The sequence below is a fragment of the Mya arenaria genome, chromosome 10 (assembly GCF_026914265.1).
Source record: "Mya arenaria isolate MELC-2E11 chromosome 10, ASM2691426v1".
NCBI lineage: Eukaryota > Metazoa > Mollusca > Bivalvia > Myida > Myidae > Mya > Mya arenaria.
The window spans coordinates 23,904,863-23,976,951 of record NC_069131.1 but is presented as its reverse complement, the minus strand read 5'-3'; the positions used below and the strand labels follow the sequence as shown (position 1 = coordinate 23,976,951).

The 72,089-nt window shown below is 33.9% G+C and overlaps 6 protein-coding genes across 6 annotated transcripts in view; 3 read left to right on the top strand and 3 right to left on the bottom strand.

Moving 5' to 3' along the window:
* The window catches only part of LOC128204174 (phosducin-like protein 3), a 7,654-nt gene extending 5,566 nt beyond the window's left edge, over positions 1-2,088 (top strand). The window contains exon 6 of the mRNA XM_052905550.1: positions 770-2,088. Within this exon, the coding sequence (XP_052761510.1) occupies positions 770-909 (140 nt within the window). The 3' untranslated portion in view covers positions 910-2,088. The remainder of the gene's footprint in view (positions 1-769) is intronic.
* A 19,737-nt stretch (positions 2,089-21,825) lies between these two features.
* Positions 21,826-32,282, top strand: LOC128206663 (receptor-type tyrosine-protein phosphatase kappa-like). The gene is made up of 18 exons (XM_052909268.1): positions 21,826-22,590; positions 22,808-22,961; positions 23,252-23,301; positions 23,556-23,812; positions 23,919-24,006; positions 24,168-24,232; positions 24,523-24,559; positions 24,969-25,072; positions 25,291-25,416; positions 25,747-25,895; positions 26,640-26,775; positions 28,066-28,197; positions 28,491-28,590; positions 28,887-28,960; positions 29,723-29,968; positions 30,127-30,275; positions 30,601-30,736; positions 30,922-32,282. The coding sequence occupies exons 1-18, from the start codon at positions 21,861-21,863 to the stop codon at positions 30,994-30,996; spliced, it is 2,808 nt and encodes a 935-aa protein (XP_052765228.1). The 5' UTR covers positions 21,826-21,860; the 3' UTR covers positions 30,997-32,282.
* Positions 32,283-36,150: 3,868 nt separating this feature from the next.
* LOC128206357 (keratin-associated protein 6-2-like) lies at positions 36,151-37,856 on the top strand. The gene is made up of 3 exons (XM_052908749.1): positions 36,151-36,280; positions 36,730-37,579; positions 37,736-37,856. The coding sequence occupies exon 2, from the start codon at positions 36,736-36,738 to the stop codon at positions 37,531-37,533; it is 798 nt and encodes a 265-aa protein (XP_052764709.1). The 5' UTR covers positions 36,151-36,280; positions 36,730-36,735; the 3' UTR covers positions 37,534-37,579; positions 37,736-37,856.
* Positions 37,857-41,836: 3,980 nt separating this feature from the next.
* Positions 41,837-46,665, bottom strand: LOC128206289 (uncharacterized). The gene is made up of 4 exons (XM_052908655.1): positions 46,603-46,665; positions 45,783-45,932; positions 44,910-45,015; positions 41,837-44,559 (listed from the first exon to the last, which is right to left on the bottom strand). Exons 1-4 carry the CDS (start codon positions 46,635-46,637, stop codon positions 44,521-44,523), a joined length of 330 nt encoding a protein of 109 aa, XP_052764615.1. The 5' UTR covers positions 46,638-46,665; the 3' UTR covers positions 41,837-44,520.
* A 3,714-nt stretch (positions 46,666-50,379) lies between these two features.
* On the bottom strand, positions 50,380-53,490 carry LOC128206803 (uncharacterized). The gene is made up of 5 exons (XM_052909487.1): positions 53,314-53,490; positions 52,763-52,902; positions 52,137-52,251; positions 51,669-51,828; positions 50,380-51,392 (listed from the first exon to the last, which is right to left on the bottom strand). Exons 1-5 carry the CDS (start codon positions 53,314-53,316, stop codon positions 51,313-51,315), a joined length of 498 nt encoding a protein of 165 aa, XP_052765447.1. The 5' UTR covers positions 53,317-53,490; the 3' UTR covers positions 50,380-51,312.
* An 11,463-nt stretch (positions 53,491-64,953) lies between these two features.
* Positions 64,954-68,918, bottom strand: LOC128206650 (keratin-associated protein 21-1-like). Its single transcript, XM_052909244.1, has 3 exons — positions 68,794-68,918; positions 66,651-67,280; positions 64,954-66,506 (listed from the first exon to the last, which is right to left on the bottom strand). The coding sequence occupies exon 2, from the start codon at positions 67,272-67,274 to the stop codon at positions 66,696-66,698; it is 579 nt and encodes a 192-aa protein (XP_052765204.1). The 5' UTR covers positions 67,275-67,280; positions 68,794-68,918; the 3' UTR covers positions 64,954-66,506; positions 66,651-66,695.
* Positions 68,919-72,089: the final 3,171 nt, after the last annotated feature.

Sequence of the window (72,089 nt, the reverse complement as noted above, 5' to 3'; positions counted from 1 at the left end):
CCGAGCACGTAAAAGAACCAAGGGGTCTCTTCAAAAAGAGCTAGGATATCGCACCCAGACTTCCTTGTATCCCACCTCTGTCTCTTCTGCGTGCTGTCCCTTCAGCAAAAACAAAAGACCCCTTTGAAAATAAGTGCTTGCACTTTCACGGGTTTTTCTTGACAGAATGTCTAAAGAAATACAAATATACATACAAACAGTCTCAAATTTAAGTTCAGACTCAAGTGGCAAAACTGCATATATTTTTCATTGTAACCTTTTAGTTATTAATAAGTAGTGATGATAAATATTTGCTGCATTTTATAACTGTTTGATATTGTACAATAATATACTTTCAATTTTGTATAATGAAATGTATAATGCTTTTTCATTCTTTGTAAGTTAATAAAAGCACTATTTTCTTAGTCTGAGTCAAGATTTGGACCTGAGTATGTTCATAAAAATAATCACTGTTTCTCTTATTTTAGCTAATGTTCACAACAAAATGTGAACACACACATAGAACAATCAATGAATAACATCATTTGGCAAAGATTTTATGTAATTGTCCAAATAAGTATCAATTATTTATTTGGATGAATTATAAGCATGAAATAAAAATATGTTTATTCGTTTCATTGTAGATTTCAATATAGTTTACAACACCTAAAAAAATTTTTTACTCGTGGCTTTTCCATTTTGTAAAAATTATTCTCGAAATCTTACACTGAAACAAGCCATTATCCGGTATATAAATTCATGTTGTTATTATCTATTTCTGTTGTTGCAGAGTTAGAGTGGATGTTGTCCCAAACTGGCGCCATTGCCACAGATTTGGAAGAGGCTCCTCGACCCGCGGTCAAGGACGTTATGAACATTGCCATTCGGGAAAGTGCAATTAACGGAGATGATAGTGACGATGACTATTGAGAAATCAGTCCGATGATAACATGGAATTTATTGCTTCAAGAATGCTGATGAAAACATTGAACAAATGTTAGTTTGCAGTGGATTAACTTACTGTACAAGAAAATGCCCAATTTAAGATTTGAAAAAAAATCTTGTGAAAATGGGCAAACAATGGCAGCATGTTACTCATGTATTAAATGTTGCATTCACTCTGTCATTAATACAAATTTCTTAGGGCTATTCCATTTGAACATATAACCCCCGGGGGGGGAGGCACTTTTGAATTAAGCCACCCCCCTACAGAAGCAAATTTACCCTTTTGGGGTCCAAATAAGTGATAAAGACACCCACCTTTATACTATTAAAATAATTGCCTTCCCACTGGGGGTTATAAGTTTTACTGGGATAGCCCTTAACTACAATACCTCCGACCAAAAAAAATGGTTGGGCCATAACATTGAAGGAATAACTGTTTAGGAGTGGCCAAACTTTTTTTATTATATTCTTTTATAATATTACAAGACCAGATATGAGTAGAGAAGGCTCAAGCTATCAGGCAGAGGTTTTCAAACCCTTTTAGTTCAATGCTGTTACTGTTATCATAATGCATTATAAGAAGTGGATTTCATACAGATTGTAATAGGATGTCAGTTTGAATATACATGTACTATACAAATTATTTGGAATTATTCATCTAAAAATACCGGTATGCAGTAAGCTTCTATAGGGCATTTTATACACCAACTGAGGCTAATGGATATGTAAAACTGTACAAAAACTGCATAATAAGGAAGTTATCTATGAATTATTTAATTAAGTATCCTTGTCCAAGTAAGAGACATAGATTAGACTCTTGAATGTCTAAATTTTACTTACTTGTACACAATCATGTGCTTCATGAATTTATAAATACTAGGTATTCTTCAGAAGTTCTCATGTCGGAAATGCATGTACTATTTATAAAGAATATTATCTGCATGTGATTTACTTTCTCTTATTTCTGAGAAACACCAGGTTAATTTTTTAATCACTCTTACTTTACATACATAAAATGAGTCGTATCATGATGTTCTGGTTTTTCATGTGTTTCAATTTAGGTATTTAATGTTGAATTCAGTACAACATGACATTTAACCAAATTGCTCTTTTTATCACATTTTTTTATATTATTGAATTTGTAATAAACTCCTCAAAATATTAGCTCTTGAAGTTCCTTAAGTTGTGAAAGCTTTCCTGAAAAAATATGTGAGCACTTTAGTTAAAGTTATTATTATGAAAGTTATCATGAAAGTATGTCACAGTGGACTGTGTCTTTGATCTATATTGCACTGTCTTATTGAAATGTGCTGAAAACAGTTCAAGAAACGCTGGTTGTCACCCCTGAAACCAGTCCATGAAACGCTGGTTGTCAACCCTAAAAATAGTTCATGAAACGCTGGTTATCAACCCTGAAAACAGTTTATGAAACGCTGGTTGTCACCCCTGACAACAGTTCATCAAACGCTGGTTGTCACCCCTGAAAATAGTTCATGAAACGCTGGTTGTCACCCCTGAAAACAGTTCATGAAACGCTGGTTGTCACCCCTGAAAACAGTTCATAAAACGCTGGTTGTCACCCCTGAAAACAGTTTATGAAACGCTGGTTGTCGCCCATGAAAACAGTTCATAAAACGCTGGTTGTCGCCCCTGAAAACAGTTCATTACACGCTGGTTGTCGCCCCTGAAAACAGTTCATTAAACGCTGGTTGTCGCCCCTGAAAACAGTTCATTACACGCTGGTTTCGCCCCTAAAAACAGTTCATTAAACGCTGGTTATCGCCCCTGAAAACAGTTCATTACACGCTTGTTGTCGCCCCTGAAAACAGTTCATTAAACGCTGGTTGTCGCCCCTGAAAACAGTTCATTACACGCTGGTTGTCGCCCCTGAAAACAGTTCATGAAACGCTGGTTGTCGCCCCTGAAAATAGTTAATGAAACGCTGCTTGCCGTTACCGAAGAAGTGATTTTAAGTCGCCATCTCTGTTGTATTTTTGACAGACTCTAACAAAAAGCGTCTTTACGGGTCATATCTACTTAATAGTGACTTTTTTAATCCTGTAACTTTGGTAAATGTCACCACTTTTATGTAGTTATTTGCTTTGTTATCGTCTATATTTCGCGTACCAACAATACAATGTAAACTACAGGGACCATCCCAGTAGTTTCTCTTCTCTTAATAATGCTACACATGTTTAAATTTGACCGTGTTTACTTGGGCCGATTAAGCTAGCCTATAAATGTGTTAAATTAGACTGGTACCCTCATTTTCTTTTCTCAATTTCATTAAAATATTTATATGCGGTGGCGTGCCATTTTTGCATATCGGATGTTATATGGATATCACCATTCACTCATGGCACTCTCACGAATAATTTGTGTTTGCTGGTTTATTATTCGATTAATTTCATGTTCTTCAGGAATTTAAACTTTTCTATTTCTCTGAAAATCTCCCTTTATACTTTAGGACTTCTTGAATAGAGTCCATATGTTTGATGTTTTAATGGCCATACTAAGATAGTATCTTTGAGAATCTTCATCATAATCAGTTCAGGTACGTTACACATAATGTGTTTAATTGTCCCTCAAAGATGGCGGCTAACCGGTGCGTTGATAAAAATCATCGACAGGTGCAATCTGTTTAGAGTGGTGTCTGTATAACATTAGCCTATAAAAACAATAACGATATTATCTGAATTAGGCTGATTTATCCGGAATAGACTCGCTTGAACTTTTATGACAATACTTGGTGGAATTAATAACAAGTTTTTGAATCTTGCAATAACGTTGCATTTCTTATCATATGGTCTGATTAATGAACAATGTTGGAACCGTAAACAGTTCGAAACCATTGTCCGATCCTTACTAGATAAGGCTTTTGATCATTTTAGCCCGTCTTTGTCATTGTCTAGGAAAAACATTGGTGTAATTGTCGCCTGATCCGTCATACGCGTCGTGTCTAAGTACCTTTTCCTTGACCATAACTAAAAAACTATTCAAGACACTCAAATGAATCATGGTAGACGTGTTGCCAGAGACAATATGTATCTGCTCGTCTGAAGTATTGCACTATACTTGTTTACTGGTGTTGAGAAACGCCTTCAACTGGTCTTGAATTCAACTGGTACTTCCATGTATCCAGCTGACAGAAACAGTCAGGCCCTTATATAAAAATCTCGGCCCTGATATAACAAAATACTTTCTGTTCCCAATAACACAAAAAAATGAGGCCCCAATATCACAAACATAGTTAAGAAATTACTTGAAATTTGAGACTGGTTATATTAACTGTGTGACGTGTAAATCCAAATAAAGTTCAGTCTGATTTTAATTCCTATCAAAGTGTTGCTCATCAGACGGCATAGCAGTATTTGTGAATGATAATAGAGCGGCTGTGAAACAAGACGTGCACGTGTACGTGTAGTGACACTTACATAACAGTTGCAGTTTTAAAATTTTAAATAGTTGCGAAGTTTCATTGTAAACATGAACGTGCTACCTTGTTGATACTCGCATACAGCATTTTCCTCATTTAATCGTACACAGTGTGAGGAATGACGTGACTTCAACGGGGTTCTCACACGGGTCAACACGGGTCAAAATCAGTGTAAGAAAGTAAACAAGAAAGTGACGTTAATTCCTAAAGAACTTTTTTGACAGAAAAGTTATGAAAATATTTAATGAAAAAGACTATGCTATTTTCTACTTTTAAATGTGTGAACATTTTTTAAATTTGCTTGTATTTCAACGATGCCATCCTTGGCCAAAATTTCTAGATGGAATATTGTAGAACGATTCACGCTGTATACGCCGTGATTCTTTGTTTTGTCCGCATTTCCTAGTAATTCGTAACATTTAAGAAGTCAGGTATGCGTTCAAAAGTAAGTTTTGTTCATTACTTTAATAATACGAATTTTTCGTAAAATATCATTTAGTTCTTTCAATGAGTACACATACCTGGATGACGGAGCGCAAAGAATAGCCCACTTCGACACGTACCCATACAACTTGCAAATGTAACTTATCTTCATTCTACATATGAATTCAGCAAACGGTTTAACTACACTATATCCCACTTGATAGTAAGGCTTTCTTACAGATAACGTAGTTTGTTGTGTTCTGAAGCTTCACAATATAACTTTAAATGAGTATGATACTAATTCATTGAGTACAATGCTATTGATCGATATAAGAAAAACAAATATGACAACTTAACCATATACAAATCTGCAAAATGATTTCCATGACATCTTCTTCATACTAATGTTCTTATAACTCAGACTCAGCTATTGAATTTGAACATTATCAGTTGGAATTACTGGAGAAGCTTTCCCTTAGTAAGCCAGTTGTCACTATATCTAAATAGTGAACGAGTCGATATATCACTTATTTGCGAACATAAACTTGCATAGGCCATTTGGTTTATTCATTTTATAAAGGTAGGCACGCTAACCATGATATAGAATATTATTGATATGTGTTAAGTGACAAGTATTCCCGGATGGGGTGCGTTATTGCCTCAGGAGAACTGAGCGGTCAATATGTCAAAAGCTCTGATCAAAGTACACCTTCAAGGTCAATAAAAGTGCATGTCGAAAGCTCTTATCAAATTACATCAACAAAATCTCAACAACATGAACGGAATTTATTAACAAGAACAATTTGATTTCCGCTTTACATGAATTGAAGGTACATGGAGGGACTTTGATCATACCAACGGGGAAAATAACTAACAATGTACTTGTTGAAAAACGTTTATAAAGAATGTGTCCTATTTCATATTAGGGACCACGGATAGTGTGCTGACTCGGATCGCGTGACTTAACACTCCACTTTATCAACCACATGCCAGCTCCCTCCCCACAGAACACATTTGTGTGGCACAAGTGCACTGCTAAGCTTTTACTACGCTATTTAGAAAAGGTAAACGAACGCCTAACAAGTTAAACCACAACTTCATGAAACGGGCGAAGATAATTTAACGGTATTATTTGTACTTTGAAAGTTTTAGAAAAGCATATCATACAGCGTAACTTCAACACAAATATGATTCCAAACCATTCTAGGGTCAGACCATCAATGATATGATTCCTTGATATAATATAATTTATAGTAGCGAAGATATTAAAGATTGGCGAAGAAGGGGATAGGGATTTATAGGCAAACACATAAAGAGGGTATTGTAAAACGTAAATAGCATGTCCCAAGTATTAAGTATCAACTAAGGACTCAGTTATATATTGAAAAATATGCGCAGTTTTTCAGGCGACTTTTATGCAATGTATCAGCTTTCTCTTTTAAACCTTTCAAATCTCATTTGGACAACACATTGTATATAGCAAGGTTATCTCCGAGATATCCGCGAATTCCTTTATATGAACCACACGTTACGTTTGGAACTCGGTGTTATGGTAAAACTCAAAGCTATTTTGCACCATATGTGACACCTAATGGGGATATAAACAATGTTTTTACTTTGTATGTGACTGTAATGTATTCGTCGATTTATACGTAGAACTTTTTGTTTGAAAAGAAAAGACATACATGTATTACGAAATATTCAGCTCAATTCAATTTGTTTAAATGTATATCATAATCATATGTTAGCCGTCAAAACAGCTTCATCAAAATAACTGCTTTATTTTTTAACTTGATATATCTATAAGATATATTTGTTGTTCATGGGGTGGATTCTTTTGCGATATTACACTAAAAAAACATGTTTTTCTTAATATAAGAAAAGTGCGCCAAATTGTACTTAAACGTAGCGTCGTTTTATTAATACTCCTGCCATCGTGGACATTGTGTTTCAGGCGTATCAAATTAAAAGACTCTCTTTGAAACAGTAAAATACAACTGTCCGCAATCTACCCGTGAACTGTTTTAAATCAATCGAATTCAAAGATATATACGCAAAGTGACACTGGAAAATAACTAAACAAAAATTCATTCAGTATTTTAGAAGCAATGTATTATAATTTTATTTATAATGGATCTATTTTACTTTAACAGGAGTGTACAAGACTGATGATCAATCCAAACTTTGAAAAAATGCATTAAACACTATATTTATGGTGATATAAATCTACAAAAAACATATCTATATAAAGAAGAAAGGGAAGTTATGCAATTGTTATTTAAGAGTACGATATTATTTGAGAGAAATAATAAACATAATAAAACAAGGATTGATGTTGAAAAGTTCACAAAATAGTGTACTTGTAGCGTTTAACAACGCGATGCGCAGTTAATTTAATAACAACGTTTTGCTTAAGTTCAAAGTGAATGTACTCTAGTCACTAATATAATAGTACTTTTGGTGAATGACTCTTCATTTCATTTCGTAATTGGTTATACTGTTTCTATCGGATCTGATTCCAAACTTCCTTGTCGCGTTAAATATAATAAACAGTTGTTTCCCTAGGTGTTTGATTACTCTGCCTTGGTGTTTGGCCTTTTAATCGAACATGTAAACACTTTGCTGATCAATGCTGAAATGAAAGTGAGGAGTGTGAAGTAAGTAATCATCAACTAGTTTAATCACAAGTGTACTCTACTTTCCATGACCAATCGAAATCTACACTAGCCCATGCAATAGTTAGATTAAATGAAGTAAAATCTTACGATTAAGATTGGGCGGACTGAGCGTAGCGAATGAACCTTTCTTTATCATAACTAGTTTACTTCAGGTCATGTTTCTGACTACAAACGCATTGGCCGACACATTGTTAACGCAAATTCGGATGCAGGGAGTGTGTATCGAATGAGTGGCAGTAGGCGGACCTTTGAACACCCGCGAAAGCTAAATATTATTATTGATGAAGACTAATACTTACTATGTTTTACTATGTGCATCTTTAGATCCTTAACTATAACTTTGTTCACCAAATTTTACTAATTTAAATTATGATTAAATTTTTTACCATGTTTCACTTTGTGTTGCTATGCCTTAACATGTTTCCCTATATTTACAATGTGTTGCTATGCTTAACAATGTTTGATATAGTCAATTATGGTATACTATGCTTAATTATATTTCACTTACTATATTTTACTTTATTTCATTATGTGCTTCTGTGTTTCACTATGTTTTATTGTGTTTTACTATGTTTTACATTGTGTCACTATATTTTACTATGTTTATCATGTGTTACTATGCCAACTATGTTATGCCTTCAAAATGTTATTTGTTAATTGTATCGGCCATGATAAACAAACATTTCCATTAAACTATCCACATTAACTGGCATATACTTTGATTTATATTAATCGCTTTAACTGCATGTTGTGTACTCTTTGTAGGCGTTCGACTTTCATGGCGGTTTCCTACACATTATACGACCGAGGGATACATTAAAAAATATCCGAGCGTTTCGATTTGGATATATACATCTAATTTAATTCGAAAACGATCGGAGCTATTACATCTTTGGAATTAGCGAGAACGTTTTAATGTAACACAGCCAATGAAAGTAATTTCAAGATATTGCCTTAAATGAATAGAGTTGACGTACCACTGCAACAGCCCGTTAGGGCTTTACTTAATTGATTAGTCTGACGTACCGCTAAAACATCATCTATAGTGCGTTGCTAAAATCACTACTTTTGACGTTCAAATGCAAAAATACTTTACAAGGCGTTTCTTTATTTGACTAGATTTGACTTACCGCTGGAACATAACTTTTAGGGCGTTGATTTAATTGATTATGTTTGAACAAAAAACAAAAGAACAAAATTACTTTTCAGGCATTGCTTTTGGCTAATGACCAATGCTGACGAACCACTACACTGGTACTTTTAGGATGTTTCAAATTAATTAAAATTGATATCACCACAAAAATATTTTTGGACGCTGCTTAAATTTACGTAGTTTGACGTACCACTCCAAAATAACGTTGCCTATATTAAGGCCGACGTACCCCTTCAATAGTACTATAAGCACGTTGCTCATATAGTCTTAGTGAATGTATCACTTCAGGATTACTTTTTAGACGTCGATTAAACTGGATGCTTTCAAGCTTCCAATATCATTTCCAATTACATATTTTTAATTACCTAAGTGCAACTTCAACCAATCCCTTTTTCTCTTTTATCCATGTTTCCCTACTGTTACAGAGTCTTCTAACCAAAAGAATTTCTTATTTGCTGATATACTCGTACATTAGTATTATTTAAGTCATGAAAAGATCCAACTACATCAACGTACATAGACGCCCCGAATACGTTAAACGAAGAGGTAATGCAATTATTATGGTCAAAGTATATCAAAGCCACTCTGAAGACCTGGTGGATTCCTTTGCAAATAATGTAACGTTATTCGGGCACCCTTTAGATCATACTAAAACAAACTTGAAGACATGGCGGGTTTCTTTGAAAAAATGTTTTGTTGTTCGGTCGCCCTAAAGTGCATTTTATGACCAACTTGAAGGATGTTTTATCATTGTTTTGCAAATAGTGTAACGTTGTTCGGTTTTCATTATACTTATATTTATACTCAAATCTTAGGGCTTAAATTCCGCGAGGGTGCTTCTTCTTCGAACGATTGAATTTCATATAGATATATCTATCTTTCATTTCCTACTAAATATAAACTAAGAAATATAGCTCTTCATCTCACGCGAAGAAGTATTTTATGACTCCGCTTGTATGTTACCTGCCTGGCGACATGCTTGGCGACAATGATAGTTATCGCTTTTACATAGTTTTTTCTGGGTTTCAAAAGGTACACCATTAGTTATTCGTTATCGTTCCTGATTGGTGCTCTCATCCATCACGTTAAAGCTATATTAATAGGCGATTTAATATGGATGCCGATAACTTTATGGTCAGTGTATCAGTTTGCTTCTAAAGCTGTACTCTCCTATACTAAGTATTGTGTTTTCTTTGAAGATAAGAACGATATAACTACTATACCGGAAAGCATTCAGAAATGAATTCAGAAGGAAACAATATGTACGACGTTAAAACTTTTGAATACAGAGTTTGTATCTCTGTATTTAGTTTCGTAGGTCTTGTTTTAAACATCACGGCTGTTATTCTTATAAGAAGGTCTAAAAAGATACCAAGGCTTAACAAATTTCTGACAACTGGATTACTATCATTTCACGTAGCAGCAAACATGTTTCTACTTATTGAAAAAGGTGTGTCAAATTTTTACGTAAATTCAGTGATTCTAGCGACTGGAATTTATTTTACAATATTGAACTATATAACAATTTGTATTATGAGTGTAGACAGACTTGTAATGTTTTCTTCTGTGCATATGTATATACGTCATGTTGACAAATGGTGGCTGAAAGCAGGAGTTGTTTTTATTTGGACGCTATTTGGAGTTATTTATCTCATAGTAAGAACATTTATTTGTCCGGCTTGGTATATATTACCATCAGAATTCTGCAAAAATCATTTTAACATAACGGTACCAGTTATTCTTTTTGCATGTATGGGAATTTCATATACCTGCCATTTAAAAATTAAATCTATCTTAAGTCAAAAACTTGGTAATGGCTTTGGATCAGGTAGTCAGAGGAATACCACAGGTTTATCTAAACAGAAAACCACTAGGCTAGTTCTTTTGTTCCTGGTGTCCTCAACACTCTCGTTTTTCATTGCGCTGTTAATCCAGATTATTCGAGGAAAAATGACGTACGACGAAATGACGTTACTGCCAAATGTGGTTGAGTTAATGAACTCATTCTTGGATCCATGTCTGTACGTGTTGTGGTTCAGAGAATGTCAAATGGAGTTAATGAAAATGTGTTGGTGCTGCAGGTCAAGGTTACAGAAACGGATTGAAAAATTGCGAATTCAGATATTTGACATTGTTACTGCTTCGACTTCAGATAGAGATATGTGAAGTGAAACCTGACGACTACGTAAGACATATTCATGTTTGAATCTATGCTTCTACAAGTAATTGTTGAGTGGATGTAAAATGGAGTCAACTGGATGCCAAGGTAGCGACAACGAATTGAAGAATTCCGCAGTCCGAATTTTGAAATTGTTATTGCGTTCGGGATGTGACTATATTATGTTGTTGTTTTTTGTTTGTTTTTGTATCACGGCATACCCTAATTGTCATTACCAATTTAGGAAAGATAATCTTAAGTGTTTAATCTTAAACGAAATAATATGTACATATGCGTTAAAAATTAAAAAGGAGAACACTTTTATACACGGCAACTATCAAACTGAATGTGTATCATCAGTTTAAAACATTATACAGAATTAAAGAAAAAGCGTGAAATGCCAATCAAAACAGATAACAGTGGACAGCAACGGATGGTCTGCAACCAAAATCAACACGTGAAACCAAAAGACGAAGTGTTTATTTTTACAACAGAAGCTTATTTTGAACAAAATGTGTTTATACCAGTAATATGTTTTATCAATGTAAATATAATTAAAATATATACCTTATTTTCTTTTTGTTTATTTTCAGTTCTATATAAGAATTACGTTTTTCTATCATATCTAAACGTACGTCTGTACTATTTATGTATAACTTATATATAAGATTCTTTTAAAATGTTGCATATTTCACAGTATAGGGGTGGCTGTTGATATAAACATGACACATGGTCTAATCACACTGGACGCATAATGTAAAAAAACATTAATGATTAGTAATAATGTTTACTCGAGATCAGGTGGAATAAAAATTATTAAAGACATTCAGGTGTCATAGTATCGATATTGTTTTTGTCATGAATGTATAACATAACATGCTTTTTTAATATGTATGTCTTTTTGCATATATATCAATGAGGACCTTACAAAAATGAATTATCTTGTATTCGGCATTCGAAGGGACATACATACTGGAGCAAGAAAGAGTATAGGTATGAGACGGCAAGATCGTTTACAAAGCAAACGACCAGGCAATTCGAAATAAACACCAACGGGACTATAAATATTTGATAGTCATGCAGCACTGTCGTAAGGTCACGGCAGCATAACGTATTCTTTGCGGGAACAGAGTATCGTTACACAACTGTGACAGACACAGAGCTTCACCACGTGCGTCCAAACTAGCGGTTAATGAGAGATGTATGAGAGATTAGAAAATGACCTATATAAGTGAAATTGAAATAAATGTCATCTGTGATTTATCCTTTTTCACATATGTATCGAATTATTAGTAATATGTTTTGGTTTTTGTTTTGTTTTCATTTACAGAAAATCCATAATGTTGTTTATCCAAATGAATTTGTAAAACCGAGTAACATGTATAGACTTTATATATACCGTATGGAAAGTATCCTTGAAAGCATACATTGACCAATATATATAACTTGTTACCAATGGAGCCCATAGTTTATATAAGTTTATGCACCAGTCAATTGTAACCACGCCGCCTACCTCAGGTCCTGTGATAGCGGGGTAAATGATTTTACCTTCTGGATGGCACGCAATCCGGAGTGAATGCGGTTTTTTTTTCGCGCTGATAATAGCGGGGAATGTGGCTAAACCATAATGTCCCCGGGTTGTGAGGGCATTTGGCGGTGATTTTACCAGCAGTTTGTCCACGCAGAGCAGATAGTTTACCCCGGGGATTAACTGAGCCGAAAGTCAAAGTCCCCACTATTCCCCGAATGGTTGGGGAGGGGGGGGGGGGGGGTTCGTGGTTAGAATTGACTATTGCATTATTTATATAAATATATCTTGCACAAAACATCCATACAGTATTTTTCATCCAAGGAATATCAATATTGGTGACAAAAATATAGTAAGGCTCTATAATTTATCTTTTAAAAGGACCTACCCCCTTTTTGCCTTTTTCGCTCATGAAGAGATTCAATCATAAAGCATCATTCAGTAGATAACTGTGTTTTCTTTATATTATAAACAAACATCTTACTAGCAGGATATATTATCATTTGATTTCAGCGCTTGACACTTGATATTATTTTTTTAAACTGAAACCGAATTTATATATAAACATAGTGATTGATATGACACAGGGAAATTAGTTTATTTAAATGAGAACTGAAAATAATACACATTGATTTTAGAATATTTCTTCCCTTTTGTATGTTTATGCTGAATTTATCTGGATGGTACAAGTGCACTTAGTAACATCAATTTGTTTATCACATGTTTGTATTTTTTTTTCTCTGTACTTACCTCTTATAAAAACATATCATGATATGTAAACCTTTCACTTCAACGCCTGAGTGTATGACTCTCGAAACACGTAGTTTTGTTTCGTTTCAACATATAATTAACAAAATTAAACCGCGAACACATTAGACTCAGAATGTTAATTTGAAAAAAAGAGAAATTAAGTTAAAACATGATTATTCACAAAATTTATAATCACCAGACAAAGAGGCATTTGTAGGTATTTAGGTAAATGAAATATCACAATCACATGTAACTTGTTAATTATGTTAAATCTTTTTTTATATGTTTCTATTAAATATAAAAGCACTATACAGACTTTCAACTTATATAAGCAAAACCTGATAATGAGAAAACATATCGCATTTCGCATTGTTCAATAATATTTATTTCACGCGTTTCGATAGTATCCTCGCTCGTAAAATATTTGTCTATCGGAATACGAGAGTGTTTTCACAGTAAGGTGTTGGTTGGTCAGTCTTGCACGAGCATTTTATGATATAGGTGTACAGTCGACTTCACGCTGTAAACATCGTTTATTTTACAATTATGAAAATAGCATTTTATCTAGTTTAGAGAACATAGTTTGAAGTAAATTAGAATCTTTTGGAAACCGTATTTTGGACAAGCAACAAGCAGTCACAGCTGTCGTCTATCCATAGACAAAAGCTTATTACGTTGGCTGATTCCTCAGACAGTGGTTGGAGGGTTGTATACTTCAGGAGCATGAAGCTCACCCGTTAGCTGAAGACTCGGACGACTAAAAGGACGTCTACAAAGCCCAGGTGAAAGTGGACCGGACGAGACAGCCTCGGGGGCATCGCCTTGCGCCATACGCAGTGCCAACACCAGGCACCATCAACGCCAGGGCGTAAGCTAAGTCATTGATTCCAGTTGTCGGTGGAGGCACGCAAACGAGGCGTCCGGGACTATCTTTTCGTTGCAGGCGCTTAGGACATTGGAGGGCCGATTGTACGGCTGTGATGCCCGGCGATTGAGTCGCTGCATCAAAGGCAAACAAGATAACTTAAGCTTTGTTGCTTTCGGTAGTAGAGAATTTTAGACCTGTCGGTAGATTGAATTCATGTTATGAGGAAAAATGCAGATACCAGTGATTATATTTTAGATGTTGTTCGAAATGGGTATAAATTGAAATTAAGCAAGGGATAATCAGACATTCGTAACAAGTGAATTTAAAAGAGTAAAGGGCTGTGTTTCCGAGGTAAGTGAACCTCCTTTTGTAGTAAATCCGTTGACAGTTGCGTACGGCAAAAAGGCTAAGCCAAGACTAAGTACTCGATTGTCGTCATATAAATCCAGATTTATTTCAGTACAAATGTTGTTGCATTTGATATTATGAGTGCTTACCATCATATAATGATCTTTCCTGAACAGAGAACGATTTTAGGATTCTGTTGGAAGACAGGAAAGAAAGAAAGTTTTTTTGTTTAAAATGTGATAGCGTTGGGAATTTCTACAATTTGTTTTTTTCTAAATAAATAAGAGTTTTATTTTCAAATTTGAAGTCACTAGGTTATAGAATTGTTCATTTGTGAATGACGGACTTTGTGGCGCCGCAAATTATGCAGATGCAGTTTCGTGCTTCAAGATTTATTCGAAAAAGAAAATAGAAAAAAAAACGGCTTTTTAATTGCCGAAGACAAATGTCAATGGAGGCCAAGTCAATATATTACCTGGCTAGGTTATCAATGGAACACGTCCCAGGGCATTTTTTATAAAACATGTTCGTTTTTTTAACGATATTTTGCATTTATAAAGGCAAGTGAAAATGCCATATTTCCTGTCCGTTTAATAGCAATATTAATTGGCTATTTAATGTAAATGCAAAGCGCGGTTGGGCCGCTTGTGCGTCTCAGGTCAAGGTCACTGTATCAATGCGTAGTATGCGTAGAATTTTCCTGTCATGGTGGGTAGTATGGCTTTTAATGAAATGCTGTTCTGGTGGTCAAATTTAATTGTGGGAAACTAGAAACTGAACCTGTAGTAAAGGGGTCCAGTCAAGCTAAGCAGGCCGTCGTTTATTGTGACGCCATTGGAGCTAGATGTGGAGGGTATTTAGAAGACGTAGATAACAAAGGTCATGTGATAGGTTGTTGGTCTGAAACTGAAAGTGGTTTAACTTCCACTTGGAGTGAGCTGGAGTTTGTCCATAGAGTTTTGAATAGCTCAGTCGATTGCATGGAAATGCACGAAGACACAATTAATTCAGACAATCTAAGTGTCACTAGCATTTAAAAAGTTGGAAGCAGAAAATCTTACTTGCAAGATATCGCACTGAATCTAGATAATGTATATAGGTCACGATCGTTCAAAATGGCTTCCATGAGAAAATAATACTCGAGCAGATTTTTTAAGTAGATGTACAGATAGCGACGATTGGTCAATAGAGCAATCTGTATTTAAAGAAACAAGTATGGGTCCACACACAAGCGATCGTTTTGCATGCAACTACAATGCTAAATGCATCATATTTAATTCAAGGCACTGGTGCCCAGGAACATTAGCGGTAGATGCATTTAGTGTGCAATGGGCGGAAGAGAACAATTGGTTGAATCCTTCTCCAAGATTTGTAGGGGATTGGTTCATTTAGTTAAAGAAAGACAAGTATCAGGCAACCTTGCTGTTTCCAATTTGGAAGTCGGCTCCATTTTGGCTGATATGCTTCCCGAGTCGAGACAAAAGGGCTGATTTTGTACATGACGTCATTGTTTCAGGCGATCTGTCTCACCAAGTGGGGACAAGGAAGAAACGGCATTTTGGATGTCAGACCGCTTTAATTTGATTTCATTACATTGGTATTTGTGAAGTTCAATGTATTACGTTTGTTCTGCAGGCTTACACACACGAATTACGAGTCAGTGGATTGATTGTAAACGTGCACCCGCTTCATCAGCTTCGTCCATTCATGTTGCATTATATTTGACTAAATTGATTGACAAACGCACCTCAAGTTCTTTGATAAGTGCATCTGTGTATAACATTAAGTAGGCTCATTCTCTTAGATATTTACCGGATCCTACCACTAATTGTTATGTGACTAATGTGCTTGATTCTGCAAAGAGAACATTGTCAAAACCTACAATTCGTAAAGAGCCCATCGTAACAAAATCATTGATCACTTTGTGTAACGAGTGTACAAGTATTTCTGAAGACATTTTAATATTGAACTTTCATACCCGCTCTTTTTGTTGTCTTAAGTGCTCGTCTGTTATTGCATATATTAGTTGTTGTTTTTAGTAAACACGAAGTAAACCAAAGACTATTTATTTCACGCATTTAGATAATATAGCGTGAAATATTTGTCTGTCGGAATACGAGAGGGTATTTTACAGTAAAGCCTAAAAAAATATGTCTGTTTCGGGTAACCCGACCCTACCTATTTTTTCCGTTTCTGAGCAAAAAAAATATTTGTTAGCGAATAGGAAGTTACGAAGGGCGGATAAATGCAGATTTTAATCAGAATTATTGTTTATATGATAAAACAAAGTCAGGCAATGACAGTAATGTAGGAAAGACTTCCATGTACAAGAAACCACTCTGAATTTACGACAGATTTTGAAAAAAAAAAAATCCCTACCTACCCTACCTAGAAATTTTGGAAAGGTTACCCTAAACAAACATTTTTTTTTTGGCCTAAGGTGTTGATTGGTCAGTCTTGCAGGAGGATTTCATGATATAGGTAAATTCGACTGCACGCTGTATGCGTTTATTTTGTTTGCATTACACATGATGTGAATCATAAAAAGAATCCAGACAAATGAATGAGGCTTAACATTTATACTTTGTGATCCAACAAATGGCAAATAAATAGTAGCCACTGCTTATTTCAGTGCGAACATGTACTTGTTTTTACATATCTTACATGTGTTTCCTTTGTCGTTTGCACGTAATCACTCAATAAACTGATAGTCTGGTACGGCATAATATATACGTTGCTGTTTTTAGTAAAAAAGAAGTTAACCAAAGACCAAATGTGAATCCCACTAGAAAAAAAGGCAAGTTTTAAACCTCGATTTTTAGATGAAATGCAGGTAAATTGTTATAAAGTTGTGAAAATTTGTTTGCTCGGGATGCAGATAACGATTTTTAAACAATAAATAGGCAAAAGTTGTGAACACCAGTAAATGGCATATCTTAATCAACCAGACAACAGGGGGTCCAACGTGTTTTGTGTTTTCCGAATTTTAAGTGAGGGAAATGTGTGATGCGGAATAAAATGGCGGTGTTCGAAGAGATTTTGGTGTTTTGGGAGGATATTTTCACCTGGTTAGTAGGTTTTATCACTTTTCTCGCCATATAATCTCGCATACCAGGAGGCCACACGTGTATTGCAGCTATGTGATTATTATCACATAATAATCTCTTACCTTCCGCTTTTCTGAATGTCAATATGTTGTCACTTGGGGGATGAAGTGGTACAGCGCAAGGTTGTATACTGAGATTCCGGAGGGATCTCTTTAAATGCTACACTTCTTGTACTTATTAGTTTTCTAATATATCATCCATGACTTAACACAATGCGAAAATACATGTAAGGTAAATAAACTGAAGTTACCATTGTTTTTGTTTGTTGTGCAGCATGTGATAAGACAACAATTATTCTTTGTTCGAAAGTATGTAAAACTGTGTAATCATAGAGACTCATAATAAAAAACATCAATGTGCTAAAACTAGGAACAAATAAAGAAAACATTATCAAAAATAAAAGCGACATGTATTAGCTCATCTTTCCTTCCAAAAGAAAATGAAGTCACATGCCAAAACACTCCATGTACTTGGCGTTGTCTGTCGTGCGCTGGAATGAAATAATATTGATATTAAATGGTGAAATCTTTGTTCCTCTGCAATTATTTTCACCGAAACCAAAAAGGGTCAACAATTTTAGATGTGGTTGGGCCACTGTGTCCCTGCCCCTGACGCCGCTGTTGGTTAAGGGGTGTACTCTTAGCATCATTTATAAGAACAGTTTAAATAACTGAAACCATTTTCTCTGTCGCTTTCTGCAGACGTCTTCAATAAAATAATCGTCAGCCCCTGGTTTTGTACTATTTGATATGACCAAGTTTATTCAATTCAATTCAAATCATTTATTTGATAAAGGCCACCGGCTCAAAACAATCATTATGTACAAACATACGCAAATGAGACAAATACAGGTGAATTATGAACACAAGCTACATGTCAAAAATATATGATGTGATAAATGTGCATATAATACAATGTACAAAGGAGAAAATCTTTATATATAAATTGCGGAATAACATTATCCAAGTATGGTGTTTTAACACTGTTATGTTAGATTATCATTTACAATTTTTAACATATTGTAACAATTATATAAAATTACACTGTGTTTTCCTTGTTCTGTACATATCATGGGTTATCCAAGTCTACTTTACTGATCTATATATGTGTAATGTTATGAATGGAAATAAACTGATGTTCTGTTTTGTTCATATGTTTAAGACAATCATAATTTGAATTTGAGCAATAATCAAAGCCTCCCTTTGTATTAACGGCATTTATGCACTTATACGATAAGGTTTTTTTTTCGACTAAGAGGAAGAAAATGGTTTACTGTCAATACAATAGATAACTTCCCCCTATTGTTCCATTTCTTTAAACAATGTTGTTTAGTTTCCAGTACTAATTGATAGATCGGTTAAACTTATTGAATACTCATTCATGTGGTTAAATACACACTCCTCCTACTTGTCATTGTAATACCAATTTTGCGGCATTATAATTCTACAGGATTGTTTTCACCAAGACCATTTTTGCATTGATAAATTTCTACAACAATTGACATTGACTAAAATACTAACATGCACCATATTTTATACCAGTAAATATTGGTAGTATTGCTTCCATTTAAACGAATATAAATAAAAATTGTATTTACTATTTATTAAAAATAAGTTGGGAAAATTACATGAACAATTTTCTATTAGATTGCCAAACATATTGTGGTGATAGGATTATGGATCCATACATATTGCAATGATTGCAAGGATAAGGATGACAGGCGGATCAACACTTTATGCATTAGCAATAATTCTGCTGACATTTGGTAAGTCTAAATTGAACGTATACATTCATTTACGTGAATAGCAGACACATTGAACACACTTCAAAAGTATTGTTTTTTTTATAAATATTGTATTGAAATAAATTAAGCTTATGATATATTTTTTTATATTGGTAGAATCTGTCACGAGGCGAGAGGAATTCTGTTAGTAAGCAAGCGATTGGCGACCTTAGTAAAAAAATTCTTGGACGAGTTGAACAGCATTGTGTATAATATGATGATGTGTGTTAGAATCTTTTTATCACACCTTTTGTTTGATCAACGACCTTTCTTCTATTGTTTTAAATGCGCTGTTGATGATTCTAATACCACTATTTGACAAAGCAATGCCATTTCCCACGCTGCATGCATTCCAGAAATGTCGAACCTTGAATAATTACATAACAAGATCTATGTCCGATCGTTTAACTCCGTTTAGAAATAAAATGAATACTGAGATAATATCCAGTAAGAATCATAACATTGCACATTATCTTTTTAATAATGGGATTTAAAAATTTTCAAATGCTGACGACATATCCAGTTGGATGATACCATTATTTTGTATTATGCATATGACGTCATTTATTGTTTAAATACAGAAAGAGACGAAGGTATTAAGAATGTTTTTTTATTAAATCAAGATGAAATATCACGTTACCGTATGATTTAAATGCAAATTTAATATACCTAATTCAAATATAGCTTTCTCATACAAACATAATGAGAAATACACGTAATCGAGAACTTGATGAAAAATAAACAATAGAGCAGTAACATAGAGCAGTAGAGTGTTCATAGATATTTTTTTCGCAGAAGATATAGTATTATATTACAAATGTGTAATACAGATAAACACGTTTCGATGGTTATATTAAACCGGAAACAAAGAATAGCATGTGGTATATTGTATTATCTGATTAATTATTAACTTTCAATGGATTTCATTTGCAACTTTATGTTCTAAGTCTTTGGCATTAACCCAGTGCCATTAAACCGGGTTTATGTTTAAACTTGTTGCTACTGAGCTTGTTTCTAAAGCTTTAAGCATAAATATTCAAGAAATGTAATCAGTTTTTTTTCAAATTACTGTCATATTGAACATGAAACAGTGTCCAGTTTATGAACATGGTAAATATCATTCTTTCATCTACGAACATGCATATACTACAACACTTCTCAGAACTGCCTTTGTGTTCTGATTGTTTTTTTAGTTGTCCAAACATGGTGTCAGGATTGTTTGCCATGCTCTTGCTGTAAACAAGGAACGGAATGCTCCAACGAAAACCAACTCGGGATATACAACTATTGCTTGGGAGGATGTAAGGATAACTTCATGCGTCCTCAGTGTCAGAAACCTTGTGTTAACCAACGTTGTCAGGTTTGTTCAAGAGATACTATATGTGATATATGTTATGCTGGGTATTACGGCGACCAATGTCAAAACCCGTGTCCTAGTACGTGTACCACGTGCACCTCTAGTACATTATGTACATCCTGCAGGGACGGGTATTACGGCGACCAATGTCATAGAAGATGTCCCAGTACGTGTACCACGTGCATCTCTAGTACATCATGTACATCCTGTAGGGACGGGTATTACGGCAACCAATGTCAAAGAAGATGTCCCAGTATGTGTACCACGTGTACCTCTGGTACACTATGTACATCCTGCAGGGACGGGTACCACAGCGGGTCGGGTACAAGTTGCTTATATTCGTGTAATAAAGAGTGTTCATCTTGCACAAACGGAAAATCCTGTACCGCTTGTAAGATCCGTGATAATGGCATTGCATACTATGGAAGTGATTGCTCAATTATATGTAGTAATTCGTGCAAAGACAATTTATGCGATATAGATGGACACTGCCTTAAATGTGCTGACCCTAGCTTATTTGGTGATAGCTGTGACAAATGTATTAACGGCAAATATGGGAATCTCTGTAACAATAATTGCCCCCAAAATTGCTACAGTGGTTGCTTAAGTACGGGTATATGCAGTTCATGTAAGGACGGATTCTTTGGGCATCATTGCCATATGTCGTGTTCAGAAAATTGCAAATACGGCACTTGCTCTCAAGGTGGTTCCTGCATTGAGGGCTGTAAGAATGGTTTTAGTGGATCTAGCTGTGAACAAAAGACTTGTCATGTTGATTGCATTTGCGATCAAAACAATAGGTGCCTTGGATGTAAAGATTCTTATTTCGGGCCTTCATGTTCTCATACCTGTAGCTATTGTAAAGATCACCAATGCCCGGAAGATCGTCTTTTGGCCGAGAAATGTGATGCATGTGAAGAAGGAACATATGGTTATCTATGTCATGAAACATGTCGGCAACATTGTTTAAATAATAGATGCAACCAAGAGGATGGGTCATGTCCATGTGAAAAAGAGTACAAGCTTGAAGGTGACAAATGTGTGCTTATTACTTGTCCAGCTAATTGCTCAACATGTACTTCCCTAGATAGCTGTGGCACGTGCGTTGATAAATATTATTACGGAGAAACATGTGAACATAAATGTTCTAATTGCAAGGCAGGAACACACTGTGATAAAAAAGACGGATACTGTTTGCATGCATGTGCTGATGGTCTCGCTGGAGTTTACTGTGAAAACCTTTGCTATGAGGGATGTGAAACATGTCACCGTTTTAATGCTGCTACATGTAAATCTTGTAAATCTGGAAGATATGGCAATAATCGAAGGTACTACACATGCAATAGAATGTGCAATGATAACTGTATGAACAACTCTTGTGACTATTGGAATGGCCAATGTGATCGAGGCTGTATGAACGGATATCATGGCGATTATTGTAACGCTACATGCCCAGTACATTGTTTGAACGGAACATGTGATCAGAACCGCGGTACATGTGAACGTGGCTGTAAGAACGGATATTACGGTCTTGAGTGTGTGAATCGCTGCATAAGCGTTGACTCGAAATGTACCGTTTGTACTTCAAGTCAAAACACATTTAGTTATTGTACACGTTGCATTAATGGAACATACCCTGGATACAGCGGGAAGTGCGTTCCATGTGAACCGAATTGTTCTGGAGGATGTAACTCATCCACGGGAGTATGTTATGCATGTGTAGATGGATATTTGGGATCTTTCTGTAACTTTCCTTGTGCATCGAATTGTAAATCGTGCCTCGATAATAATAGTGAATGTAATGAATGCGAAGAGGGGTTTTGGGATAATTTATGTTTAAACAATTGCAGCACTAACTGTAAACAGGGAAATGATTCAATGTCCAGATGTAATATTACTTATGGAAAATGCAAACACGGATGTGTATCTGGAACTTTTGGCTCATATTGTGATCGTCTGTGTGACAAACATTGTCTCGCCTCTGAGGGTGGAGCTCTTGAGTGCATACAAAAGGATGGCCAGTGCACACTGGGATGTGGGAATGGGTACATACAAACAGATGAAGGATGTATCGATGGTAAGAAATACTTAGTTAAAGATAATAACATTTGTTTATGTAAACTCACGAAAGCATGAACTATAGGGATGTTATACGCAAATAATCAAACTTAGATAGAAAGTGAATTTTTGTGTTCATAGTTTTGAAGCGTTTACGAGTTTATTTCATCAACACAAACATGATGCGTCTTCATTATGGCAATGTAGACATTTGCTAGATTTTTTTTAACTTCCAGCTCCATTACACAGCACATTTTCCCAAGCATCCGTCACGACCCCAATCAACAAAGATGATAGCACCAGTGTTGGAACGTCTTGGGCAGTTATAGGTACTGCTTGTGGAGTTGTCGCCATTCTTGCACTTGTTCCTGTCATAGCCTTATTCATAAGGTATATGGTTATTACTTAACTGACTCGTGATAGATATTCGTTAGAAACAACGGTTATATTTATAGTTGTTGATCAGTGAAAATGCACTTTAATTAGTTAGTAGATATATCTCTATAACTCAATTATTTTAATGAGAGTATAGATCCATTCTTTAGAACACGTTTAATTCTAAAAATAAAGAACTTAACATGTTGCTGCATCTGCGAGATAATATTGCATCTGATTCACATTAATGCTTGTACATTTTAATATTTACTGTATTTTGTGTATTGATCGCCTCATTTAAAAAGAATAAGAAAGGACAATTACGACAGACCAAACAAAGACGACTATGAAGCAGGTTCGTATTTCGCATGAATGACTTATTTTAAATTTATAAATGCTTATAAAACATATCTCTATGATACTTTTTTCAATAATAAAAAGAGCGATTGTGAGTGCTTTTTGAAGTAAGGATAATTAAAAAATCCGCCCATATTGACCAATGTGTATATTAAATGTTGAACGTATATATGGACAATTATGACAGGCATGCGTTGATAAAACACCAAAGTATTGCTGAATGATACATGAACCCAGTTCGTTTCATAAAAGCCCATCAAGACAATATGGTGATTTCAAGAACATCAACAAAGAAATACAAACCACAACAATTAAGGGACTCAGCGGTAAAATCAGAACATGTGGCGATGGACGTCCTTATCAAAACTCCTGCCAATAATGCTCCAAAAAACGTGACACAAGACAAAGACACCGGCGATGTGTACTGCAGTGTGAATAAGGTTACTGTTAAAGAACTTGGAGCTCTTGTGGCCTCCATGGACAGGGGATATTACATTGATGAGTTTCAGGTATGTTCTGTGCATCACAAGAGCGATATATTTATATATTGATTTTAAGAAGAAAGCGTGTTCATTACAGTAAACATCCTTTACAAGCAATTATACCTGATTTCAGAAACTTCCTGAAGGAATGCTAAAAACATATCAAGATGCAATGAGGCCAGAAAATCGTTTTAGAAATAGATATCAAGACATCTACCCATGTAAGTTGTATGTCGTATGATTTACGTGAACAGTCATATGTCTGATTTGTCCCTCAAATTTTTAGACGTATTTCATACATTTGCAGATATAAATGCTTAGTTTTAAACGAATCTTCCGCTGATATTTTGCTTAATAACAGGAGACCCTGTATTTATTTTAGACGATGACAGTAGAGTAAAACTGATGGGCGGAGATACGGATTTTATCAACGCCAGTTTTGTAGACGTAAGCGGTATACTTGATAATTCTATTATTGTTTTAATCGTAAAATTATATATACTTAATAAGATACTCGTAATCATATTGTTATATAATTGTATAATTTAAATATAAAGTTGGTTATGGCGGTACAACAGTTTTACTCTATAAAGTGATACGATACAAAAGGAAGTTAAAAGAAACAATTGTGTTTCATCCAAAGCAAAACTCGGTCACGGTGCTTTCATTACATGTTATGATTTATTTCGAATATTTTGATTTGTTTTATGAAAACGATTCGCGCATTTGTTTTCTAGGGATACAAACAGGAAAATGCATACATTGCATCTCAAGGTGAGTGTACTGACTGGTAATTTGTAAACGAATTCCGTTAACGTCCAAAATTCAACTTTACATAGGTTTTTCACACTAGTATTGTAAAAAGTGAAAAGGAATATGTGTGTTTTACTACTGCGTCACACGTCACGATTTTTGATTGCACGAAATGTATTTGATGCTCCGTTTAATTGACGTTTTACTTCATGAGTCATGTTGTTCTAATTATATTAGCTTAGTGTCTCAAGGTGAGTTTACAAATTCGTGGAACGTCCAAAATCCCTTTTCACATGGGTTTTGCATTTTTTGACACGTTTATGTTTGTAATGATATTTCGATTGTTCATACTATGAAATGTACATGCTGCCCCATTTTGTTTACATTCTAAGATGTAAATTCTGCACACATATGCATTGTTGTATATCAGGTCCAACACATAAGACCATGCAGGACTATTCGGTGTTCTGGCGGATGGTTTGGCAGAATAAAGTGGGCAAGATCGTCATGCTCACCAATTTAGTGGAAGAAATGGTTCGATATTTACCTTTTAGTACATTTAAATTCCTAGTTTTGTCACATAGAGAATAATAAATCATTTAATTAGTTTATCTTAAATACATATTTTATTAAGGATAAATTTACACATCTTTTTCGATTTTCAATTGATGAATAAAGAAATACTTATATCATATAGATGGATACTGCCATATTTAGTTTATGTCTAAATATATTTTTATATTTATTCGAAGAAACCGAAATGTGACCAATACTGGCCAGGCCATGAACTCACCAATCATTACAACGAGATAGACGTGACGTGTTTAACTGAAGACATTTACGCCGACTTCGTGACGAAAACGTTTTCAGTGAAAATGGTACGTGGCACGTCATGCTTTATATGATTATTGTTATTCATGCAGATAATCAAAATTAAACATCAACTATCCGTTTGCACGACTCTAGCAGGGTTAATATTATGTTGAGTTTTGTGTTTTGCGATTAAAAAAGCGGGCCGAATCATTAATCAAATCATAAATTATACTGAGTAATCCAGTGTTACCACATACCTCCTCAAGGCCTTTGACCCAACACTTATATATAACATATTTATGGACGTTTTTTGTGCTTTTTGATCTTGAGGTTTCATTGCTGGTCAAATTTCATTGATGTGCTCGTAAATTTACTATAATAAGTCTTTTTCATAGGATAAAGAGGAAAGGACTGTCCACCATCTTCATTTCACCAGCTGGCCGGACAAAGGGGTCCCCGATGATGTAACTTCCCTGGTCAATTTCCGTCACAGGGTTTTACAAACAAAATCGCCACTTGGTGGACCTACAATCGTTCACTGCAGGTATAAGTAGGTTTTTGCAACACTTAAACAACAAATCAAAACACCCTACCAAACAAAGGAAAACATACATTTAAGACAGGGTATGGTCAAAAACTAAAATGCATGGATTTCAATTGAAATAAAACAAAGAGTGACAACATTTAAGGCAGTTACATATGGTGAATAAGTAGCATTCATAGATTTGAATTGCGGTACTTCATTACGTTTTTAATATTTTAATAGTTAAATACACTATCAAATTGAATTTGACAAAAGAGCCCCAATTATACGTTTTCTGGTGGTTTAAAGAGATTCATCATTAAAATAGACATTATTTCATACAGCCTACGTCCTTTCAAATTGCAAAAGCACACACGACAAAAACACAATTTCAACTACGTCAATGACTTGACCTTAAAACTACCTGTCATTTATAATCCTTTTATGACATAATTATAATAAAAGGTTGTATTGTGATAGATCGCAATTTTTTTAACCTCCCGAAGACCAAAAGTAAGAATTTTATTCGTGGCCACACTCGTGAGTTATAGCATTTTGTGCTCATACTGTGAAATTGATTGCGATCTTACTCAAAAATCAGTTATCCTCTATATATTAAAATATTGTGCGGTACTGCAGATCGCCGTGCTTATTTCGCTAATGGAATCAATATTCCAGTTCAGTAGACTGCACCAATGTCGCCCACTCATCAAATTATCTAGTGTTTGACAAATGGGATGAGTGGAAAGTTATGTTTGATTGCAGTGCTGGCATTGGCAGGACGGGAACGTACATAGCGATGGACGTGTTGACAAGAGAAGGTGAAGCGGAAGGATCCGTTGACATTCATGGCTGTGTTACCGCACTTAGACATCGGCGTACGCATATGGTTCAAACAGCTGTAAGTTCGCCCAGGAATCCTTATAAATAATAAAGAATACTATTTCATTTCATACAGCACAGTATCCAATGTATTTGTTTTCATCAACGTGTTATGAAGATGCAAAATCGCAACATTGCATGCCTAATAAAAAGAACGAGCTTATTTATGTACATTTACATACATAAAATAGGTCAGAAATAAACTGTATTAGAATAACACACCATATCGCGTTTCTGGTGTTTATTATGTTGTAAATATGCCTAAAATGGATATAAACAGATAAACAAATAAGTGAGTAATATGTTGTATAACCATCATGTATTTGTCTATATTACACATGTGTAATATTGCACTCACTTTGCATGTTTGTAAATAATTTGAAACAATAGTTGGTTCGATGGTAATTTTTCAGCAAATCAAACGTTCATTTCTCATTATTTTCTTTAATATTTGTTTAAATAAAGTAGTTTATTTTCCATATAAATCAGAAGAGAAAAGCTTAATAATTCCACTTCATAAAACGTTCGTCACTTTCATTCTAAAAAGGGAATGAAGCCATGGACATATCACAGAAAAGTCGTTAGTGAACCGCGTGTGACGACACAATATAAAAGAAAGCAATTTTTGTTTAAGTATAGTATTTATGTTGTGATTCTTACTGGACATAATCACAGTAATCATTCTAAAGATATATTTTAAACGATAAGATACAGTTTGTCTTTTAATAATATCGGCTTCTACATTTGTACAAAGCGCATAACGTGGGAATGGAGTTATTTTTACCGGTAAAAATATTGAAACAAATAAATTAACACTCGTAACAAGACACTCGCCAAAGGCTCGCTGACTAACAGATTTGCTGACCTCGTTGAATTCATTTAAAGCTGCAATCTCACATATTGAATGTTTTGACACCTTTTTTGTCTTGGAACGAGTCAGTTTTTGCGAACATCAATGGAAACCAGTTATATAGGACTGCTGACAAAAAATTAGATCGCAGATTTTTATATTTAAGTTAAAAAATGATGTTTTATGTTGTTTTCCTAAACCGTTAGTAATGGTTTAAGCCATAACACAATAATTTTCGAACGGAAATATGCAAATCTGCGATCTGATCTTTTTCAGCAACCTTTTATCATTGCTTTGCAGATATTTACGCAAAATTTGCTCTTTCAAAGAAAAAAAACATAAAAAAAGATGTAAAACGGTAAATCTGTGAGAGTGCAGCTTTAAATACATATGGCGACATGAGATGTTCTATATACAAAACAGGCTAACTGTATTGTAATATAATTCCCTGAATTCAAGGACCAGTATGCTTTTCTGCACCATGCAATTGTGCACACGTTGGTGTTAGACAGTACTCCCGTGCCCACGGTGGGATTTGCAGCCTACATGTCGGACCCGAAGAGCAAACACAGGCTAATCATACAGTTCAAGGTTTAGTTAATTGGAAATTATAAAGTTGTAACAGCTTTAAGGCAATCATATCATTTAAACTACATGTATCTTAAACCTCACTAGCCTCCCGATAAATTACTATAGATATTCCCCATACGTCATCAAACTTTTATCAATGATAATATCCGCGTTAATAATATTAATAGTTTATGTTATGTTTGAAATGGTCAGTTAATTATTAAACTGTATAGAAATAAAATGATGTCAATTGTTTAATACGAAATAAAATGTATACAAATTCAACATCTGAAATCTATTTATATTTTGAATAGGAACTGGAAGTTATCTCTGAAAGATCTGAACAGGAGAGAAAAACATCTGAGAGGAACGTATCCTTAACAGATTGCAACAGGGAGGGCGCTGACATTCCAGGTTATAATTATTCATGGGTTATGGTTTTATAACACATCTTAATTAAAAGCCCTTACTTTATAAAACTTTCTCGAACAGAGAACTATCAAATACCCTCTACGTTTAATTAAATGTTCCATATGCATTTGTAAGTTCAATCATTTTCCACTATGTTACAAATGGTATCTAAGACGCTAATGTGAATACGGCTCAAAAACCTTTAAAACGCTTGCTAATGTTCATTAAGCACTTTTACATTTTATTTTGCTAGCACGTATAGAATAATATGTATATTTATGAGTGCTTATTTATCTTAGGTAACTTGTACATACCCAGACTGTATTTAGGTAAAGAGCCGGGGCAGGATTATATCAACGCCATGTTTGTTAATGTAAGTTTGACAAAACACAATATGAAATGTAATTAATATCCTACAGGAACGTCATGAATAAACTATTCAATATTCATGAACAATGATAAAGGTCAAATAGAAATATCATTACGATTTCAAAAAGCTATGAACAAAGGAATACATTCGTGTATTCATATATGTTTCCATATAAAACAAAAGATTATACGTCACATAATTGTGTCCCTTCTTTGTATATATAAAGTCGATCGGTCCGTATATCACAGTGACTGTATTTTAATAAAAATCAACATCAAAATCAGCGTCAGCGGTCCGTATCATATTTTTGCTGTTCCGGAACACGCCAAAACAAAATATATACCACTGATGTCATGTGATATTGACCGCTGCCGTCAGTAAACTGCTGAGTGCAACTAGCAATTTTCACAATGGCGAAAAATTATCGCAATAAAACACTATTTACATTGTTCAATAAGACACATCAAAAGCGATTTAAGAAAATTGAAGTGTAATATAATATGTTCGGTATAATATAAGAAACACACCACTTCTTGCCATATGGCATTATAAGGACCGGCCAGTCAGTCCCCGAAGATGAATGCACCTAGGATAACGCCTTGGTCCATAAACCCATTCGGGGGCAGACTGACCGGTCCTAATGTCTTATGACCTACAGTGGTGTGTAATATTGTTTATTTTTTACGGTATAATGGTAATTAATAGTTTAAATGGTATCACTTTGCCTGATTTATCATTGCTTTATATTAATAAACATCGTTCCAGAGCTACAAACAAAGAAATAACTTTGTTCTCGCAATGACTCCACTTGAAGAGACTGTGGCTGACTTTCTTTGCCTAACGATGCAAGACACAGCAACATGTATCGTTGATATGGAGACAGATAGTTCCTTGTACATTCCCACGTTGAGCACACAGGCAAAGTTTGGCTCATTCACCGTAGACAATCTGCAACAGACCTCAGAAAAATACAGTGTCATCCGTGTGCTTAGAATAAGCTACAACGGCCGGGTAAGAGCTTACTTCATGCGAATATGTTGACGTTTAATTGCAAAAAAGCTTTAAATGCATTGTTTATACTATTAGGCAATAAAGTGTTGACGTATTCAATAAGCTTTTAAAGACAAAACAAGCAATCAACTAAATACTCTGAATAATGTCGCTTCCAGGGAGGACCTAAGGAACACACGGTGTCACACTTCAGACTAATTGGATGGCCAGACAATGCGGATGTTCCCGAGTCCGCCACACACTTCTTGCGTTTTGTCAAGGCAGTAAAAACAAGCGCAGCATCTGGATCTGTCATTGCACATTGCAAGTACGAATTTGAAATAATACACATTATTTTCTAATTTAAAAAATCTAAATAAATTCGAGAAAAGCATAACAACACTGTTAAAAGGCGATCGAAGATTTCACCCACAAAGAAGGGAAATATAGTATTTGTAGCATCCAAAATTATTGTTATGGCGTCTGAATACCGTTTAAAATTGAAGCACCATTACGGTATCATATGTGAAGAGTAATTGTTTCTGACTTGGAAACTTCTATTTGAACATTACAAGGTTGTTGAAGAGTTAATGACCTACTGCGTTTACTAACGCATATGCAGTGCATTAATACAAATCTTACATATTCTGTAGGACTGGTGGCGGACGTTGCGGCCTGTTTGCGACTGTTTGGACGCTTCTGGAGAAAACCGACATAGAGCACGAGGTTTCGGTGTTTAACACAGTTCGTCAGCTGCGGACGAGACAGCTAAATGCCGTAAGGACTAGAGTAAGTGCTTATCTAAAATACCTAATTCGGCTGAATTTGAAAACAAAAACAGTACTGACAAATAATCATAATCATCCTTAATATAACTTTGTTTATATATAAATACCTTAATTTCACCTAAGGTCATTCGTTAGTAATATCATGGGATAATGATATTGAAATAGTTTTTGGACTCTAATTTTCAGGAGCAGTACGCATTCTGTCACGAGTGTGTCATCGAGTATCTGCAATCATTCGACAGCCACTCTAACTTCTCGTAACAGTTCAATATGTGTAAATCGGAACTACACGGCAATTCTCCATCAAAAACAACCTCGGGTGTATATGGACAGTTTACAATGTCAGAATTCTTTACATTTCACTACGCTGTATATAGTTCGCGTAGTAATTTCAATTAAGCAGTTAAACCTACGGACCATACTTTTAGGAATATTTATTATGTATGCAATAAAACAATTCAGTGGGAATCACTTTGAACTTAGTAATACATTCGTAAGTTGTTTCGATGGAAAATGGCCAAGGAGGTCCGAACGGATATGTCAATAAATTTTAGTAAATGTTCGTAAAACGTACAATTTGACTGACTGTACATGTGCTCTTGTATATATACATACATGTGCTTTGGTGACACAACTTGTGCTCTTGTATACATACATGTGCTTTGGTGACACAACTTGTGCTCTTGTATATATACATACATGTGCTTTAGTGACACAACTTGTGCTCTTGTATATATACATACATGTGTTTTGGTGACACAACTTGTGCTCTTGTATATATACATACATGTGCTTTGGTGACACAACTTGTGCTCTTGTATATATACATACATGTGTTTTCGTGACACAACTTGTGCTCTTGTATATATACATACATGTGCTTTGGTGACACAACTTGTGCTCTTGTATATATACATACATGTGTTTTAATGACACAACTTGTGCTCTTGTATATATACATACATGTGTTTTAATGACACAACTTGTGCTCTTTTAAATATACAAACATGTGCTTTAGTGACACAACTTGTGCTCTTGTATATATACATACATGTGTTTTAATGACACAACTTGTGCTCTTTTAAATATACAAACATGTGCTTTAGTGACACAACTTGTGCTCTTTTTTTCGAGTGTGTGCATGTAAATATTTGCAATTATAATGAATAACTACATATGTCTAGATAACACCATAATTATGTGCCCTTGTCACGATTGTGTTTTGTCTGCAAACATTCGGTGCTTTCTTACACTTTTGTTAAAGTAACACAAAATATATCCTTGTACGATTGCTGTATAGTTGATTGATGTTATTTCATTTAATGTGTATATTAATAGTGTAAAGAGTGCCTAAAATTAAATTGATAGTTGGTTTTGTCATACACAGTGTATATAGGCAAAAAAAAGTGTGTCGATCGTTTATTACCGTACGGGTGTATCTGAACGAAAGTTTCATAGACATATGTCATATTAAGTGTGTCAGACAGCCCTTGAAACCCTTGTAAGGTTCTGACTAGAATTTGCGTTTGCAATAAAGTACAAGAATATTGAAGGTCCAACATCAAAGATTGTTTGCTTGGTTTAACTTCTTCATTTACTCCATCAATGTTTTGCATGAAACTGGTGTTGTAATAAAATTATAACTTGGATAATATATGTTGACAAAATGATACCGAAAATGCGCAGGAAGTCTTTCACATATCTCGTTTCTGGGCACATCAACGGGACTAAGCCTATGGTTGATGGCCGCCTTTGGATTTTCAAAAGCATTTTTGCCTGCAATGCCTGGAGCCATACCATTCCCGGTATTCACATTTATTTTAGTTTCGATATGTGTGTGTATTAACCGATTACAGTAAATGACCCGAGAAGCTGTGTTAGTAAACAAAATCGACTGTCATTTACGGACTGTATCAGAAATCAGGAAGGATAAGGTCATGGTGTGATAAAGCTGTCACATTTGCCTCATATTCATAGTATTTAAGTTGGATCATTTTCTATTGGAAGCAGAGAGGGCCGGGGTCCTTTATGGACTTGAGTTAGGTTTTGGGATGAGATTAGAACGTTACAGTGTATTTACAACTGTATAATTATATTTAGAAAGAACGTTTTAAAATAAAGAATGAACATTGAAACCATTTTTGGTTAATAACTTAAAGAGTTCTATAAATTTCGGAGAGTTCAGTAGTGTTACGCTACAATACAGAACAACATTGTATAACGGGGAATCTCAGCTGAGAGAGCGACATGATTGATGCGTATATTATTTGATAGTATGTTAAATGATGTATCATTTTCCTCATGCTTGTTAACATTGACAATTATAGGCTTGGTTTGAAGAAATACTGTATCTGCCTATTTTGGACAATTCCCTTCATTAAAGTGTTCTGACTTAAACAAAGTGCCGGAGAAAATGGAAAGGTCACGTAGCAATGGGGCCAGCTCAAAATAGGAAAAATAGATAAATATTAAATTAGAATAAGTAGCTGGCTGATAAATATACTATTTGAGATGTATTAACCGAAGGTTCGTGTGTATATACGAAGTTTGCATACCCGGTACGTCTTGCTTTTCGTATCTCGTTCAAACGACTTTGTATCTCGTGACAACGACTTACGTTTCTCTTTAAAACGACTTACGAACGTTGGATATAAAAGCTCTAATAATTATATTTTGTGGTTATAATTGTTCATATATCTATTATCCAATTATGATATATACCTTTGTTGGCACAGTTTTAAGGGAAGGAAGGATTGGTGTACGAAAATTTTATTTTTTTCACAAACACATTTATGGAAAATTATCAACACTGTAGCATTATGTGACGTAATTTGGTTCCTTAAAACAAATAAATTATCCTGTTTTATTCACAAATGAGTTTGTTTCTTGCCTTTTGTGGGCGCGGCTTTGAGATAATATCTTTTTATCTGATGTCTATTATTGGTCTGTGTTGTGAATCTATACACACATATTTTTTGCTCTTTAAAGGTTATATGCGAGCGTTTCATTAAATGCAATTTTACAATCAGTTTAACAAAACTTACTACATACATGATGAAGAATGTTGATTGATGTAGTGCACATTTATTTTTGCTTAATATTATCGGCTAAAAACTTGTTTATAACCCATTGATTGTCCTTGTCTTAATTGAAAATACATGAATCAGTCATTCATTCATTTAGTGCTTAACATTGCTCAAGGCAAACAGGATAAAAGAAATTAGGTGCAGTCAAGTTAATGCCTTTTTCCATCCAGGCACTTAAATACACCCCCCCCCCCCCCCGTAAAACACAAATGTATTGTTAATAAAGTCAGCCTAGTTGCTTAAGCTCTAGAGGAATTTTCAAGGATATGAAGATATGCTGGTCAAAGAATGGTCTTGTCCGGAATTCCATACCGCCTCTAGAGAAAGGAATAAGGTCTCTTAGTAGGGATAGATTCTAAGCATGAGTGGTGACTTACCAAAATGCTTCTTTGTAATCAATTATTATAGTTTAATCTTGGAGTTTAAAAAATAAATTGAATTTCAATCTTTATGATAATTATGATCATTTCAATTTTAAAATAACTAATTATACTTCTTCAGATGGAGATGTTCCTAGTTCACCATCATATGGTGTGTTTTTTTACACAGTTGATAAGATTCACTAGAATATGCACAGATAACAAATCAGCTCTTGCAGTAAACTTTCGACGGAAAAACTTATAACGGAATATCATCAATTAAGGAAAACTTTCTCAAACTTTGTAAATGGTCATTATTATATTACATGCAAGTACAATAGTAGTCCTAAATCGTTAATTACTGACAGTACTGCTCATCCTGAATTTAATGGTGTGTTATTTTAAAGAAAATTCGTAAAATTAAAATGTTTCCTGCAGCTAGTTGGGCAGATAGACTCAATGAATTGCTGGAATCTCATATAAGCCGTGGATATAATGGCACTACTTCGAAGAGTACTTGCCTTCTGGTTTTTGAGGAAGAATTCCTCATAAAAATGTATATAGTTAAATATGGCGTCCTTACATAACTAAGCTCTCAGCACTTGATTATCGGACTCCACACACTTTGACCAGCCCAACAGCGTTCATACACCGATAATGACATCAACCCCGCAATTCATTCCTTAAATGGACACAAAAAAGCCTTTTGAAAACATTTTTAAACAACTTCAAATATTACAATACTTGTCCAAAGGTTAAAAATCATTCCTCCTTCCCTTAGATAACTGTTGCCTATTGTTTTTTTAATATAATTTTACATGATTTTTATAAAATTATGTTAAAAGCATCATGTCTTAACATTTATCTTCAATATGTTTCATTCATTCGTTTTTATATTGATGTCATTAAAACAGTATTTCTCCACCTCACAGAAAAATATTCTTGTGTAATACGTATCTACAGCTAGTTAAAAAGAAATGTTAATTTTTTAGTGTGTTGGTATATAAAAATACCAAAAGGCTGTTATTAAAAGTCCAAAGAAAGTTAAAGATACCACTATGAACCATCTCTTTAGCAAATCTAAGCCATGTAAAAATGATTGAGGCTGTAAATAAATTCCATCATATTTGAGTGTTGTGATATTTGGAAACAGTTATGAATTAATAAATACATTTACTAAATAGTTGATTCTGTGACATAATGAACGGCTATAATTCTAATTTTATTAACAAGCGACCCCCCCCCCCCCCGACCCCCGCACATACACATGTAATACACCGACGCCCAGCCTTTATCCATTTACATTAGATATTACAAATATGATTAAAATGCGTGTTATACACCTTAAACAAAACTTCAACAGAGCAAACGCCAATGTTCTTCTATTTGTTTCTCAGTCAAACAAGTAAAACATGAAAGCCAGAGTTGAACGATTCACGACATCATCGCACGAGGATGCAGACAACAACAAAGCTATGATAGATACAGTGACAATTGTTTTTCTTTTCATTATTTTACCTACGATAGCAATTCATCATCCAATAATCGTCATCTATGTGTAATACCTGCAAACATTTAATGCATTTCGTAATGGACCATCTAATTAGGTAACCAATTCATGAAAAACGGCATACTCATTGAACAATCTTTATGTGATTTTTTTGTAAACAGTCATCTCTATATGATTTCTGGTGGTCTTGCACCACAACAATAGACCAAACGTGATTAATTCTCTGTTTTGTTTACCGATTCAAAACAGAAATTAACAATTAATTCCTATCAATTATAACAATAATCATTGTAAACGAAATATAAAATTCGAGGTGATCAATTCTATTCTGAATACTAACTAATCTGCTAAAATACAAAAGTAATAGGACACGATCTTGCGTTCTAAATGATGGAATGAGTCTATAACATCAAATTTCATTGGTTAAAAGAATCACTGAGCGTTGTTCAAGGTGGAAGAGAGACGGAACTATTCTAAACGATGACAGAGTGCTAAGTATGTTCTAAAATTTGTATAAATAAGAAACGCAGCACGATGCAAACGCTTTCGTACTATACTTTTAAGATATACGGACATTTTAACAGTTGCAGGTAAATTAATTCGGTGATAAATGGATTGCAATATATGTGTGATTTATGACAGTCTAATATGAAACATTTCGAGGAATGAAATCTTAACTAATATTTTTCCATCTATATTGAAGCATCCTTAATATGCTCGAATTTAAACAAATCGGAGATTTGGCGAACAGTCTTGGTGGCTGTTTTTTTTACTCTTCCTTTGAAGAAGGCAAATCATACGTTTTCTTAATGTTCGTTAGTGTTCGTTGATTGAAAAATGTTTTATTCACACAATCATGCGTCACTTTTTGTGTCAAAGCACTTGCAAAAATGGGGTTCGAATTATATTTTTTATCGTCGACAATAGTCTTAACCTTTTGATTACGGTGTTATTTGTAATATATAATTAGTGAAAGTGTCCTCATTCTTTTGCCCTGCGTTTATTTTCAAACGAAATAAAAATGTTGAATCATTTTCAGATCAAAATGAGCGCCTTGTGTATTCTACTCCTTGCGGTTGTTTCAATCGTGGCCGTGAACGGTCAGGGTTATTCAACGTACGGTCATTCAGGCGGCGGATACAGAAGGCACGGAGGCCACACGGGACACGGGGGCGGACATGGATCCGGTAGTGGAATCGGATACGGCAGGAGATACGGGAGCGGATATGGTAGCCTATCCGGCATGGGATATGGAAGCGGATATGGTACTGGAAGCGGATATGGGAGTGGATATGGTAGCATAGGCGGACATGGTAGTGGATACGGAAGTGGATATGGTAGTGGCGGTGGATACCTTAGTGGATATGGTGGGGGAAGCGGATACGGCAGCAGATATGGTGGGGGAAGCCGTCACGGAGGCGGATACGGGAGTGGATATGGTAGCATAGGCGGATATGGTAGTGGATACGGGAGCGGAAGTGGATACGGGAGCGGATACACGAGTGGATATGGTGGTGGAATCGGACACGGGGGCAGATATGGTAGCATAGGCGGACTTGGTAGTGGATACGGGAGCGGAAGCGGATACGGCAGCGGATACACGAGTGGATATGGTAGCGGAAGCGGATATGGAAGAAGTGGATATGGTGGCGGAAGCGGATACGGCAGCGGATACACGAGTGGATATGGTAGCGGAAGCGGATATGGAAGTGGATATGGTGGTGGAAGCGGATACACGAGTGGATATGGTGGCGGAAGCGGATACGTTAGCGGACTCAGTAGCGGACATGGTATTGGAAGCAGTGGATACGGATCAAGTCATCGTGCTAGCGGTGGTTATTAATCCTCTACTGGCCGTTTCGATTGTAGCTCAGGGGATACACTCAACGGTATTGATTTGTATAGACTAACAATATATGCACCTTGGTTTAAATCCTTACTATATACAATTATTAAAATTAATAGTAGAATTTCTTTGATTCATTGCTAAAGACATGGAAGGATGTTTGAACGAGTGTAGCATGATGGTCTATATCTCTTTTCAGATGATACCATCGTTACGGATGCTTTCAATGAAAGTTGTGCTGGAGAAAGTTTCTTTGTTGTTCTGTTGTTTTACATTTTTATAAACTAAATAAAATCGGAAATAAATAATGGGTTAAATTGCTTACTTTGTCAACAACGAAATTTGAAACCATAGTTTATAATTTGCAACTGAATACATGATAAATGTTTGTTACTTTTGCAACCAATAACAGAGCTCATACATGTTACTTTTAAGATCATTTAAACTACTCCGGAGCTTAGACATTTTAATGTGCATATCTTAACCAATGGCAGAGGTCAGCTATGTGTGTTCATCGGAGGATTTTCAACCAACGTCAAAGTACGCAAAATTACTTATTGCCTGATGGTTTAACTCGGCAAAGTTTAATAAAAAATCAGGACCCCGTCTTACGAGTGCTCGTGTACAACCATAATGTTACGAACAGAATCTATGCTGTAAATGTCCTTACGGTATTGTTATTGAAAAGCAGCTTATGCCCTAAACGGAGTTACGCCTAGAGAGTTAAGCCTTACGATCTTTATAAAAACGGAGTTACGCCTAGAGAGTTAAGCCTTACGATCTTTATAAAAATGGAGTAACGCCTAGAGAGTTAAGCCTTACGATCTTTATAAAAATGGAGTTACGCCTAGAGAGTTAAGCCTTACGATCTTTATAAAAACGGAGTTACGCCTAGAGAGTTAAGCCTTACGATCTTTATAAAAATGGAGTTACGCCTAGAGAGTTAAGCCTTACGATCTTTATAAAAATGGAGTAACGCCTAGAGAGTTAAGCCTTACGATCTTTATAAAAATGGAGTTACGCCTAGAGAGTTAAGCCTTACGATCTTTATAAAAATGGAGTAACGCCTAGAGAGTTAAGCCTTACGATCTTTATAAAAACGGAGTTACGCCTAGAGAGTTAAGCCTTACGATCTTTATAAAAATGGAGTAACGCCTAGAGAGTTAAGCCTTACGATCTTTATAAAAATGGAGTAACGCCTAGAGAGTTAAGCCTTACGATCTTTATAAAAATGGAGTTACGCCTAGAGAGTTAAGCCTTACGATCTTTATAAAAATGGAGTAACGCCTAGAGAGTTAAGCCTTACCATCTTTATAAAAACGGAGTTACGCCTAGAGAGTTAAGCCTTACGATCTTTATAAAAATGGAGTAACGCCTAAAGAGTTAAGCCTTACGATCTTTATAAAAATGGAGTAACGCCTAAAGAGTTAAGCCTTACGATCTTTATAAAAATGGAGTAACGCCAAGAGAGTTCAGCCTTACGATTTTTATAAAAATGGAGTAACGCCTAGAGAGTTAAGCCTTACGATCTTTATAAAAATGGAGTAACGCCTAGAGAGTTAAGCCTTACGATCTTTATTAAAATGGAGTAACGTCTAGAGAGTTAAGCCTTACGATCTTTATAAAAACGGAGAAACGCCTAGAGAGTTAAGCCTTACGATCTTTATAAAAATGGAGTAACGCCTAGAGAGTTAAGCCTTACGATCTTTATAAAAATGGAGTAACGCCTAGAGAGTTAAGCCTTGCGATCTTTATAAAAATGGAAAAACGCCTAGAGAGTTAAGCCTTACGATCTTTATAAAAATGGAGCAACGCCTAGAGAGTTAAGCCTTACGATCTTTATAAAAATGGAGTAACGCCTAGAGAGTTAAGACTTACGATCTTTATAAAAATGGAGTAACGCCTAGAGAGTTAAGCCTTACGATCTTTATAAAAATGGAGTAAAGCCTAGAGAGTTAAGCCTTACGATCTTTATAAAAATGGAGTAACGCCTAGAGAGTTATGATCTATGAAAATGGGGCCCAGGATATTTCTCTATTATGAATACATGTCACAAAGTACAGTTGGGGGTAAAACGAATTTTGAGTATTTTTCTTTAAAGCCCTTTGAAATATACTGTCGAAATATTAATATGAAAATCCCACCACAAATGATTTGAAGAATATGTTTTCCAAATTGAAGACATATATTTCCTCATATATTGATCACAAACAAATTTTAATCTTCTTACTGTATGAATGTCCCTCTTTATAAAATATAAACATATCTTCCACGACCCCTCTATACCTTCGCACGAAGCCCATTCATAAGACACATTACATTAAATAAGTTCACCATGCATCAGGCAACTATGATTCATTGAGCCTTTGAAAACATAGCTTAATGATTGATGGAATACTGAAAATACTCGTTGGCAAGTTAAAAAAAATAACATCATCGATCGTCCGCGTACTTATTCAACTGTATCCACTACTGAATAAATTTATATAAATAACTTTACATTTTGTGCATGCGGAATGAATGTGTATATGCAACTTATTTACATGTGACAAAACATAATGATGTTAACTATATTCTATTAAGCTAAGTGCGCAACGCGTTCGTCAATATTTACATTGTCCAGTACATTTTTGTACACAAAAATGGTACTCATTTTGCAATAATTTATTTCGCTGAATTACATGCGTAGTTACATCGGCCATTAAACAGAACAACCTTCAATTTTAAACATAAAACAATATTAACAATAATGGAATGTATGTTCCTTGTAAGAGCTGTTTAGTTCTTTAACTTGTGTCAGTGAATAGTAAATTGGTGGGGGTCGAATCTGCGACCCCTGGGTTGACAGTCAAACGTCTTAGTAGAAGACCACGTATCCGCAACAATGTGGGTTCAATGACAACCTTGGTAATTCATTTATAGAAAGACGAATCATAAATATTATGGTTTGTGTCTAGTGTTCTAGGTGCGAACAGAACTGCTGGGGTACGTTTATACGCGTGAAATACATATTTGTACATGTATACGTATGTGACTTGTGTTAAGGCGATTCAATGATACAGAGGTCTTAATAAACAGTACGTTATGTTCTGCTCTGCTTATTATATTTGTTCTAATGAGTAGGTTTGTGGTTTGTTTTTTGTGAATGTACTCTATTAAAAATGTCACTGTATTGTGGCCATATTTTGTTTTGTGCGTTAAACAAGACTTATTTAGATTTAATTGCTTTTTCGATTGCTTGCGTGTTTAATTTGATTCAGAAAGAAAACACCTTTATTATTGTATTGCTAATACGCACAGCCATTTGACGGAGCTAGTTTACACTTTATCAATCATAGAATTAACGCTGCATGTTTTAAAACACATCAAACCAAGTGATGATCAATTATATGCCCTGAGGTAATATAGTTAAAAGTAAATATAAACGTTTTATGACACGACAAATAAATACATCAAATTACAGCATTTAATACAGCCATTGGTTAAACCATTGTGCGTCATCAAATTACAGCATTTAATACAGCCATTGGTTAAACCATTGTGCGTGATAATATAGATAAAACGGTTAAATATGATGAATAAACGCTAATATGTACGTTAACAGTTGTTGAAACAAACAAACGAAATGTTTTTGTTATCTATTGTTTTTGATGAGTGCTAAGCTATATGTTAAGATATATTTTGTGTTTGCTTACTGATATTTAGGATAGGAGAAAAAATAGACATGTGCAGGTAAGTTTATTAAGTGTTTTATTAATATGAACATAGTTATCTGTAACATCGGATTAAATAACATCATGAAAGCAACACCAAACAATGTATAACCTCTTCATGATAAGTGTGTTCCACTTGCACGTATCATAATGAAATGAAACTTCGACATAGACACAATCGTTTATCTGGCCGTTGGGAGAGGCAAATTATATCATCAAGTCTTTGGAACAGGATTAGGCTCATAGCGAATTCTAGAGATGCATAATAAAAGGCTTATAAAACCATTGGCAGAGGGACGCAAACAGACTTCGGAAGAAGAACACTGGCTCATCAGGACTTCGGAAGAGGCACGATGGCTGATGAACACTTCGGGAGAGGCACACTAACTAACAAAGACTTTGGCAGTAGCTTAATTAGAGGTTAATACACGGCGTAGCCGGGCCGTTGAGTGATAATTGGCCCGAGTGACTCATAATGGCCCGAGACGTAGTCGAGGGACATTATGAGCACGAGGGCCAATTTTTACTCAACGGCCCGGCTTCGCCGTGTATTTACGTCTTTAATACATATGTATGTTTTTCTTATTTGTAAGTCTACAGTTTGCTTTTTAAAGTTTACCTGCTATCTAATTGTGCTTATTTTGCTCTCGCTTGACAACGATGAGTTAACTCACCCTCAAAATAAATTTACTTTTATTTCGTTTTTGAGAGTGAGCCAAACAGGCAAACAGCATTTTGTTGCCACTTTTATGTTCCCATTTCAATTTCAATTGATCACTATGAACAGTCCACAACGTCTATCCGAATTTTTCTGTACGAATCACTGACATCTTTCGGTTCATGGTCTGAATAACTGAATTCAATTCAATAAACGTGAACACCTAGCAAGTAGAACAACTGTTTGTACTTAGATAAACCAATAGCTCGTATTAATAATGTCAACATGTATGAACAGTTGCTGTTTTTCAAGTAAATTCAATTTTGCCGCTCCCTTTGTTTTGTTTTTTGAATGTCAACGCAGAATGAAAAACTCCACCCTAACGGTCCACACTGGTTATCAAACACTAGCATATCTTCCTAAACTGCGTTCGCCTCCCTTTAAGATTTTAACAATGAATATGTTCAAGCAGATCAATAAATTTTGATAATTTAGTCAAGACATTATTTCACAGTCGCCAAAATTCATTTTAAGGCGAAAATTGAATTCACGTGCAAACGTTCTACGGGCCGCGAAATGATAATCGATAATCGGCCCGGGCCGCAAAACTGATAATCGCTGAGTCATGCAAAATCGCGAAATCCCTGTACAAATGTGTTACTATATATAGTAACATATGTATTAACTGCTTTTAAATTTAAAATGTTGAATGATTTCACAACAGTTAGGCATAAATGTTCGTTAAATAAAATTGTTATTATCATTTTTGCCTTAAATCTTCTTCTCCTTGCAGCGGTCGGTTTCTTGTCCGGTTACTGGCAATAGCAACTGCTTAATCTTACTTCGGTCCCTAGTAGCCATTCTTTGTCAACGGACATCGCCCGGGATGGTATGGCGGCCATACCTAGTATTACAGATGTCGCTTGGGAATGTATGGCGTTTATTCGTGTTATGGTGAATATCGCCCTGTCATTGTATGCAGGGTATTTCTAAAATGACAGGAATATATGGCCGCCAATCGTGATATAGCAAATATCGTCACTGAACTTATCGCGATTGTTCGTGTTTTGGCGAATACCGTCATGGAATGTATTGGACATTCGTAATATGGCGGATATGAACCTTAACTCATTATAAAAAGTAAGTCTTAGTTGATTGTAAAGTTGCATTGCAACACAATATTGGACGAATATATAACAACGATTTTATCTAAGTGTAAGGCATCCCTCGCCTCAAATGGATGGTTGAAGACACTATTCCTAATTAGAATGAATTTTCAAACTCTAAAAAATGATACATTTTTAATTTTACCTTATATGGCAAAATCAAAAATAAAACTGACGCAAAGCATTACATACGTCATTAATATTCAAGTATTTCGAAATCTTAAAAAAGATAGTGTTTTATTGGTTTGTAAAAGAAGTTCAGTTATGATTTCTGTTTAATTATTCCTTCAAAGTGAGGCTCAAGAAAATCGAGATTGCAGATTAAAAAAACACACACAATAAATTAGCACATACGTGCCCATGCATTACATCTTGGACGCATATTTCTAATTCGAAAAAAAAACTACATTTTTTAATGATATTAATAGTTTTTCGATTCTTTAACCTCTTGTCCGCCTATCTTTTTGTACTCGTCTCTTGTTTTATATCGTGTTATACAAGACAAATGGAAAATAAACCCACACATAATCGTATTTCCAGTTATAAGCAATGTCGAAATGCTGTTGACTGATTTCATATTAAAACATACAATTAGCCAAAACCATAGTGTACATACCCATATATTTAATATAACTTATGTTTTAATGTGAATTGTTTTCAATATTTGTAAATATTGGATTTAAGGGTCTTTTTATTCTCTTGAAATAGTATAAAAACAGGTATATAATGACTTCATTAATTTCTGTTATAGGTCATACATCATTACTTGATATTGATGATTGCTAAACAAACAGCTTTCAACTAAAAACGTCTCCCCGACAAGTTTCATGTTGGGGACATTTTTCAATTTGTGTTAAAATTAAGCGTATTAATATCAAACATTAATTGACTGACTTATTCGAAGAGAAAATCGTACATTTAAGCTTACATTCCAATAATTAAAGGCGTATACTATGCTTTCGGGAAAATGAGGTCATGTGTTTAAATACAAGAAAATTATTGTTCGTTCAACAAGTTACGTATGTTCATGCCCAATTATACATGGTGGAGTGCCTTTAACTAAATAATAGTACGATGAAAACTACAGGTAAGGCCCGGTAGTCAAATATGTATTTAGTATAAGGCTTGTTTTAATTTTAAAAATAAGGGTCCAAACGACTTTAAACGGGAAACACAAACTTAGAAAACAACACAGACTATGAATGCATAAAATATGATTGCATTATCTCATTAGAACGGACATTAACACACGAGTTCACTGTAACAAGAATTCTGAAGACGCTTTTTAAACTTTGCTTCATACATTGATCATCACAACATCTTTGTCGTTGTAAAAAAACACATTTCAATTAAAACATACTAATGTTAAATGACAATTGTCCGAATATATCGTCCATTCATCTCTGTTACAGGCTGCTCCGGACTCAGTTCTTGATGACAACCGCAGCTAAATTAGCAAACTCCTGCTTGGTAATCGTACCATCAACTGAAATAGAAACAGCGCCGAAGTATGACAATCCATAAATGCAATAGCAAGACAAACAAGCAAGCCTACAAAATAGTGATATGTTTTTGCTATAATACAGAGTATGGTTGGCAAATGTTTGTGAAAACATCACCTAATGATACAAAACTGTGCTTGAACTATAGGACAAAAACACATCTTAAATGAGACTTGAGTTAGCATTTTAATTACTTTTTGACATACCACTGATTATTTGAAAGCTATCGATACTTTTGCGGATTGTTGTCGATATATTTTCCTAAAATCTCCTGCGGTCTATTTAAGAATCACATACATAATTGTCGTAACAACATTACATCTCAAGAACATACCTTTGAAGAACTCCGCCAACTCCATGAAATTCCTGCTTTGACTTTCCGATTTCCACTTGAAACCAAACTGCCTCCGGCGTTTAGACTGACCCCATTACCGAAGTCCCTGACGGGAAATAATGAAGAGTATTAAATATAATCTACATTTTTATCTATGAAACTTTTTTGTCAGCTTTCGATAACTACTAATTTCAGTCAACATACGTGCCATCCACATTTGTTTTTTCGCCACGTAAATTGGTTTAATGCCATCCACATTTGGTTCCCCGTGAGCTAAAAGCACGATACCTTCACTCCTCCCGCTTGATATTATAATTTTATTCTAAGTATTCTTTGAAATATAATTATCTAAACTATAAGTGTTTTATTTATAATAAAAATAACTTAATGTACACGTACATGTGCAATATATAATATAATAGCATTAACAATTATGTTTGTGTTTATTTTATGCTTGTTAAGTTGAGGTTTGTATAGTTTGACGTTAAGCTGTCTATGCTTAAAACAAGATAAATGATCAGTTATGTTTAGCTCAGTTATACTTTTTGTGCTGCTCTGCCCCTATCTTTATGAATTTAACGAACAAGGAGCACTTTTAGCATCTAACCTAATATGTTTGGAGCTTCCGTATGACCTTTTGTTCCGAAACAACTTACCATTTACCAAATTGTTGGAATTAATTCATAATTGATTATTATTTTCAACGCTTATTGGTTGCGAAATTGAACACATCATGAGCAGCTACACTTTCCGTATCGTAACATCGTTAGTAATACAACCAAGAGGTAATACATGTTTCATTTTGTTTTCATTTTTAATATAAGATAATGGAGTAACAAGATTGATGTAAATAGTAATCGACGAAATGCTTACTTTGACATGCCCACAGTTCCATTAACCCGATCATCATTGCTGGCTTCTACACATACGCCAACAGATGTGTTATTTTTCTGCGCCAGGACAATGTGTGTTAGACATAGTCCGAGTATTAAGCAGCTGTATCCGGTAACACAACCCATGTGTCTAAAAATGTTATGGATGCTTCAGTTGAAAGGAGATATTCTGATACATTGTAGTCTGTTCATGATTTTTATTTACGTTAATTCTCTAGTATGCCTTATTCCTGTGCCTCTGAACGAATTCTTAATCTTCTGAATATATGGTTGGACCATATATTTTCCATAGTAGTATTTACTATAATACACATACTAATGGCTATGAGAAAAAATGTTGGTATTGGAAACTACTATATAAAGCAAGGCCAACCAAAGACAAAAATTGATATCCTATCGTTTATGGTAAGAAACACATAGTATATGCATGTTAGTATTTGCACGTACAGTAAATATTAACTTAGGATGTCATAGGAAACATCGGAATATTATTTTGATAAAAAAGAAACAAACTATCTTTTTTACTGTTACTATTTATGATTAAATCTGACCGTATGATAGCTTGCGTTTTGAATCATGATAGTAGATATTTGACCACTTGTATATATAGGTTAGATTATATATATATTCCTTTAGTAATCAAATCATCATGCAAACCATTTTTTACAACACAGAATTAATTATTTTTCCTTTTTAGCGAGTTGATGAAAGTTGGATGAAAAAAGTTCTGGTGTGAAAAATAAAAACTATGGATACTAATGTATAAACCGGCATAGAAAGTAAATAAACAATAGTCTCACCTTTTGACGACTCTACCAGACAAGTGTTGTAACATGGGCAGCAATTGTATCAACAACGATACCTTCTAGTGTGTGTTCACTGTGTATATACCTTCACTTTAAACCGCAGGGAGTGTTTTTTAATATTAAGACACGGGTATTTTTCTAAATTACCAGAATAAATGTTTTGCATTTCCTCAAACGTGTTATATTAAGAATTCATATCAAAGTTATGTTTTTTTTTAATTCATGGAATGGTTAGCGACAATGAAAATCCTGTCGATGATTAATTATCAATTGTCTAGGGAAATTTTCTGACATCATCTATGATAAATAATAATATATATATATACGTTCGGTAAAGCTTGGGGAATTTATGAATAATTTTAATATAAATAATCTACTTTTGATGCTTCAAAATCAGTTTCTCTTTCATCAATTGATGTCAATTGAAATACAGAATACAGGGATAGGCACAGTAGCCTAAAAATAAACAAAGTTCCTGATTAAAGTCACAAGGATCAAGGTTATTAATGCATACTGAAATTCCCCTATAATAAGAATGCAGTTTATGTATTATAAGAGATATAAATAATCTAATATTGCGCTATCTGTGAAACATTTTTTTTTTAAATATTTTTTTACACAAACTCTGCTTAATGACTCTTGTTGGCAAAATGTTGCGCAAATGTGTGGTCCTACTTTGAGGGCGAAACCGGACTTTCCGTTGAAAACCCACTTGTCCGGCTTGGTCATCGCACTTAAAGCTCCGACATTCCTAGGTGGGAAATCGAACCCAGTTCACCTTTGTCGAGAAGCGAGTGAGCGCAAACCGTACACCACTATACTTTATGTTTTTCTGAAGCGTATGAGACAAACGGAACTATTATGTTTACAACATTCCTATCAATAACCGCATAAGAAAACAACAACACTAAACTGCTCTTTAATATTTAGTTGCAGACTCTTTAATCTTTGGAAAAGGTGAACAAACTCAAGTTATTTACATTTTATTGAGTTTCTAGTGAAACAAAAACATAAAACTTAATGTTATCATTTTTTATAACTAAATAAACCATAGCTCACATAGAAATGGCTTTCATATTCACCACAACATTATATTGTTATCAAAGTGATTGCAATTCATCTTAATAAGAGCTCAGGCTTTAAACTACTTTTTCGTTTAAGCCTTGAACGATATATTGTCGTTCACGGTTTGAAAAACACCTAAGCTATTGTTCATTGTAATAATAAATTGTGACATAACTGTGTTGACATCTTGTCTTGATAAATATGTTAACGAAAAGCATTTCATGTGGGAATACTTTCTCTCTAAAATATTCGTTTAGTATAGCTATATAAAATCGTTGCAGCTTGCAAATGCATGTTAACAAATTAAATTAAATGTCTATGAGTTTTATTTTGATCATCTGTGATTGAATTCTCTATACAAACACTTGTTGTTTTAAAAAAAAAGCTCAAAATGGAATTGTAATTCAGAAAGACTTATTTTTGATATAAAGATACAAATGTTGTAATGAAATGTTAACTTAAACACAAATTTAAAGCAATGTTGTAGGACAAGATCTCTAAGACATCTGCGGCAAATGGCGCAGGAGTGTTGGTTGCAGACAAAACACTTCGAGTGAGAAGGTTGTTGTCAAGTTATGCAATTAATTATGAAGCGTTATTTGTTATACCCCCTCGTCTGCATGAAGTCAATAAGTAGTTTCTTCTTTGACAAAATAATTCACTTACTGAAACGTAAACTACGTCTGAGGATGACTTTTTATATTTCAAATTTTAGCGTATTGTGACGTTTGAAGATGCGATAGGTTTTAATACACGAGAGTAAGAAAAAAAGAGAAATATGTAATATACAATTTTCAATACAATCATCAAAAATAAACAACGCCCACGATAAATAAAAAAAATTATATTACAAACAACCTTTATACGCAGGTCATACAGGATTGAACAACATTGTCAAAAAGAGCTTAACAATACTTAAACGAAAAAGTATAACTTTTTCAGGGGCTTGCGGACATAAATGGTTGTGTACTTTGTCTTAATGCATATATATATATATATATAAATGCATGGAATAGGTCTCTCACCAGTGGAGAAGAGAGAGAGATGAATAGATTTACGGTAGTGGTTGTGTACTTTGTCTTAATATATATATATATATATATATATATATATATATATATATATATATATATATATATGTATATATATATATATATATATATGCATGGAATAGGTCTCTCACCAGTGGAGAAGAGAGAGAGATGAATAGATTTACGGTATACAAACATCGTACATATCACAGGCAAAACATATTTCTTTACAAAATAAGATAAAATAACACTGGTTCACAGACGTTATGTCTACAATAGGTCACGAAAAAAGCTAATATTGTCAAAAGTTCAATATTTGTGCAAAATTCATTTATGCTTACTGTAAGACATGTTGCGACTTTTATGTAAATACGTCCATCTTTAGACTTCGTTAAATCGGAAGTAATTTCGTTACATTTGTTTCCGAAACGTTTGTCATCCAATTAAGTACTGCCATGAGTTGATATTGAGTTCCAAGTTTGATTGACTTAATTGTCTAAATTCAGAGTAATGAAACAGTAACGTATTTAATTGTTTATTTAATAGCGAAAAACGAACTTTTTGTGCTGACATTTTTCACCGCAAAACGATATAATTGAATTAGTTATGATACGGTATTATCTATTATCGACTGATTAACAAGGCAACAAAGGAGGTATCGATAGATTGCAACCACTTGTGACTTATATATGTGCAGAACTTCGTATTGAGTAATATTTCAATGTATCGAAGTTTCACATCGGATCGAGTTTTGCGCATTTGCTAATTTCCGCAAACTATCGATTAATTCCTTTTTTCGGCTGAACGGGCGTTTGTGAAGAGAATGATAGGTTGAAACAATTGGGCGTGGCTTAAGGATTCTTCATTTTTACGACGGTTGTAGAACAAGTTATTACAACAATATATTTATCTCTCTCGTTGGCTCGATGCCGCGCGAGAGTGTGGTATTTTGCTTTGGGAAAAAAACGGAGTTCCCCGAGATAAACCCTTTCGATCGGCATGATGATCACAAACCAGACTCACATGCGCCCTGACCGGAAATTAAACCAGGGTCGTCTAGGTGCTGAGCGAGTGGGCTAACCACTGCTGCCAGAGGACGAAGAATTTTAATACATTCATGGCTGCCTAATTGTCTCGGAATCTTCGGATACTAGATACGTTGTTTAAACATGGTGAATTGTGCACATAATACAAAAATACAAAATCAAATGCAATAATTGCCATTGAAGTCGAAAATAATCTTAAATAAAATCCCACATTTGTAAATAGTGAATAGATGCTCGAATTCAGCCATATATCTTACAAATATATCTCATTTATTTAATACCAAAGTAATTTTGTTTTAAGTTTTGATCATTATGCCATTCTTCTTTCCACTATTGTCAAACTTGACACACTAGACAGTTATCCAGAGTTTGGTCAGGGTTCTCGCTGCATTGTTTAAATTCCCGTTCACTAAGCCGGACAAAGCTTTCTTTTCTTCAACAACATATGACCATAACCTCGCGTAAAACCATACAAACGAGACATACTGTTGTAATAACCCGTTCGGCAAACATTGTTGAACAATTAAGTTCAATCCAAGCAAACTCCAGTTGTTTGATAACTAGCCTACATGTTGGGAAAAACAACTTTAGTGACACAAAAAACAAGGATATTCATGATACGAATTTTTTAGTTTTATTAGATTAAACATATTCACCTTACAAAGATAAAACAATTGCAATCATATTTAAATGGATAATACAATTCCCACACCTGCCATTTCATAAGTTTATATTTCCTAAGTGACCGCATCATGGGTGCAGTCAACAAAATTATTGTTTACAGGGTTAAAGGGTATTTATTGGTGCGACTGAAGATTACATTCAACTCGATAAAAGGAGAGAAGGTTTCACTTGCGGTCGTTATACGATATGAATTAAATAAAATATCAGATAATAATCGGAATTAAGATATTTTCAAGAACATGATATTTTCTTTGTTCATTCGATGCATTAAATTACGCCGGTAATATTTATGTATAAACTAGACGTGTATTTTCCCCGATAGTTCACATGTGGAAAAAAATAATAGTATTCAATTCTGTCTGGAGGCGTTTTATCTCTGATTGAGTATCTGGTCATTGATCAGTTTGCATATCCAAGCTTATTACTAATGTTAACTTCTGGTCTCTTTCCTGTTATTTACTATGAATTATAGGTGTATTGAAGGAATGTCTTTAACGAAACAAAGATTTACATGAACTTTGAACATTTATTCACAGGTTTCGCGCTTATCGGCCTACGATTGACGTCAAAGTAATTTCAACTAATATTACTGTTTTTGAACTTTAAATGAACCCATTTTACAGCAAATGGAGGGTAGCGGTATTAACTTAATTAAATGCAATTATCTGTTGTTCGAGGATACGTATCTGGACAAGTTTAAAGCTTCGTTGAAACCGGATATACGATTGTACTGGAACAATAATTTGAGGACGTTTTTTAATCTTTGCTTCATTTATTGGTTATCAAATCATCTTTGTCGTGATGGGAAAATACATCTCAAATTAATACATGATTACGTCAAATGGCATTAGCCCAAGATTATGGGAAATTTCGCTCTGTTAAAGGCTGCCCCGGAAGCAGTCGTTGATGACTACAGCAGATAAATTATCAAACTCTTTCTTGGTTATCGTACCATCAACTGAAATAGTTAAACGCAAATTATTACAATCCATCAATGCAACAGTAAATCAGGCAATACTACAACCTGGTGCAGTTTTGTATCATTTTGAATAAGGTTATTTTTCCATTATTCGTGAACCATCACCATATGAGACAAAATATCGCTTAAATATGAAAGAGGTATATAAATTATGTACTTATGTATAATACGTTTTATATCGTGACTTAGCTAAATGGTACATCTCCACCAAAGAAATAGCAATTTAGGAGAAATTTACTTTAAACTATTCCTCACCAGTTTTTCTGTCCAGAGCATGAAACAGCATAGCAGCCGCAGTGTTATTTCCAAAGATTGACATCATCTCTTTCTTTGAAATTCTGCTATCTTTATCTTGATCATAAAAGTCGAATTCACAGGGATCAGCCATGAGCGTCACGTTGAATCTTTGAAAGTCCTGATTAAACGGAAATTTAACGTTTACGGCATGATGTTATTGCAAAGCTTTACGAATAAATGATGAAAAAGAGGCAGTGAGCGTTTATTTTAAAGCATTTAACATATATAACCACAAATTGTAAGCCAACATTTGATTCAAGAATAACATTTGTTATAATTTGAATTACCAATTGACATATAACTATCGAATCGGAAGCCATCTTTAATTTTGCTGATTGTGGTCTATAAATTTGCACAAAAAACCTCTGTGCTCTATTTAGACCTTACTTATTCAACTGATATATTATTGCTTTAATAACACTTAACCTTATGAACCTTCAGAGACCTTCGCCATCTCAATGAGATCCCTGCTCTCGCTCCCCAATTTCCCCTTGAGTCCACGCTGCCTCCGGCGTTTACACTGACCCCATTACCTAAGTCCCTAAAGGGTTGGTAGTGATGAGTATTAAATATAACCTACGTGTTCAAGTTAAAACTTCAATAAATTGTCTTGATAAATGTTCAGTTCTGTTTAGTTCAGTTATATTTTTTGTGTTTTGCTTCATCCCGTTCTACATGAACCAAATGAAAACGAAATCATTACGTTTTGTTTTATATAACCTGATGTGTTTGGAGCTTACGAAGGACAATTTGTTCAGAGTTAACTTATCATTTACCAATTGAACGGAAGTGACCGCCAAACTAAATGCTTCCATTTTCCCAAAATATTTTTTTCAAACACAAGACAACACCTATTCAAGTAATTTGACATTGATTACGTTCAACGCTTATATGTTGTACAATGTCCAATCAAGAGCAGCTATAATTTATGTTTAAGTATCGCTCATAAAACTACCAAGAGGTTATAAATGTTTCATTTTGTTTTTATGTATAACTTAAGTTCATTTGTGAAGGAAGAAAATGGATAAAATATAAATCGAAAAAGCGCTTACTTAGACACGTCAACAGTCCCCTTTACACCACCGTTCTTGCTTGCTTCCACACCTACAGCAACTGACGTGTCTTTCTTCTGCGACAGGGCAATGTGTGTTAGGCAGAGTCCCAGTATTAGGCAACTATATCCTGATAGTACCTTATCCATGGTTCGAAAAAAGCAAAGAATGATAAAGTCAAATGTAGATATTTTTGTACATTGTAGTTCATCTTTGTTTACGTTGATTGTCTGTTATGCATTTGTACTATGTATCTGAATAAATTCTTAATGTCCTGGCTTTTGACTGACCCATTAACTTTCCATGGTCGTATTAAACATTATACATGTATGATAGTATTTGCATGTACAAAATGTCATAGAACCTAACTGATACATATCCTAATAAAATGAAAAATATCTGTTTTACTGCTTAATAAAAATGATTTAATAATTTATATTTTAGCGTCTTTAATATTAATTTATATGTGGATGATAATAGTTTTGATGTGAAGCATGCACGTATAAAAAGTGTATAATCCGGAATAGAATCTAAATAAGCAACATTCTCACCATTTGACCACTCTACAAGACAATTGTTGTAACACTGCAACAGCGATACCTTCTCGTGTGTGTTCACTTGATATATATACATTCACTTCAAACCACAGGGATTGTTCATATTAAGACACGTCAGGGCATTTTTTCTTAATTTCCAGATTAAATGTTTTGCGTATCCTAAAACGTGTTATATTAAAACTGTCATATAAATGTCTATCCTTTGAGTTCATGAAATGGTTAGTGATCATTAAAATCCTGTCTAGCATTTTGAAATTTGAACTGTGTAGGGAAAGTTTTTGGCCATCATTTCTGATAATTACGTTCGGTATAGCTTGGGAATTTTATGAAGAACTTTAATTACACATGATCTATTGTTGTTAAAGGATTCTTTACAATAACTTGTTGCATAATTGCATATCATTAAAGCAATGTAGAATACACGGAAAACCAAGTAACCTTAATGTCAACCAAGATCCTATTTCATGACCCAAGGATCAAGGTAAACAACGAATACTGTAAATCCCCAAACGCGCACATCTCAGAGTGAACATCATTATTCATGTTAATAATAAAGATGCAGTTTTTGTTTATAAGATTTAAAAGTCAGATCAGTCTCTTTGCAAAACATTAAGTATAAAATTTATTTAGTTTTCAACGATTGTGAAGGAATGTAAAAATTATTATGAAATGTTTTACAATGTATTTTCAAAGTTTAAAGACGTCAGTTTACAAGTATATATTGTGCTGGGAAAATCACTCATATGTTCAAACTAAATGTGAAAATGTAGAAAAAAGAACAATAACTGAAAAAATAGCAAACTTTATTTTGACAAAACAACAACAACAACAACAACAACAATAACACATATTCTAAACAAACAGCATATCAGTATGATTAAAATCTCGTCATAAACTTTTCACAATTATCTTTTCAAGTGCCCTTATCAAGTATTGTTAGCGGTCATGTTCTATACCTGCCAAATGTTTGTTTATTAATAAATATGCTTCCTGGAATAATGTTAAATTATGACCTCAAAGTTATCATAGGGTGTGTGCAAGATTCGTGTATTCGGGACCGGCGCTAGAAATTGACTCATCGACTTCTTTAGCTTTAGATTCAGCGTCTGAATATTTTATATGAAAATAGAAGATAAAAATAGACGGGACTGAGCTTCGACCTAGACTTACTGCCGGTTTTCGATCTACCACTGTTTAACTGTATTAGCGTATGATTTACGTATCCGCCGTATGCTCACGTATCCGCCATGACCGCATGTCGAGACGGATACATGTTTACTCACCGAACGCACGTGATGCAGGTCACAAGGAAAGCATCGTGTCGTAATAATCCATTTAATAATATACCTGCCTATTTAATTCTGCCTTTTTTATTTTTCGGTTATATATTGAAGTCAAGGGATGCCATTCCAGTAAAACGACGTCAGAAGATACCGAATTCACTTTTGTGAGCAAAATAAGAAGACAATGTTTTATATCTCCGAAAAATAAACAAATGTTTAATTTTAAAACAATTATTAAATGTCACAGCACAAACCATAACAAACATAATCGGTACTACTTTAAACGTGTATACACTAATCGGGTTACAAGTGATACAGGAATCAAGTGGATTTCACGTGAAACCTCCCAAACGTGAAATCCACTCAGAACTCATTCATTTTAATTATATTTTTTTTTGTAAATGGATTGGAATATTCCTGATGAAGGGTTTATATTTCAAAGTTTTTTTTATAAAATTGGTCAGAAAATGAGGACATTAGAGTAATGTTTCGAAAATTGATTGGAAATCGAAGTGAAATTCTGTTTTTGAGAAGTGAAATCCACTCAGAACTTAACAAACTTTATTGTGAACATATTAAAAACTGACTCAGGAAGGGTTTATATTTCAAAGTTCATTGTAATTTGTCAAAAAATGAAGAAGTAAGAGCAATATTCCGTAAATTGATCGGAAATTGGAGTGAAATCCACTTTTTGAGACATGAAATCATCTCATAATTCATGTATTTTTAACATTTTTTTCTCTATTATATATAACTAAATGAAACTGTTTCCTATTTTAATTTTGTGTAATTACATTTCTCATTAATTCTGTGTTATATATTTTGATACTTCTTTTTTATGTGTTAAAACTGTTGATTATACTATCTAGCTACATCATAGTATTTACAATTTCTTGAAATGTCTTATTTGTTTGATTTTGTATTGGGTGTTTTGTTTTGCATTGTGTATTCAATTAATTTATATGACCATGGGACACATTGACTTTAATCAACATAATAAATTTTATATCATAATTTCGAAGAATAAATCTTTGAAATCCATCACGAAAGGGGTCAGTAAATTCAAAAACATATACAGTCATTGCTAAGATTTTAGTAAAGCTTTAACATAATACTTAATAATTTCATAGTTTCATTTATTTTTATTTTTTAATTAATAAACCACAACTCACTTATATATGGCCTTCACATTAACCACAAGCTTATTTTCATTAATGTGTTTACCATTAGAATGAACAGTTTAAACATATTGTCGTACTAATGTCTATTATATTTTGCGGTTTATCGTTAAAAAGCCCCTTAGCGAGTGTTGTTTGTTATGATTAATTAAAACAGTTAATGATATGACATTTTCAAGTAATAAATATGTAAGCCGAACATGTTTTATGTGAGAAAATTAACTAAAATGTATGTCTGACAGACGTTCAATCCACTTGTCACAATGGTGTAGCCGTATCAGAATGTACAAGTATTTTTTAACACTCTTTTACATTAAAACCTATGATTGTTTTAGTTACATTAAATACAAAACTCCTCTTGTTCATTTTCCAATGAAAATATTAAAAACATGTAAATAATATTTCATTAGTAAGATATTCTGTAGGCACAAACTACACTTTTTGAGACAAGCACATATATTTCACAATTCTACTTTACGGACTTGCGAGAGAAACTCCGCGGTGAACTTTCAAAGGCCTGTAGAGGAAATGTCAGTTTCTCCATGGTTGTTAACGGCTAGTATATGTTTTTACATATGTCAATCTGGAGTGTAGATCATGTCTCTTAAATTTATTGCAATACCATTGCTTTAAATTAAAACACTAACTGACGAGTTTCAAATATCGCATGTAATTTGCTCCATTTAACTCATATTTTTCTTTTTACCATGTATTATTTGAATTAATGGTTATTACAAAATTAATGATATGTAATTAATTTATGCTATTTTGTCCTGTACTCCTTTTCATTTTATTGCAGTACTGATATAAAGATTGGAGGTCAAACGTTTGCGGAACAGTTGAAAGAAAAGCAAATTATGTGCTGCTTATGCAAAGTCCTTTAAAGTCGTTTGTTCTTTTCAGAGTAGCACCCGTTTTGTCATTTGAAGGGAATACCTGCAAGCATTCGACGTGTACTTAAACTTATCGTAGTGACCCTTATGCAATTTTGTTTACGTTGCTTTTGACTTTCTGTGTATTCGTTGTTTCAGTATATTTGTTCATTATTATGTAATTGAATAATTTATATCGATTCAAATCTGATATGCAAAAGTTAAAAACTTTTAATATTAATGCAAGGTATGCAATATGCTAGAGAACACAGCATAAGTTGTAGTTTAATAACGCGGTTATATTAATTATAGGTTATTTAGAATTGTTCTGTACAGTACGGATATATATTTGGACGAGTACACAGCTTGAAAAGTCATTTTGAACGTGCCGCTGTGTTTGAGTAAAATATGGGTTTTATGTTCGCGGGTGCGTCACAATACAAACATATATTGTACGGTCACGTTGTTCAAAAGAGCGTCTACGATTGGACGTATAAATTAGGTATAGAATAAATATCGGCTATTTGCGTATGTAAGAAATCTAGATACGGCACGAGTTGTTTACTAATGTCGGTTGGTTCAGGACCTACTTAATTAGTTAACTATTCTTACTTTCTCTTAATTTAGGCTATTTGTTATTTTTGACTAAAATGCTCTAGGGTAAGTGCTATGCTACTGGAGGATTAGTTATGCCAACTATGTTTTTTCCAAGCTGTGTACGAGTACAAATATATTCCGTATTGTACAGAACAATAAGAATAACTAATTATTCGAAACTTTTAACATGTTCAAGTCTTTTTAACTCGTTTTAAGTTTTTGTTCAGTTATAAAGTCGTTAACATATGATTTTGACAACACTTTGACGTTCTTTTGTGAACAAGCGGCAATTGAACATACTTATTACAGAGGAATTATGCTACTCTAGAGCGTCTGTCGATCCCGATCTTCTTCCGGAAGCTGTTTATGCGTTCCGGTCTTTATCGTTGGTTAAAGAAAAGAAGTATTAATCGGGAATATATCAGATATTTGTACGCTTGTGTGTCCCGATATGGAAGTATATTGTACGGTCAGGTGTTTAAAAAGACGGAATATGATCGGACGTATAAACTAGGGATAGAAAACTAAAATATGTGGTTTATAAACAATTATGTAAGCTTCTACCGTGAAAACAAAGAGGTTATCTTTTGGGTTCTCGACCATTACTGTCCATTGTTATTAGTTATGATTGCCACTTCACTGGTTACATGTAATTATTTTGTTTTTCCAAATGGAAGATATGATACTTAATATGAATAAATCGTAATTGCAAAGTGAATATAAAAGTGTCAAGCGCAAATTGGTTTTTAAATTTATATCTGATATGGAAATATTATTAAGTTCACAATTTAATAATTTTGACATACATGTTAAGACTTCCAAGACACTTTGGAATTCAAAAGGCTCTATAAACACAATGTTAATTGTTCAATGGTTTACTAAAGAACGTTATAGTATGTCTTACACTTTCGTCAGACTTTACACATCCCTATTTGTCGACGAGACAGTAACAATGTCAAAAATCTGAATACGCAATTCTTCAATCCGTTGCTCTAACCTTGACCTCCAACACCAACACATTTTCATTAACTCCATTTGGCATTCTCTGAACCAGAACACGTAAAGACATGGATCCAAGAATGAGTTCATTAGCTCCACCACATTTGGCAGTAACGTCATTTCATCATACGTTATATTTCCTCGAATAATCGGCACTAGCAGCGTGATGACAAGCGATATTGTTGACGACACCAGGAACAAAAGAACTAACTTAGTGTTTTTTTGTTTGGAGAATCCTGTGATATTTCTTTGACAACCTGATCCAAGGCCGTTACTACGTTTTTGCTTTAAGATAGATTTAATTCTCAACTGGCAGGCATATGATATTCCCATCCATACAAACAAATTGACCGGAATCATTATTTTAGTATATGTTTTGCAGAAGGTAGATGAAAACATATCCCAGGCCGGGCAAATATATGTTCTTATTATGAGATATAGAACACCATACAACGTCCAAATAAAAAGAACTCCTGCTTTCAGCCACCATTTGTCAACATGACGAATATACAGATGCACAGAAGAAAACATAACAAGTCTGTCTACACTCATAATACAAATTGTTATATAGTTCAATATTGTAAAATAAATTCCAGTCGCTAGAATCACTGAACTTAGGGTGAAATTTGACACACTTTTTTCAACAAGTAGAAGCATGTTTGCTGCTACGTGAAATGATAGTAATCCAGTGGTCAGAAATTTGTTAAACTTTGGTACCTTTTTAGACTTTCGTATGAGAATAACAGCCGTGATGTTTAAAACCAGACCTACGAGACTAAATACAGAAATACAAACTCTATATTCCAAGCGTTTAACATACATATTGTTTTCTGCTGTTTTCATTTCTGACTTCTTTTAAATGAAGACTTAGTGTTCATTTCAAATGAGGATGTATTGCGTACTTTTTGTTTCGGAACAAACTCCTACACTGATTATACCAATATCGTTATTCAAAGAGCATCATCTATTAATAGAGTTATTATCTTCAAGAAAGACACATACTTTATTCAAGTTTTAGGAAAGAACTGCTGCACTGAAAATAACAAAATATATGCATCCATATAGCGTCTCTTGTTAATGTTTGTACTGTCTTCTATAAAGGCACAGTACTATTTCTATATTTCGGAACGAACTGCAACACTGACCAAAACAATATTTGCATCCATAAAGCATCTCTTGTTAATTTAGTTATTATCCTCAAGAAAGACACAATGCTTCTTCAATATTAGAAACGAAATGCTACACTGACCGTAGATATAGTTGCATTTATATAGCATCGCCTGCTAATATAGCTTAAAAACGATGAACCATTTAGGAAAAATATTGGATATTTCACATTTTGCCGTGTCACTATAATACATACAAACATGAAAGCCATGATGTGGAAAGACCTTTTCGTGAATTCAATTATACTAATGCACGTGTATTTCAGAAAATAAGAAAGACTTTTAATTAGAAGATTATGTCGCAGTAGGTGGTCGTCTTATGAAACCACACACAAAGGAAAAAAAGAGTTGTTAAAGTTACATTTAGATAATTAAATGAACGTATTTGCAATGATATTGAAAGCTTGAAAGCGTCCAGTTTAATGAATACAAGGTCTTCTTTCACTTAATACATATTCCGATGCTAATTGGTCGTCGGAGAATCTATGTGAAGCACTAAAATGACTTTGAACGTCTTTATCAAGTTCCAATCACGCCCGTGTCCCTCGGTAGTACTTTGTTTTGAAAGTCGACCGCCTAGCAAAGGTACACAACCTTATGTCCATCCAATGCGTTATCAATTTGAAAGCAGTTTAAGGTCGATTGTTTGATTCAAAATGTTATCATTATAGGCACAATAACAAATATGCCTTAAACATTAAAGGCATAACAAAAATGACATAATTAAACATAGTTATATATAAAGCAATATTGTAACACATATTAAATCATAGTTACATTCAATGAACATTGTAACACACAGTTAATCATAACTAGATATAGTGAAATATAGTGGTATACAGTCAAACAACGAAACACAAAGTTAAATATACTAAAACATAGTAAACACAGTAAAACACAGTAAAGACAGTCTCCCATAGCGAAATATAGTAAAACATAGAAAACGGAAGTAATACATAGTGAAACTTCGTAACACAATTTGAAACGTCGTAACAATTGAATATATTGTGAACAAAGTAAACCATAATAAAAATAGTACACCATTGTAAAACATTCTTCTACAGAGTAAACTTTATACACATGCTATTTTGATGATTTCTTGCATACCGGATATGTGTTTTATTTTTTTCCAGGCCTGGGAATTTAAGAACAAAGCCTCGTTATTGACTAACTGATATATAGGGACGCAATCCGTTGGTGCTATAGAAACATATCTTACGAAAACGAAATAATTAGAAGAAAAATAAATAGACTAAACTTCCTATAATTTCAGTTGTTTTAAATTAGACTACCATACACATAACAAAATCCAAGTTCCCATTATCATGTAAATGGTTACAGTTTCGGAGAAATCATACTTACTTATTTCAAACTTTTTACGTACATAACTTTCTTGATATTTTTATATATGGCTGTTTTCACACGTAGTTTTGTCTTAAAAACGAAACACAATACGTATTCAAGATAACAGACAAACTGCTTCTCTGACCATAGGAATATTTGCTTCCATATATCATCGCCTGTTGATAAAATCATTTCGTTCAAGGTAGACTCAGTTCTTTTTCTCGGTTTAGTAACGAAGTGCTACATTGACTGTAAAAATGTTTGCATCAATATAGCATCACTGTTAATATATATATATATTAAACAACTGAAGAAGACCACCATTTAAATATATGACAGCTCATAATTTACTTTCTAAATATAAGAATTACTAATGTCAAAGCCAATTACTGTAATAGCAATAATGGAGTCACGAAATAGATCTGCACATGAATGGAACAGCAGAATTAGTTTAGGGAATAAAAGCAGCTAATAGCAGATAAATGTTTGTAAAATCAATGCAATTACTCTTAAATGACAGAAATCGCGCCCTCGGGGAATTTACATCTTATTTGTTTACTTCGTTATAACGTGCTTTGTTGTTCTTACAGAAATGAGACACGTTCCAGTTATTTCATTTTATGATGCATACGTCAGAGGTAATTACTCGATCAGATATTTTTAAAACTGATTAAACTTGTTTTGAATGTTTGAAATTGGTATTCACTTATGGTAAGATAATACAAAACATTTGCTATACAAGACCTAATCTAGTTTTTAAACTTAAATTTTCACAGCTTTTAAACCGCTTTTGTAAGGAGTAGAAGAGTCATAGAATATTTCATAGCATAGTTCTGTCATACAGATCCATATTTGTGTGAGAAATATTTGAAATGTGATCGTTGTCAAAAATATTTATTATTATACATGCATGCGAATAAGCCTCATAAGCATGTCATTGGATTTGTTCATCCTGCAAATATTTCACTTTTTTTATATATTGCCTTTAATGGGTGATTTCTTTGCTTGATTTACAAATACTGAGAACGCCATTATATTTTACAGATCTTACTAAAAGCGCCATGTATGTTTCCGTCATGAAAGTTTGGTATATATTTAGATGATACGAACGGGCATAATCAAAATATGGAATGAAAGTTTCTTAGTTTTATTAGATCATAGATGAATTTTATATCATGATGAATATTACTTCGCTGGTTATTCGGCGACATAATTATATAACAAAATAAACAAGAGTATCCATTGTCCATGTTAATTGATATATTTCTGCTCATGTTAATATTTTCAATATTTTTTTCTCCCGAGGTGGAATCTCATTATTGTGTCCTTAAAATGAAACGATAGGCTTTGTGTGATAAGCACGGCAGCAAAAGAGTTGTCGGCAAAATACAACCATTTTCGGATAACATGTGTGTGCTAAAAATTGTAATGCATAATATCTCATCATCTCGATATTGCAGATCGGCTGGAGTTTGTAAAAAAATTGCACTGCTTTTGTTTTTGAGACTTTTCTCACTCTTATCAAATAGATGTAAAACTTAATTATGCACAAATTTGCCATCTCGTTGTTAATTTTTAAAATCACAAAATTTGGAATGACGTGGACCCACGCTTAGAAATAAAATCTTACCGCGTAAACGGCCGTTAACGTCGATTTTAAGTGTATACGTTGAGACAAGAATACTAACAACAACACGGTGATAAAACAATATTAGCGTTATTTAACTGTTTAAACAAATTTTATCCGTTGGTGGTACCCGATTCTACTTAGGGTTTAGACTAGTCAGCATAACCATTACCCCAAACGTGTCCGAAAAATTATCCATACTTACTAACTTACTAGAATATAAGCCTCATCAAAACACGCATTAACTTGAAATCAATAAAAAATAAAAGTAAAAAACAACAATATATAAACTGATATTTAAAGTACTCATCGACTGGATACCAATTTCACCTGTAAAAAAAGAAAATCAAGCCGGAGATATAGTGCTTTAAGAGATACGATAAAGACATTCAAAGACAACTATCAGACATAACTCGCCTGAACAAGGTTTATATGTATGTCTTCGTTTAGTCTTACAATGAAAGTGCAATTTACTACGAGACATAAAAACGAAAAATAACGAACAGTCTCTATATATGAGGCAGAAGCGAAAGCTAAAAAACGGTCTTAGAGATAAAAACTTACGTGAAAAACTACAGAAACAAGCTCAATAGCAAAAAGTTTTAACATAAACCCAATTTAATGGCACTTGGTAAACGCCAAAGACACAGAACGCAAAAAACAACAACAAAAAAATCACGAACAAAAACATGGCAGAACAGCACAAATCTCCACAAACAGCACAGTGTATAAACACTGTATATAAAAAACTAGGTATATTTATCAAGTTTCAAACATCAAGAAAACCATTCGCGGTCTCCAAAGCTCAACTCGATCAAAAACGGTACTTTAGTGAGGAATATTATAATATCGGAAAAGAACGTAAATGGAGCACAGGTCAACTGAAGCTAAAGTCAAACTAGATACTGTGTCATTTTATATTATCCGAGGGTTCCAAGTGACCACTATTGAATTTCTTTGGTCATGCAAATTACCATTGTTGAGACAATATAAAACAAAAATATGTCATCATTGCTTCAGTTTCTGATCTTTGTAAATATTCGTTTTGTAACTATCAATAAGTATTCTGATTATATGCCTAAAATTATTTAAATGACAGCTGTTTATAGTTTTTTTTGTATAAATTGTAGGCATACATATCGTCATTTCGTTATTGGCAACATTATGTCCCAACCCCGTGGGCGCTACAATTGAAGTCTTGATAAGGTATTTAGCCTCTCCCAAAGTCTGGTTGACCAAGTGTGCCTGTCCCTAAGTCTTGATGAGCTGTTTTGCCTCTCCCGAAAACTTAAGGAGCCATTGTGCCTCTCCCTAAGTCATGATGAGCATGCTTGCCTCGCCTTAAGTCTGAAGGAGCGAGTGTGCCTCTTCTGAAGTCCTGATGAGCTAGCTTGCCTCTCCCGAAGTTTTGTTTTGTTTACATATACGTGCATATGAAGCACACGCTCAGTATTATAAGAGTAGAGTATATATGTTTTGTTTGTTTTCATGATTGTTTTTAATCCGATGGTTCATATAAGAATGTTTATTAGTTATAAATGCTAAACGAAATTATCTTCATCTGGTTTTCTAACATTATATACCCTGAATATTAAATAACAAAGCATTTATTTTACTCGTTTGTACAAGTGTGAACGTATTAGTGAATTCATTCATTCATTCAACATTAACAACCTTTCTATCTCTATTACCATGTTGTCAAACCGCATGATTCAGTCTAAGGAGTTCATAAATACTCTAATCTGATGTATTCACTGTCGTTTTACACAACCTTGATATATTTTTTTAAATTAGCATTACATTAATTTGGGCGTAAGATTGATCACCACTTCGTTTAATTTGTTCTAAAGCATGCGGCGTTTCATATATGATTCATAGTGTGTACTTACTGTCTTATACGAAGTTACTCCGTCAAATGGATCTGTGTATTAGCAGTTCGAAAACAAAAGCGTTGCATTTCCGCATCAAATTAAACTACAAAAGCAATCCAAGTAGCAAGAATTAATTTTCTTATATCTATATTCAGAATACATAAACAACATGGCCACAACACAGTGACCTTTTCATTGCATTCCTATCAAAATAACATTCCACAAACCTACTCAATTGAACGGACATTATAAGCAGAACAAAAAATTCAGTTCAATAAAACCATTACACCATAACAGCAACTTTACACATAGTATATATTATATATCTCTTATATGTATATATATATTTATGTTTCTAGTGTGTATTTTCATTAACAACTATATTCACGCTTATAGCACATGACACAGACTATATGATTCGTCTTTTAATAAATGAAATACCCTGGTTGACATTAAAGCACACATCGTGGCGGATCTATCGTCTTCTAGTAAGACACTTGACTGTCAACCCAACCCAAGGGTCTCCGGTTCAATCCCCCGCCTAGCCACTAAAATACTTATCATTTTTGGACGTTTAAACTGGTTCCCGATTGACAGTTCTATAAACTGTGTATGTCATAATGTGTGTATCGATAACATGTCTTCATATCTCAGACAAATTATTTTTAATCGACTGTTTATATTCATGCTTGTTTATTCGACTGGATTTCTCCACCATTATGACTACACTGGAACTATTTATTTTGTTTTGAAAATAAAATACATGAAAATGTCAGGTTTTAAGTTTCTTTTTATTCAATTTTTTCAATGGTGGAGACTATGAAATACAAAAACAAAACAAAAAAAACAAGAAATAACACCTTCAACATTTAAACAGTTTGAAGTAAAATATTACCAAGTTGATGGTATTTACGTATATTAATTCACCACAAACGAACGTTATTCTCATTACTTTATGAGTCCTCCCCGTGATAAACAATTATGATTAATGAACACTAGCGAAATGATAGATGGAGTACCATAAGTACTTGTAGCCAACTTAAGGAATAACACCATTGATCTTCGTAATGTTTATTCAACTCTTTCTATCACTGAATAAGTAAGTATTTATACGTCTTAAGCGTTCACCCTGCTGTGCCATAAAATAGTGTTTATGTTTAGACTTATGACTCTTGTGCTTGTTTCTGGAGATTTTCATATTAATATTGTTCATACCGAATGGTATTTTGGTTGCGACCAATTTGTATGCGACAAATATAATATAATTGACTGTAGTGACAAATTCGTCGAAATTAACATTGTCTAGTGTTCTTTTTTGTCCAGAAAAGTGTTTCTCATTTTAATCATAAGCTCCCCTCGCTAAATTACCGGCGTAGTAATATTGATCATTGAAAGAAACCTCCCTCAAAACAGTGAACATATGATAATGCTAGAAACTTACTATCTAGAAACTGATTCTTACAATAGTTTTATCTAATGCTTAAACATTCAATGCAAGAACTCATAAAAGTTTTGAGTTCCTGCATAAAATACCAAGGCATGAAAAAAAATGGAAATGTAAGCCAAAAAAATTATGCCTTGTCGCATATTAATCAGTTGAAAACAAAATATTATTCAGTATGCACGAAAAGTAAAGTAACTTATAGTAATTAATTCAGCTGTAAAGTTGAACAATAATGCGGAAAATCGATGATTTTTTTAATTTCCTACAAGTACTTTCAGCTTTTCACCAATCATTAAGCTATTTAAAAAAAAGGTTCAATCAGTCAAAATTGTTTGATGCGTGATAAACTCATATGATGCAATGTGTCCTTTAAAAGAGTTTTGTACGAAAGTATAATGGAGCCATGGAATACCGCGTTTATGTTAAACATATATATATATCAGAGTTAATGCTATTAGTTTGTTTTCTTCGCATCAAAGATTAAAAAATACTTAAAAGGTGTTTGGTTGCAAGTATTAATTATTTGAACTATGTTATTGGAAAGAAAATATGCAAATGAAGATGATTAAGGCATGGCATAGGTTAAAACATCCAAATATTAACACATTCGAGCTGCGTCATTGGTTTAAGAACAAATCATTCATTGGCAAATTGTATCCAGTAGCTACGAACATCCTTAGGGAATAGGATTACATTTTACACCCATTATCTGTTTTAGGTTTAATTTAGTATTATAAAACAAAACAGAACAAAGAAACTTTCTCCAGCACAACTTTCATAGAAAGCAACCGTCACGATGATATAATCTGAAAAGAAAAATAGGCATCATGTAAAATACATTCGTTATCTTGAGTTTCTGTATCTACGGAATTTAAGTTGTTTTATAGTGAATTGAAATTATAAGGATTCCATCATCATTGTTAACATTTTAAAACAATATAAATCAATACCGTTGAGTGTATCCCCTGAGCTACAACTAAACGGCCAGTAGAGGATTAATAACGACCGCCAAAACGATGGCCAGATCCGTATCCACTGTATCCACTACCATATCCGCTGCCGTATCCGCCACTGTATCCGCCACTACCGTATCGATGTCCACTTCCGTACCCGCTTCCATATCCGGTACCATATCCGCTACCATATCCGCTACCGTATCCTCTATCATATCCGCTACCGTATCCGCCACTGTATCTACCACCGTATCCGCTACCGTATCCGCTTCCATATCCGCTACCGTATCCGCTTCCATATCCACTACGGTATCCGCTACCGTATCGACCTACACCTCCGTATCCGCTTCCGTATCCGCTTCCATATCCGCTACCGTATCCGCTACCGTATCGATGACCACCTCTGTAACTGCTTCCATATCCGCTTCCGTATCCACTTCCGTACCTGCTACCATATCCGCTACCATATCCACTGCCGTATCCATGTCCGCCCCCGTACCTTCTGTAGCCACCGGACATGTGTCCGCCGCCGTGGCGATACCCGCTATGGGATGAATATCCCTGTCCATTCACGGCTACAAAGACGACAACCGCAAGGAGAAGAAGACACAAGGTACTCATTTTGTTCTGAAATTGATTCGAAACTTTTATTTCCTTTAAAAATAAGGCACATATTACACGTATAAGGACAGTGTCACTAATTATAACATGACCTCCTTACATAATGTTAACTTCATTGCCGACAACCATTCATATCAATTCAATGTCAGTTTAGCAATTGATCTGAAAAGAAAACAAACTTGCGTTGCAAGCTAGATCTGTGGCTTTCATGAGACTTGATTGTGTGAAATTATTAAATATGTTTCAATAAACGAATAATTAAACCTTTGAACTTCCCTTCTTTAAACAGCCTGGGGTGCGATGTTTGTGTGTAATATCCATTTCCACTTTTCGTGTCATGATTATGTGTGCAAGTCATATCTAATTTGGTTCAAAACATTTGTAGATCAGATGTGTGAATGATTTTAGTAATTTATTATCTATTTGGTAAAGCAAGTGTGTGTGTGTGTGTGTTTGTTTGTGGTGTGTATTTGTGTATGAGGTGTTTATACGTTTGTGTCCATAGTTCTATGTAGTGTGGGACCTTACCATTTGTCTCCTAACCGTATTTATTTATTTTTGTTAATTTTCAACAACTGGGCTTGTACCTGTAGTTTTCATTATATTATTGTATATGAATCCTAGCCTATACAAATTTGAAGCTTGCCTCATTTGTAATGTACCTCAACGCTGGTACTAGGTCGATACTCATAACTAATCATAACATAATTGGCTATTTTTTACTTAATTCTATTTTATTATTTTCATTTGTCACTGATCTTTTGATAAACATTCTTAATCACCACACAAACAATCAAATATTTTATTCAAAATTCCTGCCTTTTTTATTTGATTTAAAACGCCGAACATCGAGGAAGAAATATGATTTTCAATCATCGTGCTGGATAATTAGTTAAAAAAATCTTTACTTCGGCTGGCTCAATATAACTGTAATCACATCATTTTGTGAAGATAAATTTATTTTCTAAAATATGCTTTACCCACAAATTTCACAAATACAAAAACCCAATTTTATTCCGGAACTACTTATAATGCACGAATCGACATTGAGCGAGCTGCGATTATCAGACGACTTGTTTGATACAACACCAAAACAATGTCCGGTTGTCCGGTAAGCGCACTCGCTTCTCACCAAGGCGACCCGTGTTCGATTCCCAGCCTAGGCGCATGTGAGATTGGTTATTACAAGACCACAATCTCTCGCAACATCGTGCTAACAAATTAGTATAAATTAACATAACCTTCTTCACAGTCGTTGTAAAATACATCATATTTAAACTGAAAATAATGTCAATCGCATTGATTTCAGCTCTTTTCAAACTATCATTGCATGACTGTTGACAGAGTTCCAAGAAAACGGATGATTTGCTTTCTAAAGGAAGAGGAATAAAAAACATCCACCCAGATAAATAAATTCGCTTTCAATTTAAATTAAAGCATATTAAGGATGCTTAAATATAAATACGACTGTTCTAAACCACAAATATATTCAAATCCATTACACACTGTGTAAATTTACCTGTAACTGTTAAAGTATCCGTATAACTAAAAAGATGAAAAAGAAAGTGATGGTCTTGTATTATGTTTCTTATTTATACTAATTTTTAAACATAATTCTGAACTCTGTCATCATTAAGAACCGTTCCGTCTCTATTCCACGCTGAATGACGTTCAATGATTAATTTATCCAATAAAAGTAGATGTTTCATAATCATTCCATCATTTAGAACGCTAGTTCGTGCCCAATTACTTTTCTTAGTTCACAATTAGTTAGTTTTCTGATATAAGGAAAATCGGTCACCGCTATTTTATATCTAATAATATGAATGTTTATGTTTATAGGAATTAGACGTCCATTTTCGCTTCGGGAAGTTGAACAAAACAGAGAGTTAATCACTTTGGGTTCAGATACATGTATGTTAAACTCTTTAGTCATCGATCGGGGATCAGAATACATTTGAATGCTAACTTATTATTTTATATGACTAACTTTGCTAACATGTGCTTCAAAATGGTATGTTTTACTTCTTTGGACGTTTAATGACAGTGTTTTGTATTTTTATATACCAAGCCACTTACAAGTTTTTACTTTAAACCCGCTTTCACTAAAACGTCATTTAGAAGCCGATAAGCCGACCTGTCGATATGTTTTCCATAATTATTTGTAAAGAGGTGGAGAACTGATTTAATGTAATCAATATAAATTTGTTTTGATACAATATTAAGATATATGTTAACAATAAGAATTGGTTCGATCATGATTGTACTGTAGCACGTGATTTGTATTTAGATGCTCTTAGAATTTTTAATACTGATAGGTCAGATGCAAATAGATTGTTATTATGCAATGCGAAAAAACAGTACAAGAATATAGCTCGTAAGAGAAAGAATATTGATTATAGAAAGAGAATGGGAGATATTGAAAATTTGAGAAAGAGTAAGCCTAGAGAATTTTGGAAATATTTTAAGTCTAAAACTACAAACAAATCAAATAAAATTCCACTCGATAATTTTCGAGAATATTTCGCAAATCTCAGTACCTCTGCCTTTGGCAGCCTTAATCATGACGCAGAGGATTTTAATATTAATTATGATTTGAATGCACCAAATAATAGTTTTCCAGAACTTGACGAGGCAATATCTGTACAAGAAATAATAAATGCTACTAAGTCATTAAAACGTTGTAAAGCCTATGGTACTGATAATATGTGGAATGAATATTTTATTGAAACTATAGACATTTTAGCATCACATCTATGTGATTTGTTTAACAATATATTAAATTCGGGTTATTTTCCCGAACAATGGACTGAAGGGATTATAATCCCCTTACATAAAGAAGGATCATATTCTGATGTAAATAATTATAGGGGAATTACTTTAGTTAGTTGTTTATCGAAATTATTTACCACTGTTATAAATAAGCGTGTTGAAAAGTTTTGTGAACAACATGATATTATTTCGGATGCCCAATTCGGATTCAGAAAAGGGCGCTCTACCACTGATGCTGTATTTATATTGTTATCTCTTATTCAAAATTATTTGTTTGGAAACAAAAGGTTTTATGTTATATATGTTGATATGATGAAATGTTTTGATACTATTTATAGAAATGCCCTATGGCTGAAAATGTATAAATGTGGATACAGGGAAAATACTTAGAATAGTGCGTGATATGTATATGAAGGTTAAATCTTGTGTAAAATCGTTGTCATCATATTCTGAATACTTTAGCTATGCTGTCGGGTTGCGTCAGGGTGAAGTTATGTCCCCTTTGTAATTTTCTTTATTTGTGGAAGATATTGAATTGTATTTACAAAATGATATTAATTCAGGATTACAAATAGATGATATTGTCATAATTATGCTATTATTTGCTGATGATATGGCCATTGTAGGAAAATATCCAGAAGAAATTCAAACCCATTTGGACAATTTGTCAAATTACTGTAATACCTGGGGATTAAAGGTGAATATTGATAAGACGAAAATCATGGTGTTTCGTAAAAGAGGCGGATTATTTCCCAATGAAAGATGGACTTACAATGGCCATGATATACAAGTTGTTGATGATTTTAATTATTTGGGTGTTGTTTTTAATTATACTGGAAATTTTAACCTGAACCAAGAACATTTAAATGGCAAAGCACTTAAGGCAATGAACGTATTATTTTGTAAATGTCAAGATTATGACTTAAAACCCAAAATTATGTGTCAGTTCTTTGACGCATTTGTTGGTTCTATTTTAAATTATTCGGCAAAGGTTTGGGGGTATACTAAATCAAAGGAATTAGAAAGAATTCATTTGAAATTTTGTAAAAGATTACTGAACGTTAAAACAAACACTTGCAATGCCACTGTTTACGGAGAGTTGGGTAGATATCCATTATATATTCATAGATATGTGCGTATATTGTCTTATTGGTTTAAGGTTGCTAACAGTGACAATATAATCATACAATATGTATACAAACAGGCTAAGAGTGATAGTGATAAAGGTTGCCGTAATTGGGTGTATAATGTTAAAAAGATATTAAATGATTATGGTTTAAGTTATGTGTTTGGTGATATTTACAATATTGATGTTAAATCATTCATAAAAAAATCAAATGTAGAATTATAGATACTTTTAAACAAGATTGGTATAGTACTATAGAAAATATCACGGTGTTAGATGTGTATAGACATTTTAAAACCTGTCTGGAATATGAACCTTATTTAGATATTTTACCAAAGAGCTTACGTTTTTTCTTTTGTAGACTACGGCTGTCCGTCCGTGCACCCACTCCATATTCAAACTGGTAGATACAATAGAAATAACGTTGTACGCAACCAAAGATATTGTTTGTGTTGTAACGCTAATGACATCGAAGATGAATATCATTTTATTTGTGTTTGTAAATCCTTTAGCAATTTAAGAAAGAAATATATCAACAATTGTTACTTTATAAGACCTTCTGTATTTAAATATATGCAGCTGTTGAAATCTAACAATAGAGCTGAACTGATTAACTTATGTCTGTTTGTTAAAAATGCTCTCAAAGAAAGATTCGCTTTGATTAATGTTAGAACATAATTCTATTAAATGTTCATCCTCTGATATATATATATATATATATATATATATATATATATATATATTAGTTTATTTAATTTAATTACTTAGAAGTATTGAATACTTTTGTACATATATATTTGTATATATATACTAATTTGTTTCCATTATCTGTTACTTTGCATACACGTTGACATTATATGTTATATCATTATGTGTTGTTGACGATGTACATTGTACAAGTCAAAATAAATTGTCTG

Coding starts and splice junctions, on each gene's coding strand:
- LOC128206663 (XM_052909268.1), top strand. CDS start 21,861: ATGTGCAATGATAACTGTATGAACAACTCTTGTGACTATTGGAATGGC. Junction 26,776..28,065: donor CGCATATGGTTCAAACAGCT/GTAAGTTCGCCC, acceptor CCTGAATTCAAG/GACCAGTATGCTTTTCTGCA. Junction 30,276..30,600: donor TCTGTCATTGCACATTGCAA/GTACGAATTTGA, acceptor CATATTCTGTAG/GACTGGTGGCGGACGTTGCG.
- LOC128206803 (XM_052909487.1), bottom strand. Junction 52,252..52,762: donor GGGACTGTTGACGTGTCTAA/GTAAGCGCTTTT, acceptor CCAACCCTTTAG/GGACTTAGGTAATGGGGTCA. Junction 51,829..52,136: donor GGTCTCTGAAGGTTCATAAG/GTTAAGTGTTAT, acceptor CCGTTTAATCAG/GACTTTCAAAGATTCAACGT.
- LOC128206650 (XM_052909244.1), bottom strand. CDS start 67,274: ATGAGTACCTTGTGTCTTCTTCTCCTTGCGGTTGTCGTCTTTGTAGCC.
- LOC128206357 (XM_052908749.1), top strand. CDS start 36,736: ATGAGCGCCTTGTGTATTCTACTCCTTGCGGTTGTTTCAATCGTGGCC.
- LOC128206289 (XM_052908655.1), bottom strand. CDS start 46,637: ATGTTACAACACTTGTCTGGTAGAGTCGTCAAAAG. Junction 45,933..46,602: donor TCTGGTAGAGTCGTCAAAAG/GTGAGACTATTG, acceptor TAACATTTTTAG/ACACATGGGTTGTGTTACCG. Junction 45,016..45,782: donor GGAACTGTGGGCATGTCAAA/GTAAGCATTTCG, acceptor ATTTCCCGTCAG/GGACTTCGGTAATGGGGTCA.